This window comes from Protopterus annectens, chromosome 2.part2 (genome assembly GCF_019279795.1).
Source record: "Protopterus annectens isolate FY-2018-M chromosome 2.part2, PAN1.0, whole genome shotgun sequence".
NCBI classification, from domain to species: domain Eukaryota; kingdom Metazoa; phylum Chordata; order Ceratodontiformes; family Protopteridae; genus Protopterus; species Protopterus annectens.
The window spans coordinates 256069079-256141167 of NC_056730.1; positions in this window are offsets into that span (position 1 = coordinate 256069079).

A 72089-nucleotide genomic window follows, 5' to 3' on the forward strand; every position below is an offset into this window, starting at 1 on the left:
TCCTTGGATCTGGATGTGAATCCCTTCATGATGAGGTGTGCAAGGTAGAATGTTTTTCTAACCACTTTGGCAATGTGGGTGTCAAATGAGAGGTCGCTGTCTACTTGGGTCCCTAGGTCTCTGATTACTTTTTCCGTACTCAGTGGGTTGCTGTCTATGTGATAATTTGTGGGTACTTTGTTTTTTCCAAAAGGGATGACTATACATTTTTTGGCATTTAGTTTAAGGCCGTGACTACGGCACCAGTTGTCCGTTTCAGTGAGGCCTTTTTGTAGGATGTGTGTGTCTGCTGGTGTATCGACTATGGCACCTAGTTTGCAGTCATCTGCGAACTTTGTCAGCCACAGCCCTCCCATGTTTGCTTTAACATCTGAGAAATAAATGCCGAACAAGAGGGGTCCCAGGACAGATCCCTGTGGGACACCACTTGTGACTGGCTTTGAGTCTGACATTGCTCCGGCGATTTTAACTTTATGGGTTCTGTCCTTTAGCCAGTTTGCAACCCATCTAGTGACATAAGGGTTTACTTTTAAGCTGTTTAGCTTATCTATGATGCCTGAGTGGGGTATTTTGTCGAAGACCTTAGCCAAGTCCAGGTATGCTGTATGGACTGCTTTGCCCTCATCAATGGCTCTAGTGACTGTTTTGAAAAAGTCAACCAGATTTAAAAGGCAGGATCTGCCCTTTACAAAGCCGAACTGGGTGGGGTCAAGTGTCTGTAGGTCCCCTATGTCTCTGTTTATGAGTTCCATAATGATTCTTTCCATAGCTTTGCAGACCAGGCTAGTTAAGCTTATGGGGCGGTAGTTTCCAGGGTCTGTAGAGGCACCCCCCTTGTGGAGTGGGACCACTGTTGCTGTACGCCAGTGTTCAGGTACATATCCCGAAGTAAGGCTAAGGTTAAATAGCATTTTTATGTGTGGGTTTAGCTCCTCTTGGAGTTCACGTAACACGCACCCTGGGATCCCGTCAGGTCCCATTGATGCTGTGTTTTTTGCTTTGTTTAGGGTGGTTATCACTTGGACATCTGAGATGACAGGGAGATTACATTCAGCTGGAATAAGCATTTCTTCTTTTGGGGGTGAAGGAGGGGAGAAATTTGCACTGAACCTGTCAGCCAGAATGTTAGCAATATATGTGAGTTCAGTGTATTTTTTGTTGTTGTGAACCAACTCTGAGCATATCTGAGGGTTTCTGCCCAGGTTTCTAACATAGCTGAAGAAGGCTTTGTGGTTATCTTTAGTGTCCTTAGCGATTTTTCTCTCAAAGTTTGCCTTGGATGTTTTTATGAGAGAACGTAGTTTTCTGCTAATGTTGATCAGAGATGTCTTCCCTTCATGGGATTTCGCTCTAACGTGCAGTAGCTTCCTTCTTTTGTTATACAATTTGTTTATGGCTGAGGTCCACCAGACAGGATGCTTACATTTGGTGGAGAGGGACTTGGATTTGTTTGGGATTGCATGATCCATGCATTCTTGGAGATGTCCATAGAAAGCATTTGTGAAGGATTCGGCATTGTGGGATGTGGTATACACTGGCACAGTGGGCTTAAAGGATACCATCTCAGACTTAAGAAGAGTGAAGTCTGCTTTTGAGAAGTTTTTCACTGTGGTCTTTTTTGCTGGGGGTGGAGGTGGGATATGTATATCCAGGGTGATTAGTTTGTGGTCAGATCTCACTAGTGAGGGGTATACTTCCGGTGTGGAGCATTTTGTCCCCATGTTTGTGATGATCAGGTCTAGTATATTATCTCCCCTAGTGGGAGAGGTGCCTAGTTGTTTCAGTGCATTTGAATTTATGAATTCCAGGAACCTTTGGGCTAGGGTATTAGGGCTAGAATAATGTACCCAATCTATGTTTGGGTAGTTGAAGTCTCCCAGTATGATGGTATTTTGTGATACATTCATATCCTCCAATGTCTTCAGGAAGGCTGAGTGGGGTTATATAAAACTATGTCCGTATATACCTACATAGATATATATCTGTGTACACATATGTAACTTGCTGTGTATATGTAGACATATAGGTGTAGACACATATATGTGTCGATGTAGGCATTTGCATGTATATATGTTCATATATATTACTATATATTTATATATTTTTAGAAATATATATATCTACATATATAGATATGTTGTATCTGTTTAGATAGTAATATATTTACACACACATACATCTAGATGTTGGTATACATTCTCTGTACTGTTGCATGACTGGACTGGATGATATGTTTCTGAAAACATCAGATTTATTTATATCTGGCATGGCTTAGTAGTAAATCACTTTGCCTAACAGGTGCAGGGTCCTGGGTTTGAGCTTTGCAGGAGCTGTTTATTTTGTTACTGTGCAGAACATGGGCTGTTGGATACAGAGTGGTTAAGGCACTTTAAAGCAGTTGTAAGCGGGTTTGCATGGAGCTAAGCAGTACTTACTTTTGGTTACAGTTTCTTACACTCAGTTAGCGTCTACTTTGCTTAATCTGTGTAGGCAATGCTTACCCCCATACAAATGCACTTAAACACATTTACTAGTGCTTACATATGCTTACTACTGCTTATTTGTGCTTAAACCTGCTTACTAATGCCTTATTCATTATGACATTGACACTTCACATGTGCATTTCCTGCAGTACTCCAGTTCATAAATATATCTTTTTTAGTGGGTTTTGCAACAAAAATATTGGTTATAACATGCTTTGCCATGTAAAATAGACTGTGCTGCAGTGGGACTCAAACTGGGAATGCCTGCTCGTTAGGCAAATGCTCTGCCCACTACACTATTGCTATGCTGCTTCATTTGCATTTATCTTCTTTGTTATCCTCTTCAGCCTTTTAAGCTGCTATAACCGTAGCTAAGCAATGGGCACACCCGCACATCTATGGTTAGCTGTACTCGAATTTTAAAAAAATAAATTAAAGGGTTTCTTTTTTTCATTTATATGTACTGTTGCTGTTGTACCCATGGCGGACTATTGGTGTGGATATGAGGACACCTATGACTGATCTCGCTCATTTCTTAATGCCTTCTGCTGTTCTACATTGCAGGGGCATGTTTATTCTGAGAGCTCTGCTCTCAGACATGCCCCTTGCACTCATACATGCTCCATGTATGACTAGGAGCTCAGGCAGCGTGCCTTGTTAATATGCATGGCGCGCTGCCATCCTGCTCCCAAACGGACGCTTCCATGCAGGACTAAGCTAGTGCTGCAAGGAAGATTAGTGAATCTGGGGGAATGTCTTTTACTTCTTGGACATAAGGACTGTATTCAACTATGCAAAATCTTTTGTACTGTTTATCATTGTCTTTCTCTAACATGTCGTGGGATTTGTCTAACCCACAACCTAACAATGGGCAATATTTTCCCCCACTCACTTATAACATTGCTATTGACATCCCTAATAATAGATTTGGGATATCTTCTCTCCTCAAATAGAGTCCCTATATAATGAGTTTCACTAACCATCTCATTGTATTCTGATGTCATTCGTGCGGCCCTAATACATTGCCCCTTTATAATGCTCCATTTTTGTCTGGTCAGATGACAACTTGTGTATTCTAGATATGAATTGCAAAAAGTTTCCTTCCTATGTATTCTAGATTTGAATCCCTGAATACCATTGGAAACATATGTGTCTAGATATGCTATCCCAATACTACTACAACTATGTGTAAAACTTAGAAAGGAACCTATTCCATTCAGGTACCCTATAAATGAATCAGCCTCCTCTCTAGTACCATCCCACAATACAAATATGTCATCCAAAAATCTTGTGCAACAGCGTATTTTGTTCATATATTGACTTTCAAATATATGCTCATTTTCCCAGTCTAGAATAACTAAGTTAGCATATATATGGGCACAGGCTGCGCCCATTGCTACCCCATTACATTGTCTATAGTACTCGCCATCAAACATGATATAATTAAAATCAAGTACAATAGACATAAATTCGACCAATAAACACACCTTCTCCCATTCAAATCCCATATATTTCTGTATACTTTTACTAAACCTATCTAGGCCTTCATCCTTTTGCATACAGGAAAATAAATCCACTTCATTTGTTAAATATATGAGACCTTCTTTCCATAATTCTGGTTTTAATCTTCCTAAAAAGTCCCAGGAATCCTTAACAATATGTGTTACTCTTCCATATATTGGTTTAAGCCAATTGTCAATAATCCTCCCAAATAGAAAGGTTTTGGACTTACTTCCTGAAACTATAGGCCTATATGGGGGGGGGGGGTCCAAAAATTCTTATGTATTTTTGGAAAACCTACTATGGTAGCTTGGATTGGAAATTCAATTTTTAAAAATTTATATGTATTTATATCAATCCTACCATCCAAGAGGAATTTCTCCAAATACAAACCTATTCCCCTGTACCCTATGTTAACTTCATTCAAAGAGGAAACAGTGTATCTTGAATCATTATGTAACAACTCAAATATCTTGTTATAATCCTGAGTATCTGTCAGTGCTACACCTCCCTCTTTATTGGGTTTCATTATTCTAATATCTGTCTCATAACATAACTGATGTAGTAACATGGTTTCCTCTTTACTTAAATTATGTTTTCCACTCCATTTTATATATTTTCCCTGTTGTTGTTGTGTCTTTTGGCTTTTCTCGGTTAGGGGTCGCCACAGCGGAACTCCGGTCCGCTAATGATTGGCAGTAGATTTTTACGTGCCGAGTTGCCAGCTCTGACGCACAACCTTCAACTAAGGTATGCCCATTCATGCATGTCTCCACACAGAAGACGCTTTAGCTGAGAATCGAACAGGACAACATCTTACAGTGAGGCAACAACGCTACCGCAGCACTACCACTGCAGTTTTATATTTTCCCTGTAATTTATATAATTCTTCCATAACTAATCATTCATAGGCCACTACGGTGGGATGTAGGGGGTGTGTACTTACTTTTTTTCTTTAATTCAACCCCAGGTGTGTTACCTTGACTTTCGTTAAAATGTAGGGCTAAATTCAATTTCCTTAAACACAATTTAAATTCAACTAACACATCTACTATATTGAATTTCTCATAAGGTACAAATTTCATACTCTTAGCGAACAGCTTAAAATGAATTTCATATAGCTGCAAGTGTGTATAATTGTATATATTAAAATGTCCCAAACTAAAATGGACTGAATTATGCTGCACTATCCCCACCTCTGTGTTTCACTTTCCCATTGTTCCTTGTTCTCGTGTGGGTTTCTTTCCACTCATTCCTGTAATCTCCCCCTCCTGGGAGAATAGCCATTCTTTCCCTTCCAATATTGCTGATTCCCTAAAAAAGCCATAGTACCAGCCTTATTTCACTGATACCCTGCACTTGTATCATTTCATTTTTTATGTGCTGTGTTTCTCTCATTATACCTATCAGAAGGGTCTGGTTGTTCTTTGTTCCATAAATATACCTCCTGTTTCTCATACTGTTCCAAGTCCCTCTTAAGTTTACAACATTCTTTGGTAAAGATTTTAGAACATTTACTTTCTACTATATCATACTGTTTTACATACATTTTTTTCCATTGATTGTATAACAAATCTTTCTGTATACACAATTTTTAAAGTGGCACAATTTATTATCATTACATTTCATAATGAATTCCATTAATCTGTAACCAAAACTATCAAACAACTTGTTACACTCCTTCAAATTGTCATCTGTTAATTCCATTCCCATTGGCACTTTAAAAAAATGTAGGCCCACAGGCACTATCTTCAATTCTATACAACGACTAAGATAGGCATTATCCAGTTGTAATCCCCTAATGATGCCTAATTGTTTACCAAAATCATGTATTAAGTCCTTTAATGTCATATCCTTCTTTTCCTGTTTATTATTGACAGGTGTGTCCTCAATACAATAATCATTTTTATTAAAAATAAAATTTTGTCCCAGAAAAGCATCTAGTCCCATACTACTTTTTCCATCCTTTTTAGAGTGTACAAAATGTTTGTTTTTAATGTTACAACCCCTACTATACAGATTAAGCACAGTACCTTTGCTGTTGGCTGCAGAAACACAAGTGTAGGTCTTAATAAGAGCTGCTCTCTTTGGCTTTGCCCCTTCTTGTATGTATACATCCTCCGAGTTGCTGCCCATACTGGATGTCCTGTATTCTCCTTCCTTAATTACCTCAGAACAACTGGCTGCAACCCTATAAGAGGGTCCATTACTAATACGGTGTTCCTGCACACTCTCTGCTTGGCTGTTAGACATGGAAAGACAGGTCATAATTAAAAGTTTAGATATGAAAAGGGGAACATAGGAACTGGATATATAAACAATGAGGGATACACTAGGAAGTGTGGGTGCTGCAAACAGTGTCAGAACATCTAGGAAGAGAAATTTATGACACTAGAGAACATAAACCACACCAAGGTATGGGTCAAGAAAGGTAATTGTTGTTCCCAGCACATAGTCTATCTAGCTAAATGTGACGTCTGTCCTAGTTCCTATGTCAGGAAGATGGACAGACAATTAAAGAGCAGAATATATGACCATAATTATTCCATTAAAAGAGGGGACCTTAACAATGCTTTATACAGACATATACATAAGAACAGTGATATACATATATTCAAATTCGGGATCTTGGAGCAAGTTAAACTTAACCCCTGGGGGGGGGATATAAAGGCCATTTTAGGAGAAAATAAATTAAATGGCAGCTCAGATTAAATGCAGATAAAGCTCCTGGTTTGAATGACCATATTCCCTTGAAACCACTATTAGAAGTTAGGTAGTGTAGGTAGACTATTTGTAGTGGTGAGGGAGTTATTAGAACACCATCATGTTCATATTTACATGTATTGGGTACGAGAGATGTCATGCATTATGATAGGAAGTTAGTAAAGTTCAATTAATGTGTGTTTTTTCTTATCTACATTTGCTTTTAAAGTGAACATTTATATGAAGTTCCTGAGTCCATTAGGTAGTTTGTATTTTATATTCTGATACCATTATGCTTATATTTATATGTACTGTGTATTAGTGCCGTTGTTTATTATGACATAGGGAGTTTAATTCAATGTGCATTTTTCATGTTCTACTGTTGCTTATAATGTGAACATTTATATGAAGTCTTAGAGTTTATTAGGTAGCCTGTATTTTATTTGTTACATATAATGACGGGAAGTAGGTTTATAAGTGAATGGAGAGGGAAGTATTACATTAATATGTATGAGGTTATGAATATGTTAATTAAGGATTCAAAGTGTCAGACCATTTCCCATTGGACATCTAATTATATTTAAATGACAGGGGCCACTTTTTAGATGTTCTGATGAAGTCTATGTATTTTAGATGAAAGCGCTTAACCAAGTGGTTTGTTTTTATTTTGTCTTAAATAAATAGTTGTTACTATTTTTGGTGGTTGTGTTACAGTGAGCCATGACATCTACAGTACATCTATTGTGATTTTAATCATTTTTCTGGGTTGGGGATATGCTGTGAGCTGTGTACTTTGTTAATAGTCAAAATGAAGCAAGAATCACTTGTTTGGTGACATATCCTTATAATGTAATTCTTTAATAGCAAAAATAAATTGTTAGTTGATATAAGATAATTAGTAGTATGAACCAAGCACCACAGCAGGAAACGGAACGGAACCAGCGTTTCTTAAACAGTCCAAATTTATTGAAGTAAAACAAGTAGAACCACAAATATTTGGTGAAGTCTGTACCAACAAATATATATAAAATACTGTTCTTCACTGGAAACAACGTACAACACAGCTAAATAATCCAATAAATCAAGCGCTTTCGCCCGGGCTCTCCCGGGCTTTTTCAAGATAATTTTACTACGCAACCTGTACGCTTTTATACTACTCGGTTGCTTAGTTAATTGTCTCATTATTCAATTAAGACTTTTTTTAAACATTCCTGTAGTTAAGGTTATATTCCCTTTATAAGATAAGTTGTATTAAAATTCTTAAAAAGTTTTTAAAAGGTTAAAGAATCAGTAATTAGTAAATGTTGCAATTTTGCAACATATTTTACGTTCTTTAACTCGTCTTCCCTGTTGTAAAATGCTTCATTTAACCTTTTGTTTGTGTTTGTGTATAAAATTGACTTATAACCAGGCTACTATTTCTATGATGAAAAAAACTGTTTTTTTTACTTTGTATTGGGCTCCTTTACTTAGGTAAGCAGCATCATTGTTTTTTAAAATGCTTTTAAGGGCTGATCATGACTAGTACTTGCCATCTTTTAACCTTGGGTCATTTAATTAATTACACTAAATGTGTTCGCATTTTATGGATACGTACTACTTTTTGATCTTTGTTTAAAATTATTAACATTTATCTGAATATAAAATATTTGTTTTTGCCTCTACATTAATTTACTATAATTATTATGCATCCTAATATATATACCTATGAATTTGTATGTGCACATTTAAAAGTTTTTATTCTCCATTTTTACTATATAAATAAAACATTATATTATTTATAATTTAATCATTAGAATGTTAAATAAATAATAAATAATAAACAAATAAATACATAGTTTATTTCTTGTAATAATAAATAGATAATAAATAATTAATAAATAATTATAAATTAAATGTGTAATACTTTATTATATATATTTATAAGTAAATAAATAAATAAAAAATAAAAATATCCCAAGTTTTAAAATCAAAAAATCATTTAAAACCTGTTTTTCTAGTGTCCATAGATTTTTACATTAACATTATTCTATTATAGTTTTGCCCTTCTCTGTTTTAATACACTACTTATACTAACATGTTCGTTCATCCCTGGTGCTTTTGCAGCATTTAACTTAATTTGCCAAACTAGTTCCCTGTATTCCAGGGATGTTTCCCAGTCCCCCCCTCTAATGTCATTTTTTACCTGCTCAAGTACTAAGAATTTTAAATTCATTTGTTTACATGTTAAAGAGTGTTTAAAGAATGCATTTGTTTCTTTCTTTATTTTAATTTCGTAGGAATGTTCGTAAACTCTTCTTTTTAACGTTCGTTCTGTTTTTCCTACGTAGAAAGATAAACAATGCTGACATATTCCTAGGTATATTATACCCTTCGAGTTACAATTGTAGTGTCCTAGGGAATATAAACCTATCCTTCTTGACTTTAAGTATAAGCCTGTGTCATCCAGCATGAAGGCACATTGCTTACAGGTCCCACATTTATAAGTACCCCTCATTAATTTTGTGTTGTTTAGGTTGTTACTTATTTCTTTTTCAAACAGATTTTTAAGATTGTTATTCTTCTTTCTTATAACTTTTGGTAATGTTGGAATCATCCTTATTAATTTCCAAATTGTTCGATAATATTGGCCAATATTTTGTAATAATGGCTTCTATTTCTTTGTTGTCACTGTTGAAGGTGTATGCAAATGCTTGTTTTCTATATCTTCCTTGCTTTCAATATTTTTTATAATATTCATTGCTTCAGTATTTAGGAGTGGGGCATATTTTTCATTCCTTTTTATTTTTTATTAACGCTGTAATGAATGAGATTTCAATAAAAAGGAATGAAAAATATTATCGAACAATTTGGAAATTAATAAGATGTAAGCAATGTGCCTTCATGCTGGATGACACAGGCTTATACTTAAAGTCAAGAAGGATAGGTTTATATTCCCTAGGACACTACAATTGTAACTCGAAGGGTATAATATACCTAGGAATATGTCAGCATTGTTTATCTTTCTACGTAGGAAAAACAGAACGAACGTTAAAAAGAAGAGTTTACGAACATTCCTACGAAATTAAAATAAAGAAAGAAACAAATGCATTCTTTAAACACTCTTTAACATGTAAACAAATGAATTTAAAATTCTTAGTACTTGAGCAGGTAAAAAATGACATTAGAGGGGGGGACTGGGAAACATCCCTGGAATACAGGGAACTAGTTTGGCAAATTAAGTTAAATGCTGCAAAAGCACCAGGGATGAACGAACATGTTAGTATAAGTAGTGTATTAAAACAGAGAAGGGCAAAACTATAATAGAATAATGTTAATGTAAAAATCTATGGACACTAGAAAAACAGGTTTTAAATGATTTTTTGATTTTAAAACTTGGGATATTTTTATTTTTTATTTATTTATTTACTTATAAATATATATAATAAAGTATTACACATTTAATTTATAATTATTTATTAATTATTTATTATCTATTTATTATTACAAGAAATAAACTATGTATTTATTTGTTTATTATTTATTATTTATTTAACATTCTAATGATTAAATTATAAATAATATAATGTTTTATTTATATAGTAAAAATGGAGAATAAAAACTTTTAAATGTGCACATACAAATTCATAGGTATATATATTAGGATGCATACTAATTATAGTAAATTAATGTAGAGGCAAAAACAAATATTTTATATTCAGATAAATGTTAATAATTTTAAACAAAGATCAAAAAGTAGTACGTATCCATAAAATGCGAACACATTTAGTGTAATTAATTAAATGACCCAAGGTTAAAAGATGGCAAGTACTGGTCACGATCAGCCCTTAAAAGCATTTTAAAAAACAATGATGCTGCTTACCTAAGTAAAGGAACCCAATACAAAGTAAAAAAAACTGTTTTTTTCATCATAGAAATAGTAGCCTGGTTATAAGGCAATTTTATACACAAACACAAACAAAAGGTTAAATGAAGCATTTTACAACAGGGAAGACGAGTTAAAGAACGTAAAATATGTTGCAAAATTGCAACATTTACTAATTACTGATTCTTTAACCTTTTAAAAACTTTTTTAAGAATTTTAATACAACTTATCTTATAAAGGGAATATAACCTTAACTACAGGAATGTTTAAAAAAAGTCTTAATTGAATAATGAGACAATTAACTAAGCAACCGAGTAGTATAAAAGGGTACAGGTTGCGTAGTAAAATTATCTTGAAAAAGCCCGGGAGAGCCCGGGCGAAAGCGCTTGATTTATTGGATTATTTAGCTGTGTTGTACGTTGTTTCCAGTGAAGAACAGTATTTTATGTATATATTTGTTGGTACAGACTTCACCAAATATTTGTGGTTCTACTTGTTTTACTTCAATAAATTTGGACTGTTCAAGAAACGCTGGTTCCGTTCCGTTTCCTGCTGTGGTGCTTGGTTCAAACTTGGAGGTTGTCCTGCATTGTTCTTGTTTGCTTAATAATTAGTAGTATATTTTTTACAGTTAAAATGCATAAAAAGGTTTCCTAAAAATTCTTTCCATCTAGCTGCCTAAGTGTTGTTGATCCAAAGACATATTGTTTTCATAACTGATGGCAAATATAATTCTATGTCTTGTATTCCTATTCCCCCTGCTTCACAGTCTGTTATATGATGATTTAACACAATTATTGGTTTGTCAGGGAACCAAAGAAATTTCAAAATTAAAGTGTTAAATTTTCTTAGGAGGTGATGTTAATGATTGAATAATATATAGGATTTTTGACACACTAATCATTTTGATGATAAAGAGTCTTTCTTTATTGTCTTTCTTCATTGTAAATACAATTTTATTCCATTTGTCCACTATATTTACCTTATTTACAAAATTACTATAATTATAATTTACTATATATCTTTAATATTCTCCATTATGGTTATTCCCAAGTAATTAATTTTCTTTTCTTTAATGATATATTTAAGGAACTTATTTGGGATTTTATTCTTATTTATGTGTATTGGTAATTTTCTTTTGTATTCTTATCATTAAATGTTAAACAAGATTTTCTTTCAAATAGTTCCATTTTTAAAAAGTTGCGGATATAGATTTATTCAAACGACTGACAAACTCAATAACTGTAGAAACCAAAAGGCCTGGAATAGCTGCAGAAAAACAGACAAAGTATAGCAAATGTACCTGACAAAATTTCCTTTCTTTGCACTTGTATCCAAGTGATGTAAACCTTATATCCAAACACCAGCAACTCCTGTATTGCTTGTAGTAAAAAGTATTTATTAAGCAATACCAACTTCAATATTTTTGGTTAATTAAAACAGCACAAGTAAAACACTTTTCGTTTCCAAAGGTTTGAAAACTTTTTCAAATGGTTTGTACTCCGCCCCTTTCCTTCTATTTATAGTGATCATGACATCACTTCTCCTTAAAGGTATAAGACACCTTAAATACAATGTACTTCTACAATGTCAAAATTATTCTTTGTTGTGCAGCATGATCAAATAAAAGTAAATATAGTAAATTTTTTTCTATCCATTTTTAAATCGTCATTCATAAAACACTTTTTAAACAAATAAAAACTTTGCTTTACAATCTCAAAACTTAATACAGTGTATGTGTTCTATAATATTAATGTGCTCTACACTAGTTGTATTTATACCAGCACATACCTATTAGAACACTAATATAAAGCAATCCAAGTGAATTTGCATTTCTTATTTAAAAATCTTTGCATATTCCTGTCCTGTTATGTTCAGGGCATTGCAACATACATAATCTTTCCATTAAAATGGTTTGTATATTTTTACCACCCTGATTAGTTACTAAAACAGTTATGTGTAGACTTTATTTTAATGTTGTAAATGCTACAACCATGCAATAACAGAAGCATACAAGTCTATGTTTTTGTTGTTCTTCGTGTCAACTTCGTTATAAATTGGTTAAATACATCTCATCTACGGATGTCAAAGTTGTGGAAGTCAGAAACTATTTAAGACAATGTCTATGAGAAAACTCTTGTGATGTAAATAAGCACAATAAATGTTAACTATGTTATATATGATCTAATATATATATTAGATCATAGATAACATAGTTAACATTTATTTTAGTAACTAATCAGGGTGGTAAAATATACAAAACAATTTTAATGGAAAGATTTTGTATGTTTCAATGTCCAGAACACATACACTGTATTAAGTTTTGAGATTGTAAAGCAAAGTTTTTATTTGTTTAAAAAGTGTTTTATGAACGACGATTTAAAAATGGATAGAAAAAGTTTTACTATATTTACTTTTATTTGATCATGCTGCACAACAAAGAATAATTTTGACATTGTAGAAGTACATTGTATTTAAGGTGTCTTATACCTTTAAGGAGAAGTGATGTCATGATCACTATAAATAGAAGGAAAGGGGCGGAGTACAAACCATTTAAAAAAGTTTTCAAACCTTTGGAAATGAAAAGCGTTTTACTTGTGTTGTTTTAATTAACCAAAAATATTGAAGTTGGTATCTCTTAATAAATACTTTTTACTTCAAGCAATAAAGAGTTGCTGGTGTTTGGATATAAGGTCTACATCACTTGGATACAAGCACAAAGAAAGGAAATTTTTCCAGGTACATTTGCTATACTTGGTCTGTTTTTCTGCAGCTATTCCAGGCCTTTTGATATAGATTTATTATTATCAGTCAATATCAATAATATGGCAAACAACTGAATTTTAGAACTTGAATTATACATTATTTTAATACCATTTATATCTGTATTTGATCTAATAAAATTAGCAAAAGGTTTCACAACTAGGGTAAACAGCAGACATGAATGAGGGCATCCTTGTTTTGTTCCTTTTAATACTTGTATAGTCAGATGTGAAAAATCTCTATTTTGCCATATACAAAGCAATCTGAATAGAGAAGATTAATAAGATGTGCAAAGTTAAAAAGAAAGCTAGTATTCTTCTAGAGCTAGCAAAATATATTTCCAGTTGACCGAGTCAAAAGCATTATTTATATCAAGACTCATTAATGTTATGTTCTCATTTTATTTGCTTAGTCGATCATTGTAATTATTCTTTTAATACTACCATAAGTGCTTCTATTTTAAAATAAACACAGTCTTATCTTCATCAATCATAGAATGTAGAATGTTTTTGAGTCTATCAACATGAATTGCCATGAATAGCTTATAATCTTCATCTGAAATGAAATGGATCTGTATGAAGAACACTGATTATGATCCTTACTGGTATTTAAAATTGGAGAGATAAGGGTATATTTTCAAGAAGGAGGAACTTTATTTAAGTCCTTAAGTATAGAAAAACCCTTATGTAATATGTACAGGACTTCTTTGGGTAACAGCTTGTAAAGTTCAAATATAATTCCATCATTACCTGGTGCTTTATTAAACTTCAATTTAGAAATTTGGGTTTAAAATTCAGGCATGTAAATCGGTTTGTCAATTAATTTCATTTAGTCATTTGATAATCTAGTTTTTATATTTTTTTCTAATAAATGTTTGGATTATTTCCTCTGGATCTATTAGTATATTATTTTTATTAATTTCATTGTAATAATCTCTGAATTCCTTTAGAATATTTTCTATTTCTGTTACTCTTCTTTTCCTTCAATGTGAATAGATTTCTTTTATTTGACCAGATTTACTGAGTAATTTTGTTTTGGAGGCTAGATTGTGCATAGACTTTGTATTTATAGAAAAGGTAATAAACTTCTCAAGATTGATTTTGGTTTTATGATTTCAATTTCCAGATATTTGCCATTTAGCTTATTGATCTCTTCTATGTTGTTATTTTTATTCTTCTGGTTTCTAACTTCAACTTATCAAGATTTCCCTGTATTTCAGGGAATTTTTGTCCCATTATTTTTTATTTGATAGCCAATTAGTGATTCTACCAATCAGATATGTTTTTAGAGCATCCCATATATAAATCTATGACGTATCCACTTTATGGTTAATTTCTATAAGGGAGGACATTTCTTTAAGAAAATAGTCTTTAACCTTTTTGTAAACCTGGTATATATGCTGGTACTCTTCTTATTTTAACATTATTATTAGAGTTCAAATACAATTCAAAAGTGATTGCATTATGATCTGTCTTCTAGTTCATTAGAGATATAAATTCTGTCTATTCTGGATTGTGTTCCTTGCCTATGAGAATAATGCATAAAGATTAATGAATTTGGCTCTGAAAATTCTATATCTCTAAGATGAAATAATTCAGTAAATTTCATTAACTTTTTTGCAGACAGCTGAATTTTTCTTTTACTATTTGTATTAGTATCACTTGGTGATAATATACAGCTAAAGTCTCCTGCCAAAATGATACTGCCTTTTGTATATCAAATTATTTGCTTTAAATGCTCTTTGATGGCTCAGTGGTGCAGCAGTATCATTGTTGCCTCACAGCAAGAGGTTCTCCATTTCAATTCTCGGTTGGAGTGCCTTCTCTACGTAGTCTGCATGTCCTCCCTGCATTCATGTGGGTTTCCTCCAAGAGCTCTGGTTTCTTCCCATGTTTCAAAGATATGAATCTAGAGTGTTTCGCCCTGGGCCTCTGCTGAAAATTGGCTTTGTTCCAAGTCAGACTTTTCAGGTAAACAAACGTAAAATAAATAAAATGAAATACATCTTGATCAACTGTCTTGACTCCTATTCTTGGAATCCAGTACACATTAACAAAAGTTAATATGTTCTTATTGTATTTTATAGTATCAGTACCAAACATACCTTTGTCATCTTGATATGTCCCCATAACTTCAGGCATAGGTAAAGAATTCTTCCATAAAATAGCTACTTCCATTTTTTTCTGATTATGTTGTGAATTAGATAGTATAGTGAAACTCTTAGTATTAAGTCTGTTTATATCTTCTGCTAATAAGTGTGTTTCCTGTAGAAAGATAACATGAGATTTAAACAGCTTCAGATATCTATTTAAGTTACCTCTCTTCCTTCCATTGTTTAATCCATTTACATTCATAGAAATACAGTTAATAAATGGCATTTGTCCTATTGATCTGAAATATACTAATTTCTCATAGGTAATGACATTCTATAAAGAACTGCTTATTAATGCTCATACAAGTAGTAAATTATGACAGTAGATCTAGGAGCAAAATCATTACATGTGAGAACACTCATAAAAAGACAATAAGTAAGATAGTCATAAAACAATTACTTCTAAAACCCCTCCTACCCCTCATGAAGTCTAACACTCCATGCTTGAATAGCCTAACCATCTAAGCAAACCAACTCATACAATATTCTAACAAAGAGTGAGAAGAAAAACCCCAAACCACTCTACCACAAATATATATATATATATATATATATATATATATATATATATATAAATAAATAACTCTAATAATTATCTGAAAGTATAGCTGTATCCTATAAGTCTTTATGAATATAAATAAGTAGACATATTTATTAAGAAACAAACATTTCCTAACAGTATATATCAAAGAAATTATTACAGAACAATACAGACTATGATTTACTAGTACAAAAATAAATCCCCAGCATTTTTATTTCTTTGGAACCTTTGTGTGTTTTATCAGTATGCTCTACACTGATATATTTTGCCATAAACATTAAACTTTAAATATTACATTTGTATTCATTTGCATCAAATAATACCTTCAAACAATATATACTTTATTCTGTTTCATTTATGTGTTTATGCTTCATGTAACATGATATTAACATTTCTTCTGCTATTCTAGCTTGTATAGCTATGTGTTGTTATAGGTAAATTTGATTTAATGCATATTGAGAAGGTTCTACCTTTTATTTAAATTATCCTTCCAAAGCTGCCTGTCAAACCAGATCTCCAAGCTTGAACATTTTTATTCTGTCAGTTTGGGTGGGAATTTCAAGTGATCTCTGGCCTTTTACCTCAAAGGCTTCACATAATCTAGTGAAAGAAGAAAACTTGAGCCTGAGAGAAAGGAGCTTAATTTCTTAACTACACTGAGGATCTTCACATAAGTAAATCCCTCAAATAACAATAATTTTTATTATATACCCAACACCAAGCTCAATCTTTCACTTAAGTAGAGAGCTTTAACATTATTTAATATAGTAAAACCTATTTTTTAACCAACACTTCTTTAACAGCTATATTCACCCCTACCCCCCACTTCACATTTCATGGTGGCAAGCAAATGTAATAGCTTATTATGTAAAACTGTATATTGGCTCGCCAGGCAATTTTAGAATGCAGTTATTAGTCTTAACAAGGCTTCCTTTTAAATATTACTCTAGCAAGTGTTTACTTTGGATAATTTCTACTCATTTTATATTGAAGTGATGATGATGGTATTTTGAATAATACACTTTTAAAGTAACATATATAAATTAACACTGTTGTTACATTTCCCAAAAGCATCAAGAAAAACAAGATAGTACTAAAGATATATGCTATGCTATGTTCAAGCTTGTAATAGTAACTATATAAGATAAACAAATGGGAGTTCAACTATATGTCATGTAGCAGTCATTTCTATTTCAAAAACAAAATATGCAGTAACTTCTAAGCATGCAATTTCATATAGGAACCTGCAACTTTATATATTAATATAAATACAAAATGTATAATTTGTTTTGTTCCAACTCATAAAAGATATTGTGAATTAACTGTAAAATAAGTATAATACAGAAAATAAGAGTTAAATTATCATTCATATGCAGCTACTTGTCATCAAATGTCTATTTATGTTGTAAGTGGGTATGGTATTGTTTCTTGCTTTATTGTTAAAGGTCTATATAAAAATAAAATTGTGCTTGTTTACAAAAAAGGAAAAAACAAACATGCTTTAACATCATATCACTTTTCTTTTAAATAATGATTGAAGAAAGGGAAAAGGAAAAAAAGGAAACGTTCTTCATTGTTCTCTTATTTTTTTTTTTTTTTTTTTCACTTATCTTGCTTCCCTTTGAATTTCTATGCCTCTTCGGGGATATATTACTCTAATCTATTTGCTCTGTTCAAGAGTTTTATTTGTTTGTAGAAATGACAAACTAGAGTCAGGATCTTTAAAGAGTTTAACCCCATCTGTAAAGAAGATATTTAGTCTGGCTGGGAACAATAATTGTACTTTTATTTGCATTTTGCCAAGTTTATAATAAGTGGAAGGAATTATTTTCTTTTTGCCATTGCTGTTGTTGAGTAGTCATTGTGAAAATGTGCAATATTTCCATCATATTTAAGTTGTGACTTAACCCATGCAGTTTTAAGCACCAATTATTTGTTCACCAATTATTTGTCTTGAGATTAAATAAAGTTCTCCACTATAGATCTCAGAGAAATACAGGTTTTGCAGCAGGTTTGCATAGGGATCAGTGTGTTCTATCTATCCCAAAAGAGAGAGCTTCAGGGAGATCTAAAGTCTTAGGAAGCCAGGTAGTTAAAAAATAAATCATGTTGTTACCTTCAGTACCTTCAGGAAGTCCAGATATATGAATATGATTCCTTTGAGATTTATTTTCAAAGTCATCTACTTTAGCTGACAAGATTTTAATCTGCTGTAATAAAAATCCAATGCTGTTTTCTCCATTTAGCATTCCATCCATACTATTAAGGGATTCTTCAGTGCCAAAGATCTAATTTTTCTGTACCTGAATAGCCTCATTAATTTGTTCTATTTGATTGGAACAGTCTTTCTTAAAATCATCAATTTTATTGTCCAATCTGTCCATTTGTAATGATAATTCTTGAATATGAGACAAAAGTGACTGAAGCTCTTTCTTACATGAAGAATCCTGAAGTGCTGCCTGAGTGTAGCTCATGTTGCTGCCACATACCATTAAAGGAATTACTTTTACACAGTTTTTGACAGGAAAGTTATTAGATTTTTGATTTTTTTTTTAATAATCCTTGATAACACCAAGGGCTATTGAAATTCACTAGTCTGAACTGTTTAGAATTATTCAAACAAAAAAATTCCTGTCAGAAATATATATTTTGTAGCAAAGCAGTGAAGTACTGCTATCATTGTTTCATGCTGGCCACACCGCTCATCAATAATTATTAATGACAGAGAAATTGTGGGCAATATTATGAATAGAAAAGAAGAAGTAAAAATCATAATGTGAGACCTTAATAAGGTGTTTGATACAACTGGACATTAAATCTTATGGTTAATAATGAAAGAATATAATATAAATGTGAACGTTAGGAAAGCTATGCATATCAACATACAGTAATAATAAAGTAAAATATTTTGTAAATGGATGGCTAAACCAAGAGATACATATGAAGAATGGTGTAAGACAGGGATGTCTGGTGAGTTGTATAATCCTTGAATTAGTTATTAATGTGATAACATGTGAAATAAATTACAAATTGAAGGAGGTGGGGCATATAACACCTGAATGGTTAGGAATTCCAGTTCTGTTAACATATGCAAATGACATCATAATAATTGCAAAAAACAGCATTTGGATAAAAGAAGTAATAATTTCCACAAATTGGTGTTTATAGGTGACAGGGAAGCCTTTGAATATAAATAAAGAGAAAAGTAAAGATTTAGGTGATATAGTAGAGATGGGGTGACTATATATATATATATATATATATATATATATATATATATATATATATGAATCTTCTTTTCTTTGTCATAATTTCATTATTTCAAAAAAGAAAAGGAGAGGACCACTTACTCAAAAGTGCACGTAAACGAAAGTGCACTTTCACGAATATTGGTTCAATGAACAGATAAAAACAAAAAAAAACAGTGTTTTGCAGGGGCAGCAACCCCCCCTACACCCCTATGTGGGGGGGTTGCACACCCCCACCCCCGCTACTTAAATATAGTAACTCCGAGATTGCACTACAGTGGGGAAACAGGTAAATTCCCTTTTCTCCACTGTAGTGTGCTTCAGTGTCGCAGTGTTTCTTAGTGGTTCGTTGAACCGATATTCACAAAAGTGCACTTTCGGTTAAGTGCACTTTTGTGTAAGTAGTCCTCTACTTTTCTTTTTCAAAATAATGAAATTTTGACAAAGAAAAGTAGACACACACACACACACACACATATATATATATATATATATATATATATATATATATATATATATATATATATATATAAATTATAATGAATGACATTTATGTGTTAGGTAAAAAAATTGGGAATAAAGCAGTAAGTAGAATTCATTGGGGAAAACAATAGCAGGAAGAAAACAAACCTGAAATATCTAAAAAACATACATTGTCCTGGTCCCCTTCAATAAACACATGACACCGAATGACATTTGACGACCTTTATTAAACTTCCATAACTTTGATTACCAATTTTATTTGCAACTGGACATAGCATAGTTGATTCTAAATGCAGCATAAACATCCTTGTAATGTTAATCAGGACAGCGTACCTGCTCATCCTGCACAGTAAGCAGCATCCATACCTTTGCTCATTTACTTTACTTATAAACCTCCTTGTAATGTTATTCAGGACAGCTTACCTGCTCATCATGCCCAATAAGCAGCGTCCATACCTTTGCTCACTTACTTTATTTATGAAGCAGCGTCCCATCTCACTTCATAAACCATTCATCAGATTACCAAATTACCAACCAAATAATCAGCATCCTTACCTCCGTTTGCTTAACTATTCAGCAAACTTCCTCCAGCTGCTCATTTATTTCCACAAATCTTTGGAATAAACCTCCACACTCTGGAGGGGAAACAGAAGAGGGCAAGCCTGTCCCTCTTCTCTGCCTACCCCAACTAGCATAACCAAAATCCCCACCAAACCGTCAACAAAAAAGGGAGGGAGGAAGAGTAGCAAGTTCACGCCAAAATGTGATTACTTACCCAGCTACACTTGTCTAAACCCACTTAAGCCCCTCCCCCACCCTTATCTAATTTCCTCCCAATCATCCCTCCCTTCATTTAACCCTTTCACCTCCCCAATCCACTTAACCCCTATTAATATATCAGCCTAACCCCTTTTGAAGATGTCCCAGGACAACTTGGTTTGTTACCAAACCTCATTTGTCCTGGTCCCCTTCAATAAACATATCACACTGACTGACATTTGATGACCTTTATTAAACTTCCATAACTTTGATTACCAATTTTATTTACAACTGGACATAGCAGAGCTGATTCTAAACATAGCATAAACATCCTTGTAATGTTAATCAGAACAACATACCTGCTTATCCTGCCCAGTAAGCAGCGTCTACACCTTTGCTTGCTTACTTTACTTATAAACCTCCTTGTAATGTTAATCAGGACAGCGTACCTGCTCATCCTGCCCAGTAAGCAGCATCCATACCTTTGTTCGCTTACTTTACTTATAAACCTCCTTGTAATGTTATTCAGGACAGCTTACCTGCTCATCCTGCCCAGTAAGCAGCGTCCATACCTTTGCTCACTTACTTTACTTATGAAGCAGCGTCCCATCTCACTTCATAAACCATTTATCAAATTACCAAATTACCAACCAAATAAGCATCATCCTTACCTCCGTTTGCTTACCTATTCAGCAAACTTCCTCCAGCTGCTCATTTCTTTCCACAAATCCTTGGAATAAACCTCCACACACCGGAGGGGGAATAGAAGAGAGCAAGCCTGTCCATCTTCTCTGCCAACCAGCCTGACCAGGCTATTTGCCCCTGCCCTCTACCCAAAATATCCAACCAACGACCTCCCATAAAGGGAAGGGTTAAGCCAAACATCATTTGGTGTACCTATCATCTGTAAAGTACCTTAGAACTCCATCAACAACCCCACACCTTGACCTACTAGCACTGGAATGCGCCTTAATGAAACTAAATAAAGTAGGATTACCCATGACCCCACTGTACCACTGGAACCTCCACTCCAAGGGAATACATTCCCTTTAGTCTGCTTCCCTCAAGCCATAAACCATGGCTCGACCTTTCCGGAATGACAACCTATAGATATAACAAGTGCCACAGAAACTATAACCCCTTGAACACAAATCTGCATCCTGGTCAAAGAAAACTCTTAACAAGTCTCGAACCCAGGACCCTGTCAACTATAGCATTTCACACTAGCTGACCAAACTACGCAGCTCTGGATGTGCAGTAACCTGATTACTTCAGGGAATAGACTAACTCCAAAACCTTAATGCACTAACACTAAGATCCATAACCAGAACCCCTTGACATAGTTCCTGAAAAACTCGCCTAAGCCCAACAATGAAGTAATCTATGTGCCCAACCATAAACATCACCAGTGCACTTATTACCAAATGGCAATCACCCTACCTACTCAAAGGATAAATGTATCACCCCAACCACACGTTAGGAACCACTCAGGCCTCCTGTCAAAGAACAGCTCATCTTTGGCTCTTCCCCCCCCAGATACGATTTAAACAACTGGATGAGTAACTAAAACCCCCAAGATTCTAACCACCTGAAAGCAGCGTGTTGAAGTCAACTGGCTTGCAAGAGCCATGGGGCTTTAGCCTAATAAGTTCCTGTGCTCCTATGAATGTTGTGACTGTGCTCCTCCTGTGGGATCCCCACACCCCATAATCCACCCACAACAGTTTCACCCTAGCCCCCTGTCTACCTCTACCTAACTTGCACCACATTCCAACACAATAATTCGCTCCCACACTACTTGATCACAGTGCCCTATCTTACCTTAATGACCCAAAAAGGGGCATTACCAGTGACCCCATTGTGCACCACTCACTACATCTACCACTCCTCGCTCGCCCTGCTTCCATAATCTGCAAACTCACTGTGTAGTGCCACAACCAGTACCATCACACCACCATCTACAAAGAAAAGGGAAAAGTAAATCCTCTAACATGTAAAGAAAAAGGCTGCACCTTATACCAACCTATTCCAAATTACAGCAGCAGCATTCCATAATCCCCATTTGCAAGAAGGAAAAAGACATATCATCTAAAATACATGACACACATTCAAAGACATTCTCAAAAACAACCTATCCTGCCAACCCTGGAAGGAATGCACCATTGCCAAATACATTTATGACCAAGTAGCCATAACTTGAAGCCTTGAAGTCACAACTATCACATTTTAAGTGATCTTGAGCATTGGCAGAAGAATGTTAATATGCCTTTGTAAAATAAAGAAATCAAGAACTCTTAATTACTGCCATTATTAAGTGAATGTAATATACCACATTCCCCCAAGAGTCAGCAGTGTTAGAATGGATTAAGAGGGCCAACAATGAGGCCAGTTACCCTACAACTCTCAGTTGTTCAAAGTAGATTCAGACTTCCCTTGTAGCCAAAATGCACAGAATGTAGCTAGACTGCTTCCTGCAGAATACTGTAATGTGTGAAGTAACACATACTATAATATCAGTATACCTCCACTTCAAAAGCGAGAGTAAAGAATAAATTTAGAACTGTAGCACCACTTATGTATAGCTATTGGCTACTGCATAAGCTACTAGTACTTCTTTGTTGGACTGCCCAACTACATTTATGTTCACTTGTACCCAACCAGAGAATTACCTTAAATGATCACGCAATCTTTACTTACACAAGCACTTGTTCACAGCACCCCAACTCCACCTTAACAACTATGAGGGTGCAGCTGCAACTCTTCTTCCACTGCAGCCCGCAAAAACCCTCACTACTTCAGCTGAGTGGAACTCATAGCTCTGGACTCTGCAGCTTCAGTTACACTGGCTACCTTACTCTGCCTCTCACTTGATTAGTTGCCTTTAACTTCTGTTTCCCTGACTGGGCCCAAATTACCTTGTGATCCTCTTCAGGTATACGATCAGACAACTGACTCCCCTCCTATTGTCTCATGTTTTTTGTTTTTTTTTTTTTAAAAAGGGGAGCCATTAGAATTACTGTAACACCATACGAATCGCAGAGGGAGTCATTACGGGGTGTGTTGCAGGTGCTGCAAAGAGAACTTTGGCTAACACCAAGGAGTGAATTGCTGCTAAATTCATGAACTTAAATAGCTCACTAAAGTGAAACATACCCTGTGTAATCCTCTCCATACCCCTCAATTCCTTACAGCAATAAATCTGGACAAAGTCAAAGTGGGACAAAAGATCAAATTAGGGACGATTTTTAAATATTGCTCCTACAAACTTTGAAAGGAGATAGAACAAGTTTTGCATTAGCATGAATTTTCTGAAGGGTATGAAGTCTGAACCTCAATTGCCTATCATTATTTCAAACTTCAGCCGCTAATGGTTCACCCCTAAACTTGGTACCATATGCTAAACCAATATGCACAGTCTCTGCAGAATAAAACTATCCAAGTAATTCTGCATTACTGAGCCAAAGAATGATTACCAATACAGCAGAAGCCACTGGCCAGAAAACTTTGCCTTACTGTGCTTAGGAAACATTGACTTCATTTTAACCTCCCTTAGTTATCTCTACCATCAAGAATGCCTCTCTCCTCTGACCTCACTGAGTACAGTTCTGACCCACCTAAATGGCTAAGAATGCTGTGCTGTTGTGGCATACACCTCCAGAATAATTAGAGATGGATAATGGACAAATAGTCAACTGCTAGAATGGAGATCCCCAAAGTTTAATTAAGGGTCTAAATTCACTAAGATCTCCCAAGTCAGGCATAAATGTCCACTTACTGCAAAATCACAACAACACCTGCCAATCCCTCTCAAATCCCTGATGTAAAAAGGGCATAAACAAAATTATAAGTATGTGTATCTTAAAACTGACAGGTATAAATGTACCTGGAAGGATGTACATGCACACTAAACCTTCAACCCAGAGCTTTACAGCCTGCAAAAGCTTTACAGCCCACAAAATCACCCCTGATTAACCGCCACCATGAAACACGTGAACTCATCACAAACTTCAGCAAGGTGGTCAGCAGTAACAGAAAGTACAGCAAACCCTAAGATATAACACAACGAGCATTCGTCACTATCACCCACCACCACGGATTCAGAGCAATAACAAAATAAAGTGAATCGACTGCTTTTTTTTTGACGGTGAAAATTGACTGCCTGTCCTTCCAAACCCCAGGCAGCCAACCCATGCCTCGTCCCGCAAAGACAACATCGGGCCCTAGCTGAAAGTGCATGGACCACCCTGCACATCGTGGAAACAGGAGGCAGTATGGGCCCAAAAGACCTAGCATTAAATTATTTAGCACCCTTGGCACTGGCAAGTGCAGCACACACTTATACTCCAAATTGTTAAATAACCAAATGACCCAGTGAACTCCCTCATAAACACAACATTATTCCTAAATACAACAAAGCCCAAATAAGAAATCTCATGCAAAAGTGTTTTTTTTTTCTTTCTAGCCACCTTACAACCTCGTGATCTTAGAAACAAGGACATGTGGTCTATTGCCAGTGAGTAGAGCTAAGTGTATTCCCTTACCTGCTCTCCCATTTTAAAGCCTCTACCATCCATTAAACTTAAATTAAACTTAATATTTTGTAACTAAACTTCTCAAGTAGCTTTTCTGATCTGATGAGGTATGCGTGGGTGCAGATCACCATGTTGTTCCATGGCAGCCCTATAACATACTTCTACACTCTTGGGAGACATAAAAAACTAAAATAAAATGCTCTTGGTGTAAACCTTGCTGATTTGCATTTCGATAACAGAAGCATTATCTTGCACACCAAGATCTTAATAAAATCCTCTACTGACAACCGCAGACAACCTGGTTGACTTCACATAAAGTCCAAATAAGTGCTAAGCTATTAGATTAAAGTTTTTAAAAGAAATGCTGTTACTCACTTTATGCATGTCCTCAACCGATAATGCTGATGAAGCTAAAAGCAAAAGCCTGAGGACTAACATTGCTCACCAAACTCCTCAAATGATACTTTCCATGAAATTAAGAAGCAATTGTTTGCAGAACACACCCTTCATCAAAATATTACTACTACAACCATTGGGGTTTACGTAACTATTAGGATTATGCAGTAAACCACAGCAACACAAACTTATCTACCACCATTTTTAAACCTGAAAACACCTTAATTCCATTATACAAATTTTTTTGCAAGGAATGCACCACAAGTTCTAACAGCGCACGTGCTGTGTCCAGCATTACTCTACTTCATTCCTAAGCCCGCGAAAAGCCAACTGGCCATGGCAGTCCACCCCCCACTGCCAACGCATTCAGTAGTCTCCATTGTTTTTTTGTTTTTTTTGGTCTGCCCTAGGCACCTACGCTACACTGCGCATGCGGTGGCAAACTTTTCCCCACACAGAGCTTGCAGCCCATGAAAGGGCCACCTTGTTATGTTTCCCCACACATCACGTCAGGGTCAACTGCCAAATTAGCTGTGCACTTAAAAAGCATGATGCACACTGCTCTCAACAAGAACTCCACCGATTTCAGTCAGCAAGGCAACCTGAATAAGGTAACTGAAACAGCAAATGAGCAGTCAAAACAACACTACACCAACTCTGTCCTAAACCAGGACCACATCCACAGCACTTTGCACACACAGATCCAGGATATGGCCTACTGCAGCAAAAGATACCAAGTGGCCCAAGTACCAGGAGTCCTCCCAGACAAATCCAACACCACCAACAAGTGAGCACCAAATAAAAGGTCACCCAGGCCAGAAGAATGAACCCAGACAAAGCAAACTGCAGCTCACTCCCTGCAAAAACCCCATGAACCGCACCAAAACAACGAAAGCACGACCAACGACAAAGCCAAACAAAGTGACTCACCCCCTCACAAAGAAACTGACGTTGAGGAAAAATAAATCTGAGTGTATTTTGAGTATGCCTTCCCCATATTTCGGAGTTAAAGAAAAATGCAAAGCATTTATAGTATTCTTAAAACATTATGCATTACTAATTACACTAAATATAAAGAAAAACTGGCCAGTAAATAATCTCTTCAAGGAAAATATAGCTAAACACACACACACACATACACACACACACACACACACACACACACACACACACACACACACACACACACATACATACACACACACATCACCTTTAACCAGCATATCTATGACTATACCCTATACCCTAGGCACTCACCTCCTCATGCCCACCACCAAACCAAGGCCTACTGGTCGTCAGGACATGAACCTGCAATATAGCAAGTTCACACCAAAATGTGATTACTCACCCAGCTACACTTGTCTATACTCCTTAAGCCCCTCCCCCACCTGTATCTCATTTCCTCCCTCCATTTAACTCTTTCACCTCCCTAACCCACTTAACTCCCATTAATATATCAGCCTAACCCTTTTTGAAGATGTCCCAGGACAACTTGGTTTATTACCAAACCACATTTATTATTCAGCAAAAAAGGCTTACTCAGTAAATTAATTACTGATGGAAAAATAGCCTACTTAACATGTGTATTTATGTTGCCACCAGTATTTGAAAAGGAATTATTGCAGATAATTTGTTTTCATTTATATGGATTTTTAGATTACTTTTTTTATTTATACTGGGTTGTAAATTAAACCCAGTAAAAAGATGAGTTCTGTATGCAAATAATGAGGAATGAGGTTTAGGGTTAATTAGCCCACTAGTATATTCCACTTCATTAAATTTGTACAAAGTGTTAATATGGATAAATGGAAGAGATAAGAGATTATTAGTAAAATTGTAGAAATATGTGTGATAAATTTTGGGGTATGGCCAAGAAGAGTATAAGAACAAAAAGAGTTTAGAAATGAAGAAATAAAAATGCTACCAAGAAAAACATTTTTAGGAGGAAATAAAACTTGATGATATAGAAAAAGATAGAAAAATGAGGTTATAAGAATATAGCAATAAAACATTAGTACAGTATGTAATACCATGGAAAAATCTAACAGATGAAAAAAAAAGCTATACAATAAGAAGCAAATTATGTAATCAGAAAGTAGAGTGTTCAATATTTTCAGGTAAATTGCCACTAAAAAGAAATATGCAATATAAAAAAGAAAAGTGAAAGAATATGTTAGCATAGACAAGAAAAAGAAACCACAGAACATGTGTTTTTGAAATGTAAATGAGTAAAAAATTTATGGGGAAAATTATATAAAGCCAATTTTATGAAAATATAAAATGAAAAGTGGATAAAATAAACATGGATATGATTAAATATGGATATTAAATGAATAAAAGTAAATAATATGCTAAATGAATAGACTAAAAGTTATTTTATATCACATGGGTTATATGGAATGAAAGAATAAGCAATTATGTTTAAGGGTAAATGGATTTTAGCAACAATGTTAAGTAAAATAAGATGGTGGTTATGGAAAAAGGAGTGGAAGTCTAATACAGATGAAAATTTAGTATGATTGTAAAGGTAATTATGAATACATGTAAATAGATTTGTATATCTTTATATTTGTATATTTGTAAATAAAACAAAACCTACTATTTTAGTAGGTGTCATTGTATCTTTTACATCCACCAACCAAGAACATGGAAACTCAGTTTAACATTTCATCTGAAAGATGAAGTATAACTATCTATCTAGCTATATAATAAACAAATGAAGCACATATCTATCTAATCAATTTATCTATCTATCTATCTATCTATCTATCTATCTATCTATCTATCTATCTATCTATCTATCTATCTATCTATCTATCTATCTATCTATCTATCTATCTACCTATGTGTATGTGTTTATGGGTTCTATTCAACCTACCAACAAGTTGGCTTCTTGAACTACAAAACAGCTGACACAGCTAATCGAAAATTATCTGATCATATGTACAGGCCCTTTTTGCTGCCCAAGATCATGGCACAGTGGGGATCAGAGTATTTACACTTTCCACACTGTATTATGATGTCAGAGTGGTTATATAATAATTATCAGAAGGTGTGGGGGTCTAAGACTCCCACAAAAAACAAAAATTTTGCCTATGGTTCATTATATTGTGTGGTCAAATCTTTGTGATTTGTAGAGTATTGAGTGCGCAAAAGGTGTTCAAAGTTTTGAAACTTTGATCGTCTGTCATATACAATATATACAAATGCACACACACACACACGCACACACACAAACACACACACACACACACACACACACACACACACACACACACACACATACACACACACACACACACACACACACACACACACACACACACACACAGCACATAAATATCTGTGTGTGTGTGTGTGTGTGTGTGTGTGTGTGTGTGTGTGTGTGTGTGAGTGTGTGTGTCTGTGTGTGTGAATCTCTCTCTCTCTGTATATATATATATATATATATATATATATACATACATATACACATATATATATATATATATATATATATATATATATATATATATATATACATACATACACACACACATACATACATATATATATATATATATATATATATATATATATATATATATATATATATATATATATATATATATATATATATATATATATATATATACATATATATATACATATATATATATATATATATATATATATATATATATATATATATATACATATATATGCATACACATAAAATATACATATATATATATATATATATATATATATATATATATATATATATATATATATATGGGTCCCCTTCAGTAGATCGAACATATAACAAGTTCGAACCTCATATGGTGAGACCATATGTTTGAACTTGTAAATGTTCGATCAGACTAAATGGAGAGCTCTGTACAGTGCAGAACGGGAAGATTTCCTTTTTCCGCAATGTAATGCGATCTCGGAGTTGGTATATTTAAGTAAGGGGGGTGTGGGGTGTGTATGGGGAGTAGCCCTCCTGCTACAGATGTTTAATTTTGTTTTTTTGTTGGGCAGGATTCACGAAGGCTTGCACAGAGTCTAAGAGTAGTTTAACACTCCATGCAGCCCTCGCGATCCAGGAACAGCCCGGAATTCCGTGTAAGAGATCAGCTAAAACGTCTCTTACACGGAGTGGGCGTGGAAATGCTAATCACCTCACTTGCAGCTGAAAGGCATGCAAATGAGGTAGATTAGTGATCCAGGAAGCCCAAAGCAGCCCGTGTAAGAGCCGTTTTAGCTGCAGAAATGTACTCAGTTGACAACTGAGTACGTTTCTGCAAAAAACACAATGGAGTCATGTCAGCTCCAAATAAAGGGTGCATATGTGTCAGGCAGCATGCGCTATAAAAAACATAAAAATGAAGGTTATAAACCCACAAATGTGGGTTTTATGCAATACATGGATTTACAATGCAGGGACCAGCAGACCAAAAACAACATGGCCACCGTTTAGTGGTTGCTAAGGGAGGAAGCTGAGTCTAAGACATGTAACTAAGCATTAGTAGGCAATCTGATGTAAATGAGTGTTAGGATACTGAATTCCACTGTCACATAGCAAATGAGCACATTCTGAGTAGTGTAAGAGATACATAAGGGGAAGGAATAGAGTAGGAGATAGGTGACATCACAGGGAGGAATGGCAGAAAGAAATGCAGTTAATTGGAGGTCAGTGTTACATGACAGATGTCAGACACATATCATGGAAAGAGGAGTGCCACAAGATAAGCATGGGAAAGTCAAGAAATGGAAGGTGTACACTGTTGCATACACCAAAGTTTCTTGCTGGGCGTGCATGCGCACGTGTGCGTGCCATGAGGCACGAGTAGGGCAGTGTGCGCACGTGTAAGGCAGACTGAGCATGTGGGAGCCTGTTGGCAGACTTGTAAGACTGTTTGCGCTGGTGTGCGCATGTTTTAACCCGAATAAGAAGATTCTAAACCGTGTAAGCGTGTGTGTATGCGTGTAAGCCACTGTGAGCGTGTTTCTGCTGGTATGCGCGTTGCTCCCCCCAGAGGAAACAGAGAGGAAACAGGAAGCAACAGAATTAGTAGGAAGCTAACAGGGAATATTGCTGGAGCTAGCAGGTGAAAACAATTAGAAGCAGGCAATTACACAGGCAGAATAGTAGCTCAGCCAAGCACTTAAAACTCTGCAAACAGCAGTGCAGGATGTTTCTATCAAGAGACACTGCAAGACAGGAGTAAACTATTAGAAATGAAAACTGAAAAAGCTGCACTCAGAACAGAAATGCTAGGGGCTGCCATAGCTGTCGTAAGGAGACATAGGCGACTTGCTGAGGGTGGTGACAATGCAGATGGTGCCAGACAACCCACAGTGAGGAGAAGGAGAAGAGTGTACAGGCCCAGGGTCACCTACCACGGGTTACGTGAGCTGGAGATAGTAGAGCGCTATAGAGTGGACAGAGACCTCCTGCAGCAAATTGTCAAGCTGTGCAGGCCACACCTCACACACAGAACCAACTGAGGGGAACCCATCCCAGTGGAAACCAAGGTATGTGTTGGCCTAAGAATACTAGCAACAGGTACCTTCCAGAGACCAACTGGTGATATGATGGGGATATCACAGGCATCAGCCTCCAGGGTACTGCACCAGTTCCTTGATGCCATGTCAGCACATGTCGGTGATCATGTATATTTCCCCAATGCTCGTGAGGTATTGGCCAGCAATATGCATCTCTTCCAGCAAATAGCGGAATACCCTGAGGTAGTGGGTGCAATAGACTGCACGCACATACGCATCAAAGCACCAGCCGGTGAGCGGGGTAGGGCCTACAATAACCGTAAGGGTTTCCCCTCCATCAACTGCCAGGTCGTGTGTGATGCCTAGGGCATAATAATGAATGTGTGTGCTGGCTGCCCTGACAGCTACCATGATTCCCAAATCTGGCATTTGACGCAGCTGTACCAGACATTTGCCAATGGGGACATCCCACATGGACACCTAGTGGGGGATGCAGGTTATGCACTGGAGCCGTGGCTGATGACACCCATCAGAAACGCACACACACCTGAACAGGAACGCCATAATGAGGCACACGCACAAACACGTAATGTAATAGAGCGTGTGTTTGGGCTGCTCAAGTCACAGTTCTGGTGTCTGGACACATCTGTTGGAGCCTTGGAGTACTCACCAACTACATGTACCCAAATTGTCATGGTATGTGCTATGCTACATAATATGATCTTGCGAAAACAGCTGCAGCAGGACCAGCATAGGGCCGGGCCAAACAGCCCCCCACCATTGCCAAGGCCATCACATGCAGAGCATGACTCGGAGGAGGAACAACCTGAGCCTGCCCCAGTAGGCAGAAGGAGGAGTGCCCAGTATGCCCTGGCCTTGGCAAAGAGGCAATGCATAGCACATACACTGGCTCAGTAGGAACCCTGGGAATGATACCCCTCTCTGTCTCACTCATATAATAACAGGGATGCCTAAAATGACATAACCTGCTCTCAAACATGTACAGGGAGTGTAGTATGTGCATCCGACAGAGGCAGCCCTGCAGCACCACCTGAGGCATGAATGCCATGTGTTAAGCAATGTAACACCATGTACTATATGCACACTTGATGACCCTGACTAACATCCTACCCTCACCAAGCATGATGCCACAATATGACGATGAGATGATCAATTGCAATAATTGGCTGAAGTATTGCAGTTAGTCAAATGGGATCCAATGTGTGCCAGCCTGGGATGACATGCTGAGCATGACATGATGCTCCACCTGCTAGGGGTGGTGTGCACCTTTCAGTCCAGGCCTTATGGATACTGGCAAAGGCTGTTGTTACCCACAGCGTGCCCTGAATAGGTAAGGCTCAAAACACACCCCACCTCCATAGGTATCACAAGGGATAAGAACCTAGATGTAATGCTACCCAATACCAGAAGTCTAAACAGCAAGATGCATGCAGTCTAAACTCCCCCAGTATGGAGAATGTTGATATCTGTCTTGTAACAGAAAACTGGGTCAAGGCTCACAACAGCACCCTAACACTACCAGGTTACACCTCATACTGTGCTGTACAGCCTCAAAACATGGAACAAGCTACAAAAGGAGGGTGACTAGCAATAATTGTCAAGGATAACCACACCCCCATGTTGGTACCACAACAAGAAGCAGCATGGACTAGCCATGGTCAAGTAACAGTGGCTAAAACTGCCTCCCAATTTATAGCCTGCTACAGACTACTGTCCTAACACCAGGAACTGCACTTGGCCTATGTTGGAATACATGAATATATCAAGCCCTCCAAACTACATTATATTGGGTGACTGAAAATACCCAAACATAGACTGGGAGCATTATACTAGGTCCAACACTGTAGGACAAAAGTTCCTAGAATCCATAAACCAAAATGCTCAGGAACAACGTACCACTCCCACAAGAGGGGTAAGCATACTGGATGTAATAATCAGCAACATGGGTACTGGATGGCAAGATGAGAAGTGTATCCCTCACTGGTAAGACCAGACCATCGAGTAATCACACCGGATATACACATCCTGACCACAGTCCCTGGCCAGGAAACCACAGTGAAAAACATGTGTAAAGCAAAAGTTGCACTCCTCCAAACTGATGTGGAATCCATTAAAGGCCCTGTGCAGGTGCAAAATATGGGCCACACCTCAGAACCTGTTATACAGGCATTCCATGAACACTGCCAGGAATGCTTGGATTATGCAATCCCAAATTAAACCAAGAAACAATGCCATAAACGCAGGCATCTGGCATGGTGGACTTCAGCCATTACCAAACCATGCAAGAGAATGAGGAAGCTACTACATGATAGAGCAAACATAAAAAGGGAAGTAATCACTGATCAGTAGTATGGCAATAAAATATGTCCACACATACATTCCACTAAGGCCAGCTACAACAAGTTGAATCTGTGAATCTTGAGGCAATGTTACACCTGCCCCAAGTACACAGACAACCCTCAACTCCCCCCAAGAAATACAAATATATGTGAGAGATGCAACCATGTATCCAAACCGTAGGCTAAGCTCCCTCAACTCAGTACTGTCAAAACTAGTCAGGAGGAGAAGGTAACCACACTCACCACAAACCCAGTCCCACATAGACCTATCACAACTGCAAACCAAAGACATAAACACAGATAAACATTCCCAAAGGCCCTAATTACAAACACACCACATCAACAGTGGCCTCCAAAGCAGACACCCAAGCAACCACAACCTCCAAACATAGCACATGCAACACATAGTACACAAAGCTGGTGTGCCAAACAGTCACAGGCCAGAAGGAGAAACAACATGCCTGATACTGTTGTAATAGGTGACTCCATAGTCAGACACACTGCTGTCCCGCTCACCAGACTGAACAAGGGAAAGGGTACAGTAAGCTGCCTGTAGGCTGCTACAATACGCCACATAACACAAGTACACAGGTCACCCCAAAGCAAGTAGAAATATGATGCAGTCATTGTCCATGCTGGCGTGAATGACCTGAGATGTATCTCCCTGGACTACATGAAAAGAGACATAGATGAGCTCTCCGATTATGTAGTCCAGGCCGGTATGACACTGACCATTTGCAGCATCCTACCCTCACCAAGAATGATGCTACAGTACAAACACAGAATGATCAGCTTTAACAAGTGGCACAATTACTGGTGTCATTCCAAGGGGATCCAATGTCTGTCTGCTTGGGATGTCATGCTTGACAAGCCACGCTGCTGTTCCAGGGATGGCTTGCACCTGTTACCCCTGGGCGTCTGGATATTGGATAAGGCTTTTGCCACCTCCATAGAGCCTTTTGTAGGCAAGGCTGAAAAGACTAACCCACCATCCTAGAAAACATAAGTGGAAAGAAACATAAGGGTAATGCTGACCAATGCCAGACGTGTAAACCTCAATATGAATGCTCCCGAGGCCCTCCCCAGTATGGAGAACATTGATGTCCTTGCAGTGACAGAAACCTGCAGCAAGGCTCCTGACAGCACACCAGCACTACCAGGTTATACCTCATATCATGCGTTATGGCCCCAAAACCTGGACCAAAACATAAAAGGAGGGGGACTATCCATATTCAGCACAGACACCCACACGTCCAGGTAACTGACAATGCACGAAGCATTGGAGACCACCCATGTGCAACTAACCATAGGCAAAACTGCTGTACATTCTGTAGCATGCTACAGACCACACTCTCACACACAGGAACCCCACCCAGCCGTCCTGAAGACACTGGGCAGTATGAATGTCTCACCAATTACCAAACAAGGTACTCACAAATTACCACATAGGTGGTAATCCATTATGTATGGAAGGAGTAATCAGGGACCTAAGGACACAAGTGGACAGTAACCTGTTATGTGACACTCACATTGCCAACGTGGCTAGGAAAACTGTCTATATTGGACACCATATCATGAAAGGATTCACATCTACGTCAACAGAGGTCATTGTGGCCCTATACTGTTCTCTTATCAGACCCATAATCTAGTACAATGCTTCATTTGGGATGTACCTTACCCGACACCTGCAGCAGTTAGAAAGACCTCAAAGGTACCTCACCAAGAGGATAAAGGGTCTCAAATATATGTCATATGCTGCCTGGCTGTAGACACCCCAGCTGAATGCAGTCACATACTGCCTACACAGAGGCGTTGTATGCCTGTTGTACAAGGCCATGTCCAACACAGGAGTAATGGACATGCTCCACCCCAGAAATCCCAAAGCCATCGGAGCTGTGAGAGTGAGAGATGTCAACCTCAACACATAATGAAATAGGATGTGCTGGAGGGACAGATACATAACCCAGAGGCTCCCTACACCCTGGAACAGAATCCCACTCCATGTTAGGCAGAGCCCCTCACTGACACTCTTCAACAGGAATCTTGCCAAGTGGATGGATGATCATAGATGTACACTGGGGGTCTTCACTGTGTCACGTCAGACAGAGGCACAGTAAAGTAAATCATAAATGGCCATAATATTCACATAGCAAGGGGTGGCAAAAGCCACACACACTCTGGCTAGGCTTATAAATGCCCTAGGGCGGATAGCCTAGTATGAACCTATGAACCTATGAAGATACAAATTGTACAGGACACTAAGGATAATCACAAGGCTTTCTTAACTGATGGTAGGAATCTTGTTGGGAATTCACAGATATGCTCTGAATCACTCAAATATTACAAACAACATACCAAACACACACACATATTGCCAACATCCAACCTGACAGGTGCAGTGCAACCCCCCCCCCAAATGCAAAATATCTATCCCAGCAGACTGCTGGCCCCCTGACATTGCAGATGCTGAGGTAACAGCCAGCATCTACAAAGCAAAACACACAGCATCAATGGTATGAGATGGTGTCCTGGGCTGAGTCCAACATGGACTCCAAGAAGAATGGAATGCCAAATAACACTACTGCTCAATGTCAGCCTTACCACAGGATATGTACCCAAAGAGCAGTGTACAACAACAGTTGTCCTTCTCAACAAAGGTGTTGCCTGAATGGATACTGCAAACTACCACCCCAGAATCCTGACAAGCTTGGTCTGCACAGCTATGGAAAGGATCAGCATGTACCACAGACATAAAGATATTGGGGACCTACTGACACCGGACCCTACCCAGTGTGGCTTTCTTAAGTGCAGATCCTGCCCCTTTAACATGTTTGACTCATTTGAAACAGTCATTAAGGTAATTGATGAGGGCAATGTGGTCCACACAGCGTAGCTGGACCTTGCAAAGGCTTCCATACAATACCTCACATGTTCATTATAGATAAGCTCACCAGCTTAAATATAAACCCCTATGTCAGTAGAGGGTTGCAAACCAGACCAAGGACAGAACTGACATGGTCAGACATGCTGCAGCCATGTCAGACTACAAACCAGATATAACTGGCATCCCACAAGGCTTGGTCCTGGGACCTCCCTCGTTTGGTATATATGTCCCATAGGTACAGGCCAACATGGAAGGACTGTGTCTGAACAAGTTTGCAGAGGACTACAAACTGGCCACCATATCTGACCCTCCAGCTGACACAAGCATCCCACAAAAGGGCCACATAGAAACAGACAACTGGTGCCATAGCCATGTTAGCAAGCTAATTGCAGAAAAGTGTATAGTCAACCCCTGTGGATATACAGTAAGTGCCCACCAATTACCACATAGGTGTTAACCCATTAAGTACTTAACATGTAATGAGAGACCTGAGGACACAAGTTGATAGATACCCTGCATTGGACAAGCATGTGGATGTAGTGGTTACAGAAACATACCATATACCCACCTAATCATGAAGGTTGTCAGATCTAGATAAGGGGAGGTCATTGTGGCTCTGCAGTCATCCTTCATCAACATTACAATTGACTACAATAGCCCCTGTGGGATGTACCTCAGCAGACACCTCCATCAACTGTAAAGTCCCCAAAAGTACCTCACCAGGAGTATCAAAGAGCTTGAACAGATGCCATGTGTTGCCTGATTAAACAAACTGCAGCTCCACACACTGCCATACTGCCCACCCAGAGGCACACTGTGCCTGATGTATAAAGCCATGTCCAAGCTGGAATCAATGAACATGCTGCACCTTGTACAATCTGAATGGCAGTGAGCTATGCACATGAGAGACCTGAACCCCAGCACTGACATACATAGGACAAGCTGTACTGAATGATCCATAACACAGAAGCCAACCCCCACTCTTGAGTAAACTCCCAGTACAGGTTAGCCAGAGAGTCACTCATCGACTCTCCTCAAGAGGAATCTTGATGAGTGGATGGGAGATGGTAGGTTTACCCTGGGTATCACTGTTATGTCACGGGTAGACAGAGGCACAGTATACTAACCATGACATATGTCATGGCAAACTCCACTTACAATGTGTGTCTAAGAACAAACACACTCTCCGACTAGCATTAGAAATGGCCTAGGGCACATCGCTAGTGTTTGCCAATGTCCACCTATGTTGTGGATTACACTACCAATGTTGGACAAGCCTGGTTTAAGTAGTTCATATCTGAACATAATGCAACATGGTCAGATGTGCACAACTGGCCCCTAACCAGTCTGTTGTGCTCACTATGAAAATGTAAAGCAGTGATAGGACTAAAGCCCAGAATACTGTCCACCACAGTGAAAGTACTGAACCAGTACACTATACGGTACTACAGTGTTAGGTCAGTATGAAAGGATGTTGACAACTGTATGCAAAGTATCCCATGCAAACCCTGCAGGCACAGTATAATCCCTGTTGTGTTAAGACACAAAGTAGTTGGACAGTAAGTACACAACATGACACACAACACACAACCATAAACGTGAGATATTGTTGAAGTTCACACTCATCCACAAAAGTTGTGGGCTGCAGAGTTCAACATATGGAAAGATCACACTGGGCATGCTCGCACACTTTGATAAATGAGACATATGTCAGACAACATGCCATGGAAATCCTGAACTGGGCATGCTCACACACTTAGGCCAAATCTCAGTTTAGCAGTTGGCCACACATATCTGGTATTTGTACGTGTTATTCCAGGAACCAACCACATTACAGCAATCTGCCCAGTGCACACAGTTAAATGACTACAGAGACATAAGTGATATAGTGGATCCCTCTCATATTCAAACATCTTCCACAGATACACAAGTTGTTCATAGAAACAGGGAATGCTATGGCAATAAAGACCTGCAAACAGTCTATCAGCAACAAATAATGTACATCTGACAATTAAACATATGGGTGTAGAGGTCAACACTAGGCTGTTTGCCCTAGGGAATGACAGCTTAGCCAGAGTGTGCTTGGCATCTGCCTCCCCAGTACAGTAGGCTACTGTGCCACAGTAAAGTAGGTCACATAAGGCACCGTGTGAGGCTAGTGTGCTGTGCCTCTGTCAAGCAGGGACACAGTGGAGATCCCAGGGGTTGAATTTGCTAAGCCACATCCATGTTGTTGGTGTGTGCTGGAAGAGGGTTGGTGAGGACCTCTAACAGTAAGTGGGCGTCAATAACAGACTGAAGGGAACTTATCTGCATTGTCTGGACAATTTCACTGTCAGCACTTTGTCGTGATGATTATGAAGGATTGAAGTGTCATGCCAGTACTGTTCAGAGATGTCCTCCGTCTATGGGCTACTGCTCTGCAATGTATTAGCTCACTCTGTCTGTTGGACAGCTCATATATGGCTGGTGTACACCTGACAGGTGTCCTGTTGTGGATGAGTCATGGGTATATTTGGGATAGCATGATCAATGCAAACCTTCCACATGTTCATAGAATGCAATTGTCAAGGATTATGCAGAGTGGCCTGTATACTCCCCCAGCATGGGTCCTTTGAAGTCTTCCACCCCAGTCTTCACAAGTGTAAAGTCTGCTTTTGATAAATACACTTTGTTTGCAGTGACAACCTTGCCTGGGGGTGGGGATGGGATATGGATGTCCAGGGAAAGGTGGGTATGGTCAGATATCAACAATGGTGGTCTACCTCTGGTGTGGAACAGTGAGTACCCATGTTGCAGATGGTCAGGTGCAATATGTATTCCCCCTTGTGGCTGTGGTGAGTGGTTCTGCCATAGCACATGGACTCACAAACTGTAGTGGCTGTAGGGTAAAGTTGTAGAGGCCTGAGTAGTTCCCACACACAATATACCTGTACCTGACGTTAACAACTGGAATGGTGTATGTGAACACCTGCATATCTTGGCACTGTTCCCAGGGAAGCAAAGTGTGTGTCCTGGATTGCAGGAGGTGGCACAGTTTCATCATATGCACAGGGTGTGAACTTGGTATGTCTGAGTCTGCCACTGATACCACCAATTGACATGTATGTGTATGTGTGTTGGTGAGGGACAGCAGTACAAGGTGGGGCAATGTTGATGCAGTGTGTGCATGTATCCGGTAGCCCTAGGTGTTGTCAATACGCATGTGTGTATGGATGCACACAGTTCCACCTCATGGCTGCCATATACTGGTGTTTGTGGACAGCCACAGACTGTACCTGCCAGGTCATACAGATCAGTGTCACTGGCCACGGACACGGTACCTGTGCCTTGCAGGGGTGCTACGGACTGTATCCGGTACCAATCCAGACTGGGTACTGTCATCAGAAGCAGGTGTTCATTGACTGGACACAGATCCCTGTCAGACCTGTCCAGAGCCACGTGCACGTTGTCTCCTGGGGCGGTCTGATGACAGTACAGACCCAGCATTGCTGGGGCTGCTGCTGGCACAATGGGGGTGGCCATGGCCCTGTTGTCATCCGCGTCGACTGCCAGCTGCTGCTGTTGCTGGCATACGCCCATGTCAACGCCTCAACCATCCACCATTGCCCTGGCTCATGGACATGTAGTTGTGGAACCGATCTAATATGTCCCCACAATGTCTGTCTATGACATCGGTGAAATTACGGATGGCAGCCGCAATGTCACGCATACTGTCAGTCATGGCTGTGCGACATGCTGTCAGCTCCCTCAGACCCTGTCTGGTGTACCGTTCCATATGTGACTGTGCCTGCATGACAGCGCGAAACATAGCTGAGGTTGTAAAACCTCTGTGCGCACGTCTGACAGGGGCAGTATGCCCACGGATGCTCCCACGAGAACCCCTGGACATCTGTCTGTGTGGTACCATCTCAGGGCCATGCCCATGGCTGCTGTGTGGGGAAGCATGTGCCACAGATACCAAATTACCCTGGTCAATGCCCACTGTATCCTGTCCATCACCTAGGGGCATTGGTGACAAAGGGTGTATTGACAGGATCACTGTGCGCATTGATGGGGTTGACAGCTGTGTACTGTCAATTGGCTGACCAATGAGGGACCCTGGCATACCTTCCTGTGCCATTACACAGATGTCATCATTATCAGTACCCGTGGCACCTGATTCAGGTTCTCTGCTGCATGACACCAGAGCAGCACCAGAACCTGTGGGAGGGAAACAGGAAACACAGTTTACAATGTCTACACAATCTTACCAGTGATACACACATGCACACATGCACACATGCACAGGTGCACACATGCACACATGCACACGTGCACATGTGCACACATGCACACATGCACAGGTGCACACATGCACACGTGCACACATGCACACATGCACAGGTGCACACATGCACACATGCACAGGTGCACACATGCACACATGCACAGGTACACACCTGCACACATGCACACATGCACATGCACACATGCACAGGTGCACACATGCACATGCACACGCACATGTGCACGTGCACGCATGCACACGTGCACATGTGCACATGCACACGTGCACATGCACATATACACACATGCACACATGCACACATGCACAGGTGCACACATGCACACATGCACAGGTACACACCTGCACACATGCACACATGCACACGTGCACACATGCACAGGTGCACACATGCACACATGCACACAGTTGCACACAGTTGCACACATGCACACTTGCACACAGTTGCACACAGTTGCACACTTGCACACAGTTGCACACTTGCACACTACTCAGTATGCGAGATATCAACACACAGACACAGACACACCTGCATGCATACACATAGCACTACTAAGTGAGCCTAATATTACTATTACTATCAAGACTATAAAGGTATTGTTAATACACACTCACCAGCATGGATAGGCTGCATTGCTGTTACACCGGAGGGACCTGCAGAAGTGAGGAAATTAATGTCAGTGGGCACAACTGTGCCATTGTTACTGAGTATGATACAGGTCAGTAGTACAACAGTTGCCTTTCACAGGTCAGCTGCTGATATTGAGAATATCACACTTGCACATTAAATACTATGATGACAGCTACAAACCAAGGACACACCTCACACATGCATTAACTACCAGTGTACACAACAGTCAACTATACATATGGCATATTACCTGCACGCTAGTAGTCTTGCTGCTGTGTGGCTCCAGCCTCCATCATAATGCAGGTCTGCTGCTGTTGTTGTTGTTGGCGGGCTGGAGCCACAACACTTATGGGTAGTCCCTCCAGTCTGGTGAGTGGGGGATGTGTAGCCACCCCTCCACCTGTGGCAACCTGTTGCCTGTGGATATCCGACGCACGCTGATGGACATTTCTGATTAAATCACTGCAGTGATGTCGTACCTGCTCATATGTCCTATTATGCGTGCCTATGTCATTTACCCAATGGACCAGGTCTTGCCACAGTGCAGCCCTCTCCTGCTGATTCTGGCTGGTGCGGGAAAAGAGTATTGCAAAATCCCGCACCAGGCTCTGGTGTATTTCCTCATCCTCAGCTGCAGAGTACGCTGGATTGCGCTGGTGAGCCATGGTCGTGAAATAGGAAATAACATGATATCAGCAAAATATCTCAGCAGAATCTGGCACACATACTACACATGCTACTCGACTGTTGTGATACAACATATCTCACATATATAGCATCTGTCTGTCTATTGGTGGATACACATGTAAATGGCCAGGTATCAGTGCTCAGCCAACAACTGTGCAACAGTACCTGGCACACTCCATGCGACATACTACCAAACCCCAGCAGTCAGAACACTGATTCAGGTCCAAAGCACCTCCTCACTCTGGGGGTTTGTATCGAGGTACTGTATGGGGTACATCGTCAACTACTGTGTGCTGACCACAAACTAATTGCCCTGGATATACATATCCCACCTCCACCACCAGCACAAACGACTACAGTGAATAACATTTCAAATGCAAACTTTACACTTCATAACACTGACATGGTATCCTTTAAGCCCACTGGGCCAGTGGAAGACACAACCCACAATGCTGACCCCTTCACAAATGATTTCTACGGACATCTCCGAGAATGCATGGATCATGCAATCCCATATAAGACCAAGACACTCTCCACAAAGGGAAAGCATCCTGTCTGGTGGACCCCAGCCATAGACAGATTGTATAACAAAAGATGGAAGCTACTGCAAGACAGAGCATAATTCCATAAAGGGAAGGCATGTCTGCACTAGTAAGGAGCTATTTTCTCTCATACAAACATCCATGGGCAACTTTGAGAGGGAAATCAACGGGGACACTACAGATAACCACAAGGCCTTCTTCAGTTATGTTAGCAACCTGGTCAGACACCCTCCAATATGTTCATAGTTAGTACACAACAACAAATAATTCACTGAACCCACAGATATTGGCAACATTGTGGCAGACAGGTTCAGTGCATGTTTCCCCCTCCATCTCCCCCAAACCAAGACATACTTATCCCAGCTGACTGTAACCTCCCTGTCATCACAGATGTCCAGGTGAGAGCCACCCTCAGAAAAGCAGAAAACACAGCATCAATGGGACCTGATGGTATCCCCAGTTGCATGCTACATGAACTCCAAGAGGAGCTAAACACACATATAGAAGTGCTATGTAACACTAGCCTGACTACAGGATATGTACCTGTACACTGGCGTACAGCAGCAGTGGTTCCACTCCACGAAGGAGGCACCTCTACATACCAATACAATACAACACAATACAATACATTACAATACAATACAATACAATATGCTATTGCCCCGGGACTACAGCAGCATACTTTTCTGCTACCCTGACCATTGTGACACATGTGATGTGATGGTACCCGCTCCTGTCAAACAGTTACACAGGGTGACTCATATGGCATATTACCTATCTGACTAACATTCAGCAGGGGTATGTGTGACATGTACTCATGGGGAGTCTTGCTTCTTAATGCTGTGTGGTTTATTGCAGGGTATGTCTTATCTGTGGGTAGGAACCTGTACCTCCATCATGTGCTCTCTACTGCAGTGTCACGGACGACACACAGCAGTCATTTAGGTTGTGTATGGTGTGAGGTGTTACTATGGTTGTTGGACATCTGTCATGGGTGTGACTTAAGTATGTAAATCCATGAGTGGTAACCTCTATGTGGGTAGTATGTGTGTACTCTGTGGTGTTGTCAGTCACTGTGCATTGGTAATGTGTTTGAGTGCATTGTCACAGTGTTGTACATGTCACTGTGTCCTTCTCCATATCTGTAGCTGTCATGTGAGGTACATACCATGGCAGCCATTGTGTGGTGTGGAGGGGTACACTGACCTACATGTCCGTAGCTGACACACCATGTCTGCTGACACATACCATGTGCAGTTATTCCAGGAATAGTGTGCCACTGTGACTATCATTGGGGGGACTATTGTACACATTTATGACCCTGTTCACCCCTGACACATGCAGTGGTGGGCAGCCAATCACATATCTGGTGGTTACTGGTGTAGGTGATTTGAAATGGGGTATGGTACTCCAGTTTTGACACTGGTGTTCACTCCATGCCTTTGTCACTAGGCACCTGTTGCAATACATCTGTACACATGTGCCTCACTCAGAATATATATACATCTCTCTCTCTCTCTCTATATATATATATATATATATATATATATAGATATATATATATATATATATATATATATATATATATATATATATATATATATATATATATGTCTATATATATCTATATATATATATATATATATATATATATGTATATATATATATATATATATATATATATATATATATATATATGTCTGTATACATATACACATATATATATATATCGATGTACATATATTGCTATAGATATGGAGAGGGGTGTGATAGAGAGGGGGTGAGAGTGACAGAGGGGGTGGGACAGGGGGAGTGTGAGATCGTCATATACAGTCATATCTGTAGATAGTCAGATCTGTCTGTCTATGTATATGTATCTACATATATCTATATCTGTATGTGCATATGACATATATATGTTTCTACATATTCTATCTATCTACATCTGTCTTTGTATTCCTACATCCCTCTCTATGTATGTATACATATATGCATATTATGTATATATATATATATATATATATATATATATATATATATATATATATATATATACATACATATATAGACATACATACGTATCCATATGCTAGATAGGTATATCAACATGTTTGTTTACAAAACTGTATACACACACTAACATACTGCTAAACATACATAACTGTGAAACCTACTTTGTACATTGCACTACAACCTACATTCAACCTACATTGATATGTGCACATAGATGCCCTCACATACATATGTATGTACAGCCTTCACTGTTAGTTGCTGTATGTCCCCTGCCCTATGCACATCTTCATATACATATGGATACAGACCAATGACACATATGGAGGGTTCACAGTATGTAGACTTTTAAAGTATTACTTTACATTACCTGTGTTTGTCACAGCTGCTTGCGTTGCCGTTTGGTTTGATGTCCTGCTGCTCCAGTTGGCAGTTGTCAGCTTCGAGTGGGTTTTGATGGCTGGTTTTGATTGTGTATGTTTCTCTCTCTCTCTCTCTCTCTCTCTCTCTCTCTCTTTCTCTGTCTCTCCCTACCTCCACAGGGTGCAATGAAAGTATTGCATGTGTGGGCTGGGAGTACAGCATGCTTTTGTAGGTATCTGCATATGTCCATGTGATGGCCTCTGCACCAATTGTTAGCCAGCATTTGTTAATTGCATGCAGCCAGTTGTGTACTGATTGCAGTTCTCACTGTGATTCCAGGACAGTGCTATAAAAAGGTATGTGAGATAGGCATAGCCCTTTCAGAGTTTAAGGGTAGGGACCATGCTGGTATGCTGTGGACACTGTTATGTGAGTGTAAAGGTTAGTGTCTCTCTCATATTTCTGGCTGTGTTGTAGATTAACATTTCTCCATTCATTTCTCCAGTTTCCTGTACTAAGTGTGTATGTACACTGACACCTAAGACTACTACTACTGTTAATGTGGGTGTGTGTGCTTTCCTGTGGGACATGTGGTGTAACTGGTATATAGCAGTGGCTCTTGCACTTTGTTGCTATGGCTTCAATATTTGCCCTTTACATTCACTACTTGTATGCCTGCTAGGTGTCTTGACTGTAGTGTGTTGCTGTGGCTTTCTTAATTTCCATGTACATTCACACCTTGGAATGCTTGCTATATCTGCTAGGGTGTTACTGCATGCAGTGTGGTCTGGTCATGGTGTGGGCCTTGACATCTATTAGGGTATTTGAGTATGCTGCTGAGCAGGCCTCAGAGACTGTCAGGTGCATCTTTTATCTGCCTCATGGAATGGTACATATCAGTGGGGTACACCCATTAAATTGTCTGGTATTCTGCAGTTGTGACTGTGGGATAGCATGAGCATATGTATTATTACACTATTTCTGCCGTGCAAGTGGTGCATACTTTCAGTACTTCATAGTTACCATTGCATGTGTTGTAACACCTTTCTGCCTACTGTTTGTACATTTCACAGGGAGTCTGTGGGGCATCCCTGTAACTCAGTCACTGGTGTTATGTCTAGGCTCTTAACTATTCAAATATGGCAGTGTCAGACCTCTCAAGTGTACAGATATTTGCAGGTTGTCCACATTTTTGCCTCATATTTTGGTCAATATCTCATAAACAGCTTTTTCTGGCAAATCACTCTGGGCTCAAGTCAGACTATAGTGACAAACATTTCAGTTTCAGACTTCATACCCTTCCAAACATCCAACAAAATGCAGAACCTGTTACTCTGTCAACTGTCTAAGTTTGTTGTAGCATTATTTGGAATGTGTCCCTGTTTTTGGCCCTTTTGCTCCACATTTTTTATTACTTAGTCCGGATGTGTTCCTGTAAGAGGTTGTGGGGTATGGGCAGTGATTATCCTGCTGTGAGTATGTGTGTGGCTTGCAAGGTGCTACAGTGACATTATTACCTACTAGCTACCAACTAGCATGGCTGTTTCTGTTCACACACTACTATTCTAGAAATCCACTACATTTGACAGTAAATATACATGACATGCTTTGTGTACTACACAACCTATATTCCCTTTACATTCATTCCTACTATTACATGATATATTTATTGTAGCACAATGTTCTTATACAACAGTCATGGCTTAGTGGTAAGTCATGCAGACTACTGTTTCCAAGGTCCTGGTTTCGGGACTGACAGTGGGATTATATTTTGCTTTTGAGCAGACTACAGGACTAGTCATTCAGAGTGACTAAGGCACTTTTAAGCAGTTATAACCGGGTTAGCGCTGGTTTGCGCGGAGCTCACGCATGCGCACTGGCGTTCAGCTCCACGCACACCCGCTTACAACTGCTTAAAAGTGCTTACTCTTGCGCACACCCGCACTATTTTCTTTGAAAGAAATGAAAATGGGGAGACAGGAAAGTGGTGAAAAAGGGGTCACAATGAGGGTAAGACAGTAGGGAGACAAGCTCGGGTTTTGCAGGAGGGATGTAGGTAAGGCCCATAGATACCCATTTCTTCATCAGCAACAGCTGTGCATATGTTTGTAATTTGGTGTGACATTTGAAACCTTCCACCCCTGAGAGAGGTGTAAGGACAACAATAATACTTGTACAGCCAATTGTAATTGACAGTTTCCATGTCCAGCAGATATGTGTGCGAAATGGGCAGCTATGTATGGGGCGTGATTTTTTTTGTGGGTACAGAGTGCCCTTTTTTTTTTTTTCAGGTGAGAGTGGTATGTCAGGTACGGGAAGTCGGTATAGCTGGGGAGGTAGGTTGGGTAGGTTAACAGACGAGACAAACAAGACGCATACAGGGGCGGTGTATGACACATGTGGGGGGGGTTACACAATTGACAGGGACGGATGTTTGGATATCTAGAGCCCATGAGCCCACAGATGGCAACAGTGGAACTGATATCCCCACCCATGGGCAGTTGCCACTGTGCCTTCATGGCCCAGGATGGGGCTGTGCTGGGGGCTGTGTAGGCCGGGCAGCAGGCACGCCCATTAGTTGTGCCACCTGTGCCTCAAACTGGCGTAGGGGCCCAAGAACAGCTTCCCGGAACTCCCTACGCACCACAGTCCGGACACTACGGAGGGTGAGTGGATGTTCTCCTCCGGCCACACTTGCAGAGGGGGGACGAGCCCCATCCCCTGCAGCGCTTCCACCCACAGGTGGCACAGGGCCACCGAAGGAGGGTCCGGCCTGGGCACTACTGCCAGGTGCACTCGCCAGCTGAGGAGGGAGAGGTGGGTCCGCTGAAACCCGCCTTCCCTGTCGTCCTATGTTTTGCATTATGTCATGACAGTTTGGGTTAGTAACGTACAATACCATTCACAATTAGTTGTAACAGCATGCATTAGTATTCCCATTAACCAAACACCCAGATATTCAAACCATTGAACAGCAAGCATAACACATGCATATTTTGAACAGCAATACACAGTCCAACAACATGCAGGGTTGATTGATGGCAACAGGCCATCAGGTTTGGATGTATGAACAGGGCAGATGCATCAACGTACATGCAAATATGTATGAACCAACAGGACAAATGTCCAGGGGTGTTAATTGTGATTGCACATACCAGTTTCACGTGGAATGGATTATATGTGGTTATAGGGTAGGGTGAAGAAAATTTAATTAACAACTTCAAATACCAATACATATGCTGTACATTTCTAATAGCTGCAGATATATACACACTACAGTTCTGCCTACAGTTTCCTATGTGATAACTACTTCAAGTTGGTGATAGGAATGTTACTGCTGCATCAATATACATTTTCATTTTTATTCATACACATTCATATCTGGCTCTGTTCAGCTACATCATCCTGCTACATTTGCTTTATATAGCTATAGACAACTGTGGATGTTTGGTATTTCAGACAACCATACTATCTGCATATTGCAGACTGAGAGCAACATATCCAGATTTTGGGATACACATTCCAGCTGCGGTAACATTTTCAACACATTTTACAGTTTGGTTCTGCTTGTCACATTCATTTCATTCTGTACTGACTGCAGTATACTTTATTCAGGAGTTATTACTACTTTATTGGTGGATTCATAACTCTTTCTCACACTCTCTCACTTGTTTTATTTTTACAATTCAGGATGGTACTTAATTCTAGGCTTTATTGACATGTTTTACCTGTAGTTATAACAACCCTTTCCAACAGTCTCACTTCTGTCATGTTTCTGTATTTCAACAGGGATATATTTCACACGTGTTTTACTCAGCTTCTGCAGCTGTACTTTTCAGCCTGCTGCAGGTTATGTACTATTATATTACAGGTGGGACATCTTTACTTCAGACTTTATTTCAGACTTGTTTCATTTTTCTGTTTGGATTACAGACTGCATCACACTTTTGTAATCAAGCAATACTTGCAAACCCTCTTACACTGTTACTTGCACATTTTATTACTTAGTGATAGCACTCTTTTGCTAACTGTCATACTTTTATATTTATTTACAGTTACAGGGAGAGGATTACTGACCTGCCTGGTGGCGCAACCGTGCCAGCCTATCGCCATAGGCTCTACGGTTCGCAGAACGGACACCTGCAGCTGTAATATAAATAAAGTAATATTGGAATACACATCTCCATAATATCAGCTAGGTTAATTTCTTACATAAATAATAACATGTAACTTACTCAGTAGTGGGGCGTTGGGCATTTGCCGGGCCTCCTGGATCCAACGGTTCAGTTGGTCCTGCTTCCGTCTCTTCAGGTCCGCATGGTGGTGACGGACCTGCTCACCAATCCTTGGTATCCATGTGGCACTGGTGAGATCATGAGCCAACCAGTCCCACGCCTCAGCCCTATAGGCTCCCCACAGGACCTGGCCCTGCATGAGTTGGGCCTCATGATTGTGGACAAGGAGCCAAACCATATATTTGGACTCCTCAACGCCCCACCTCTGTGCTTGAAAGCAATTACCCTCACCTACACCTGACATTCTGGCTACAAGTTAGTTCTGCAATCGGTTATGCTGTGTATTCCTGCCTATGGGGCTTATATATGCCGTTTTTCCTGCACTTATCTGTGATTGGCCATTTTGGAATTGTATCAGCCCCACAAAACCTGCTTTGTCATGCTCCTCTTTCTATTCATCCCTATATATATGCTATTACTGCATTTCTACATGCAACTGTCATGGCTTAGTGGTTCAGTACCTTGACTATGGTGTATGGTATCCTGGGTTCAAACCTGGCCACTGCTTTTTATATTTTATGACTGTCTACACAGGCTAGGAGGTGTGTCTGTGTAAAGTCAGTTTTATTACAGCTTGCTCAACGTTGCCCGTTGGTTAGCTTGTTGGCGCGGTGCACAGCTCCGCACAAACGGGTTATGCTGATTTACGCGTCATTTGGCTGTCAGCATGCATATTACGCTCAACTCAGCCATGGGCACACAGTTTCAGCGTGTTAAACCACTGCTCTCCTACGGGCACTCATTTTACACCTGTTAAAACACTGCTCACCTACGGGCACTCATTTTACACCTGTTAAACCACTGCTCACCTACAAGCACTCATTTTATACCTGTTAAACCACTGCTCACCTATGGGCAGATGCACTCAACTTGTTAAACTGTAGCTCAGCTATAGACACATCTGACATTTTTTATTATTTTGTTAGCTCACATTTCTTCAAAATAAATGGCCCATTTCATTACATTTTACATAAAATATAATTTTATATGTGTACATATATGTCAAGGACTTGTTTCGTGCTTATTTCACTAAAAATAAAAATTGATGTTAGGGGGGCTCGAACCATGACTGCCTACTCTTCAGCCGACGTCTTTACCACTACGCTATTGCTTCTTGGCTTACTTTGCATATGTAGTTCTTATATGCTTTTCCACTGACTGCTAACTGTGGCTAAGCTACGGGCACGCCCACGCAAATGAGCGCACTCACGGGCAAACATCTTTACAATTTAAAAAAAATATATAACATGTTCATTTATACATTTTATGTTCATAGTCTGTGGGGGCATGTGTTGTGTTGTATTTATTCACATTTACATGGGCTCTGTCATGGGGGTTTACTTTCGGGACTTTTACTCTTCTGGGGGCGTGTCCATTTGCAGGGCTCGGCCTACGGACACGCCCCCTACTGTCTTCCACGGACCGTGTAAGCCTTAGGTGTGATTCAGCATGCTCTCATGCATATGCATGACATGCTGACGTCACACCGTTTAACTGCAGCCTCCGTGTAAGCCTTGTAACTCTTACACGGAGGCTTCGTGAATCCTGCCCGTTGTTTTTTCTTTTTTTACTTCAGTGTTCAAACTATTACAAGTTTGAACATATGGTCTTGGCCATATGTGATTCGAACTTTAATATGTTCGATCTACTGAAGTAGATCCATATATATATATATATATATATATATATATATGTGTGTGTGTGTGTGTTTGTGTATGTATGTATATATATATATATATATATATATATATTAGATATATAGATATAGATATACACACACACACACACATATATATATAAATATATATGTATATACATATATATGGGTCTACTTCATATGACCTAAATTTCATTTGACTGGACCAAAACACTGAAAGTTCAAAAGACAGAAAACTCATTTGACTGAAACTCTTAACACTGACACATTAAAGTAAAAGGTATGTGCCCTTTTCCCCACTTTAGTGTGATCCTGGAGTTAGTATATATAGTTAGGGTGGGTGTGGGGGGTGACCCCCCCCCACAAACTTTACACATTTTAAACCATACACATGGATATTTATAACTGCAATGAATAACTCTTTGCAGATAACAATATTTACCTAAACTATGTGGGGGGCTTTGCCCCCCACACCACGCAATGTGGGGGGGCTGTGCACCCCGCACCCTCCCTAACTATATATACTAACTCCAGGATCGCACTACAGTGGGGAAAAGGGCATATACCTTTTACTTTAATGTGTCCGTGTTATGAGTTTTAGTCAAAGGAGTTTTCAGTCTTTTGAACTTTCAGTGTTTTGGTCTAAGTGAAATGAATTTCAGACAAATTAAATTTAGGTCATATGAAGTAGACCCAGATATATATATATATATATATATATATATATATATATATATATATATATATATATATATATATATACATACATGTACATATACATGTACATATACATATACACACATGCATGTGAGTGTGTCTGTTTTTTTTTTTTTTGAATAATTGAGCAGTGATAAACCCTGTCTCCATTCCATTTTCCCCTGATTGCTGCAGAGTGAATGTTTAACTAGAAGATGTACCCCACAGTTACATGATATTTGCATGGCATGTAATACTGTGATGACATGTGTACCCATATTCACTCATCTAATATACAGTAAAGCCAGACACTGTTTTTCACTGCTGTTCATCAGAGACCATCTTATCCCAGCCTCCTCTACAGACACTGCTATATTTGATTACCCCCCTCCCCCAGGTATGGGGAAATGCTATGCCTGCTCTCACTCCACCCCTCTGGTCTTCCAATTTCATAGTTCTATTTTTAGTTCTGGGTCACCAGTACTGTGTTTGCTCACCTTGCTCTATGTCAATGTTAAATGACCTTTTCATCTCCAGAGGCCATAAAATAAGTTGAAAAAATAAAAAAAGTCAGTTAATGAATAAACATAAAAAATAGCAAAGAGAATTAAACAATGAAAGAAGTGCCATGTTGGCCTCATTTTTATCATGATTATTACTGAAATTAAATCAGAGGTTAAAGAAAAAAAACATTTAGATGATTCTCAGGAATCATTCTGCTTTTGACTGTTTGGAGTAATGTTGTTAAAACTGCATGCCTACCTTAAATACTTCAAGAATATCAGAGACATTGTCAATATGAGTTGGCTTCTACTAAAATGAAAACTAATAAAGTCACTTTATACTACATTACTTGGTTAAAAAGCAGTTACTAGATAAATGTAATTATTACAACTAATATTAAAAATGAGGAAAAAAAGGTGCAGATTCATTAAACCCTACATGAGCCGCTGAAACCATGTGTGCATCATGGCATGATGGTAGAGCAAGCACCATTTTGTATTTAGTGAGCAGCTCTACACAGTGTGTAGAGCCATGCAAACACAGTAAACATGCGTCATGCTAATTACAACATAAACAGCTGAATTTATGCTAAACAACTAATCCACGATGGAGGAACAATTCAACAAGCTATAAAGCAACTGTATAGACTCAGTGCTGGTTTTCTCTGCAAATTCCAAAACCTATTGGAATGTAGCCACAGAAAGGAATCTACACAGAAAGAATGTTATGGCTGCTGTTACTTTAATTCAAGCATACGTGTAACAGACTGAAGTCTATGCTGCTGCTGCTGCTAATAGTCCACGTCCAAGAAGGAAAAGAGTTTTGAGATCCTGTTTAACTTATCACAATCTGCATAATATGGAAGTTGTAGAGCACTACAGGGTGGATAGAGACAAACTACTGGAACTCTGCAACTTCTGTTGTTCTCGGAGCACATGCAAATAGAGGGGAACCTATACCAGTGGAGACAAAGGTATGTGTAACACTTAGAATTTTAGCTACAGGAACCTTTCAGAGACAAATAGTGGACATGCTGAGGTTGTCACAGGCATCAGCATCCAAAATACTCCAATTCTTGAATGTTATGCTACAACATGCCAGTGACCACATATATTTTCCCTGTACACTTGAGAACAGGGCCAAAAATGTGCAGGAGGTCTACCCTGTAGCACACTACCTTGAAATACTGGGTGCCATAGATTGTACATATATAGAAATCAAACACCACCCAGAGAACATGGAAGGGTCTACATAAATAGAAAGGGCTTCCCCTCCATTAACTGCCAAGTTGTGTGTAACACTAAGAGAATCATCTAGAATGTGTGTGCTGACAACCCAGGTAGTTACCATGACTCACATATCTGGCACAATTCCCAATTGTATCAGATGTTGTCTAAGGAAGATATCCCACAGGGTCATTTACAGGGGGATGTAGGTTATACACTGGAGCCATGGCTGATGACACCCATCAGAAATGCACACACACCCCACAGAGGAACACAATAATGAGGCACGTGCTTAAACTACAGATATCTTAGATCATGTATTTGGGCTGCTGAAGTCACACTTCCTGTTACTAGATATATATGGGGGAACCTTGCATTACAGTGCTTGTACATGTACTAAATCTTCCCCATCTGTGCCATGCTTCACAACATCATCCTGAGAATGCAACTTAAGCAGGATCAACAAAGGGAAGGGGAACATATCCCACCACCAATGGCAAGGTCACTGCAGCCGCATGCAGGTGAGGAGTCAGAGGGGGAACCAGAAGCTGTTGTGGGTGTAGGGAGGTGTAGTTGTGCTCAATATCCCCTTGCTAAGAGGTAATGCACAGCACACTAAATCACTACCTAATGGGCTAAAAACTTCATCCTATGCACACACATATACACACACACACACACACACACACATATATATATATATATATATATATATATATATATATATATATATATATATATACACATATATATATATATATATATATATAAATATATATATATATATATATATATATATATATATATATATATATATATATATATATATATATATATATATATATATATATATATATATATATATATATATATGTATATTTATATATATATATATATATATATATATATATATATTTATATATATATATATATATATATATATATATATATATATATATATATATATATATATATATTTATATATATATATAGTAATACTGATGCCAAGCAATGCTCACAACCTTTACCTACCCATGTAATGGCTACATACTCCTATCATTAAACAGACTAAGCCCTGTACTAAAACTGTAACAACTGCTGGATTTACATGGTAAGTGCTGAACCTGGAATAGAACAAAAAATGTGTAATAGTATCAATGAGTGGCATAGCCTTGAATACTGTTACTTGGCAATGTAAGTAAGTGAAATGACTTCAAGATGTGACAGGAATGACTTATGTGAATACTTGTGTCCTCTATCAAGTAATATTCAAAGATTCACACATTCATACATCTCAAAATAAGTGATGGTCACCAAATGTCCTCAGTTTTGCCTAATGCACAGTTATCATTAATTGCACAGGGTATTGTGGGTGTTGGAGTGCAGGAAGCCTAGGCTGACAAAAAAGGTGAGTGCATGTATCACATGACCGCTGAGACAGAATGAGCTTTAAGCCTCATGAGTGAACCATGTAACTGTTGTGTATGTGTCTGTATGGGCAACCCTGGTAAAATTGGTGTGTGCATATCTACAAGAACACAGGACAAGCTCTATGATGGTTCTAGATCATTGTGTGTCAGACAGGTGTGAGCTGTGAATGGTAGAGGTGGCAGTTCATCATCACCATACCCAAGCACAAGAACTGGCTTTGCCAGGAGTTGCAATGGCATCTCCACACACATGGTCAGATGCACTGCTGCTACCTGAATGTGACTGATATCTGCTTGATGACCTCTCCTCACAAGTACACTCAGGAGCATGACCCCATGGCCTGCCTTATCTGGATGTGGACATCTCAAACATTGACTGAGCAGTGGAAGTAGTGCCACTATGGCAGCATGATCAGGCAAAGCCACATCAGCTAACATCAGATAATGTGGCTGACCTAAACCCATGTGGATACCATCCCCTTCCCAGCAAATGTTCCATTACAGACACTGCCTATTCCAATCTGTCATCCATCCAATCCATTGATTTCACAACACAGTGGAAGCAGTCATATATGTCAGCCTGTGTTCCATCTGCAGCCCTAAAACTTTCTTCAGAGGCCATATTGGAACATGCCTGTGCCTCTATGACAGCTCTAAACTTATGTTGAGTGGCACAGAAAGATAGACCTGGATCAGGTGGAGGATGGACAGCAGTCCTCTTGATCACCCCTAATAACCCTCCTGTGTGGCACCTCACTCACACTTTGGCTATAGCCAGAGTCAACAGGCACTGAAGCTGCAGTAATCACACTAGCCTGTTCAAGTGTCTCACCCGCTACCTGTCCAATATCTGAGGCTGACTGGAATGGCTTGGCGTAGACCTACTGGCTGTGTCTGATGGAATTGCAGGGGATAGCTGAATTTCAATCTCAGTGTCAGATTCAAAATCTGCACCCTCCGACCGTGCCTTTGTTTGGCCACCATCACCATCAGAGTCTGCCGATACTCTGACATCAGGTGGTAAGAGTCCTACACTACCACTGTCGGGATCACCTGTGGTAATAAGCAACAAACACAGGAAAGAAATTTATAGCTACACTACTACAGTTCAATATATGCTAACAAACTAACATTGATGCCAATATTAAAGACAGTACAGCACTGCACTGGCACCCACATCACACATACAGATAAAATAAATATTTATGTGAACTGCTCATCAGTACTGAAAAAAAAATACTTGGCTAACCATGTGCAAATGACTCCCCCATTTCTAGGAAGAATGGTCTTGGAAGAAGTTAAGGAAAAGATAAGGACATCACCATCACAATTAACAGTAACACAGACGGTGAAAAAGTTGTGGCCCTTTATATGTCCCTTAACAATATGTGTAACAGAAACTTGGGTGATATGTCCAACCCAAGCCTGTATGTAATGAACCAGAATGCACTGTTAACTGTATAAATCTTAATAACTACTCCCCCCCAAAAATGGCAAGCAAACCTAAGTAATGCTGTTAATATTTTACTATAAAAGAAAAATTTCACAATTGACAACAGTTAAGCCTACATTGAAGATCCTCCTGTGACATACTTGTCCTCCCTAAAATAGCAACACCAACATGAATCACATGGTATTGTGCACTTTCCACTGAGCTTTCTGGAACCCTAACAGTAGAAAGGAAGTTTTCAATTTGATGTCAGTGGTGGTTCTGTACCAGCTCTTCCTTGTTGCCATCTGTTCATAGGTGACTGATGCTATTCTCCTCTAAGCTGATGAAATCATGTCAGTGGCCCTGTGCCGCACCTGTCCTGCTGTGGTCACCAACAGTGTTCACATCTTCCACTATCTGCTGAAAAGTTTGCATTCTTCCAGACATATCCTCATGGCCTCTCTCAAGCAGAAACCCACCACATCACTTAAAGGCTTGTACAATGAAGTAATTCTTGGGATCACTGAAGGGGGGTTGTGGGGATTGGACCACTTGGGTGCCAAAGTCCTAGGTGGCATAAAACAGAAAAGAAGGATAATACACATAAATCAAAGTCCTGCTTAGATATAACACGCAAGGAAGTCATTTTTCAATATTACCCACTGCAGGAAAAAAAATTCAGATATATTCAAATTTAAAAAAGGATTTATGTGATTTTAACATATCACAGTCAGACACAAAACAAGGTTGTATCCAAAACTAGGGGAGTAAAAATAGCAAAGCAAACCTTTGTACGAACAATTTTCTAGGTGCCAACACAGACATGGAACTTGGCACCCCCACCCCCAAAACAGCAAGCAAATTGCATTATACTACCAAACAAAGGAATTAGAGCTTTCAGTGAATTGCTATAACTGCTGTCAAATAAACTGTCCCAAAACACATTTACTCATTTACCACAGAACATTTGTTTTGATGCACTTAACAGTCACCTGTATCTTTGTCCAACACTCCCCTGGAAGTGTCTATTGGCCATCCTAGAAGGCTAACACCCCTCTGTCATTTACAATATAGGACATTTATATGTCATGGAAATAACAATAGAAGAGTGTAAAGAGAACAGTTGTAACATTAACACTTGTGATGAAAGTTAATAAGGCTGTCATCTGTGAAAGTAACATGCCTTGACCAAAATGCCTATACCCATCAGTAAACTTTTAAGAAGTGCATACAGCTAAAAGTAGCATTTGCTAATGCATACATAAAAATATTTTCTGATATCTGAGCATATCCAATATCTAACTGAAAAATGCAATCATACCTTATCAAGATCAGTAGTGTTCTGTGCAGATAAATCCAAAGTATTATCAATCTTCAACAGTGTTATCCACAAAAGCAAGACTCCTCACCTTCAGTATCCCTAGCCACACTGTTACCTTTGTATAGTGTAGATTTAGGTGTTTGAGCATGGGGAAGATGCAGATTAATTGTGAACTCATTAGAATTGCTGAATCCCAATTTTTTGGCTCTGTATTGCAGATGTAAACATAGTGCAGGCACTCCCTCAGTGTTTGTTGCTAATGGATTGCAACTGTGAATGAATACTCATAGGGAAAAAAAAAACACAGCAGCAATTCAGACTTCCGTACCTCCAGTGTGTGTGTGTTAGACAGGTTAGACTTACAAGGTGTAGAAGCAATTGCATCAATGTTTTAAAAGTAAGTAAGCAGCCCACATTTCACAGTTTATGTTCAGTAACATTAACCTCCTATGCATTGGGTGAGAACTGTATATTATTGCCATTTATTATTCTCTGACATTTTAAGGACAATGACACAAAATGCCTTACAGACTGCATGCCTTAGATTACTACTCAGATAAGAGAAAATTAAACATACAATGATAAGACAGCACTGCATTTCTTCCAAACAATAGTAAGATGTGGTTGTGTGATAACTCAGTGCACTACATCTGAAATTAATACATGTACAAATAAATCAGAAGTGTACAAGTGCCATATGTCTTGTTGATATTGTGGATGGTGTTATACTTGGTTGTATGCACAATGATTTTCATTCTCTGCTGCAAAGCTGTTTTTGTGGCAAAGAAGAATAAGACACCCTTATACTGCATTTTGAAGGTTCAGTGGTGGGAGTTCAACTCCAGACTTGTATAAAACTTTTCATGTTTAGTGACATATGTTGTACTGTTGTTTATTTTATAGATTTCTGTTTTTTTTTCTTTTATAATGCCAGTATTTGCATGGTGTGTGGCATAGCGCAAACACAGGAAATGGATAAACACAATAAATGTAATGTAATAGGTTCATAGGTAGGTATTAAGCTATCTGCCAAAGGCATTTATAAGCCTAACCAGAATGTGTTGGCTTTTGCTGCCCCCTTAGATTAGTTCCCTGTGTCTCTGTCTAGCAGAGCCACTGAATTGATCCCCGGGGTAAACTTTCTGTTTCCCATCCACTTGTCAAGGTTTCTTTTGAAGATTGTTAGTGAGGAGCTCTACCTAATGTAGATTGGGATCTCTGGGACAGGGATCCATCATTCCAGCACATCCTATTTATTGTTGTGGTGAGGTTTAGATCCCTAGAGCATGTGGTTCGAGAGGATAAGGTTTTCTTTAGGTGGAGCATGTCCATCACGTCTGGGTTGGACATGGCTTTATATGTCAGGCAGAGATCACCTCTGAGTAGGTGATATAGAACAGAGTACAGCTGGAGTTTTTTCAGTCAAGCTGCATAGGGCATATGTTTGAGGCCAGTGATCCTCTTGGTGAGGTACTTCTGTTGTCTTTCCAGCTGTTGCATGTGTCTTGTAAGGTACATCCCAATTAGGACATTGTACTCAATGATGGATCTGATGAGAGATAAGTAGATGGGCACAATGACCTCTTTTGATCTGGATGCAAACCCTTTTGTGATTAGGTGGGCCACGTAGAAGGATTTTATACCACTTTGGCAATGTGATTATCAAAGGTGAGATTACTATCTACTTGGGTCCCCAGATCCCTTATTACATCTTCTATGTTTAGGGGACTACTACCTATGTGGTAGTTTGTGGGTACTTTGTATTTTTCCAAAGGGGATGACAATGCACTTTTTGGCATTTAGCTTGAGGCCATGATTTTGACAGCAGGTATCCATCTCAGTGAGACCCTTTTGGAGAAAGTCTGTGTCAGCCAGAGAGTCAGTTATAGCCCCTAGTTTGCAGTCGTCTGTGTACTTGGTCAGCCATAGTCCTCCTGTGCTTGCCTGTACCTCTGAGAAGTATATGCCGAACAGAAGGGGTCCTAAGACTGAGCCCTGAGGAATGCCACTTGTAACTGGTTTAGAGTTGGACCTAGCTCCTGCAACTCTCACCATGTGGGTTCTGTCCATGAGCCAGTTGGCAACCCATCTTGTGATGTAGGGGTTTATGTTCAGGCTGGTGAGCTTGTCTATAATACCAGAATGGAGAATGGTGTCAAAGGTCTTGGCAAGGTCTAGGTAGGCTCTGTGTACCACCTTTCCCTTGTCTATAGCCTTGGTAACTGTCCCAAAGAAGTCCACCAGGGTTAGGAGGCATGATCTGCCTTAACAAAGCCGAACTGGGTAGGGTCCAGTGTTTGGAGGTTCCCAATGTCTCTGTTAATTAGTTCCATGATGATACACTCCATACCCTTGCAGACCAAGCTAGTCAGGCTTATAGGGTGATAGTTCCTGGGGTTTGTTGCTCCTCCACCTTTATGGAGCAGAATAACCATTGCTGTACGCCACTATATGGGTATGTAGCCTGTGGAGAGGCTGAGTTTGAACAGTGTGTTTAGATGAGGGGCTAGTTTGTCTTTGAGCTCATGTAGGATGCAGCCTGGAACACAGTCTGGTCCCATTGATGCTGTGTTTTTGGCTTTGGATAGGGCTGCTTTAACCTGAGTGTCTGTGATTTCAGGTGCTCTACATTCTTCTTTTATGCTTATGGGCCCTTTTGGGGGTGAGAGGGGTGTGAAGTTTGTGCTGAACCATCTGCCAGGATGTTGGCAATATTGGTCGGTTCAGTGTATTTTGTGCCATTCTGCACTAACTCCGTGCAGATCTGAGCATTGCCACTTTGATTCTTGACATAGCTAAAGAATGCCTTGTGGTTATCTTTGGAGTCCTTGGCAAGTTTTCTTTCAAAGCTAGCCTTGGATGATTTTTTGAGGGATCGTAGTTTCTTGCTGATACTGATCAGGGATGTCGTCCCTTCTTCAGATTTTACTCTTTTCTGTACTAGTTTTCTCCTTCTATTGTATAGCTTGTTTATGGCAGGAGTCCTCCAGACTGATTTCCTTTTCTTGGAGGAATGAGTCTTGGTTTTGCTTGGGATGGCACAATCCATGCATTCTTGTAGGTGCCCGCAGAATGCATTAGTAAAGGATTTTGCAGCTTGGACAGTGTTATCCTTCAGCATGGGGGCTTTGAAACTTTCCACCTCGGTCTTAAATGACGTGAAGTTTGCATTTGATAAGTTTTTCATAGTGTTTTTCTTGTCTGGGGGTGGGGGCGGAATGTGGATATCCAAAGTGATTTGTTTATGGTCAGATCTAACCAGCGAGGGGTTGACCTCCAGTGTGGAACACCGGTCGCCCATGTTGGTGATGACCAGGTCCAATATGTTGTCACCTCTGGTGGGAGTGCTGACCAGTTGAACCAGGGCATTTGAGTTTATAAATTCTAGGAAATGTTGGGCAAGAGAGTTGGTACTTGAGTAGTTCTCCCAGTTAATGTTTGGGTAATTGAAATCACCCAATATTAGGGTGTTTGGTAGGACCTTTATGTTTCCCAATGTTTCCAGAAATGTGGAATGGGAGTCCTGGGACATGGTGGGTGATCTGTAGCAAGCTACAATTTGAATTGCAGTTTTGCCCATTGTTAGTTGCATATGGATGATCTCTAAAGCATTGTGCTGTGCCACTAACCTGGAGGTGTGGGTACCCTTGATAAATATGGATACGCCACCGCCTTTTGTATTTTGGTTTGGGTTCTGTGGCAGAAATGTATGATATGAGTTGTAGCCTGGTAGTGCTGGGGTGCTTTCTGGAGCCTTAAACCAAGTTTCTGTTACTGCACATATATCGATTTTTTTCCATACTGAGGACTGCCTTGAGTGCATGCATTTTGAGGTGTAGACTTCTGGCATTGAGTAGCATTACCCTCAACTTTTTTTTACTTGTGCTATTTACGGCGGATGGTTTGTCTTTTGAGCCTTGCCTAAAAAAGGCACTATGAGGGTGGCAAGAGCCTTGGCCAGTTTTCTAAAGCCTAAGGATGACAGGTGCAAGCAGTCTCTAGCGAAGAAGTGTGGCTTCTCAAGCATGTCATCCCAGGTGGACAGACATTGGATCCCCGTTGAATGACACCTGAAACTTAGCCAATTGTTGAAATCAAGATTTTTTTCTTTATACAGTGGTATCATTATTGGTGAGCAGGATGCTACTCAGGGTCAGGGTCATACCGGTCTGGGCTACGTGATCAGAGAGCTCTTCCATGTCTCTTTTCATGTAGTCCAGGGAGGTATGGCTCAGGTCATTCACACCAACATGGACAATGACAGAGTCATATTTGTACTTGTTCTGGAGTGACCTGAGTGCTTGTGTTATGTGGTGCATCCTGACACCCGACAGGTAGCTAACAGTAACCTTCTCCTTATTCAGCCTAGTGAGTGGGACGTCAGTGTGCCTGACTGTAGAGTCACCTATTACTAATATGTTGGGTATGTTATTTTGCCTTAAGTGCTGTGATTGCATGGCATGTGTTGGGTGGTGGAGGTTGCTTGGATGTTTACTTTGGAGGTCTCTGTTGGTTTTGCAGATTTTTATTTAGAGCCTCTGAGTATGTTTTCATGTATTTATGTGTGTTTTTTGCAAGTGCTGGTTTAATGGGTTTGTGTGACACTGGAGGTGTGATGCAAGTATTTCCCTTCTCCTCATGACTGATCCAGTCTTGCGTTGAGAGAGGAAAAATTGAAGAGGAGACTTTGTGGAGCCGGGAATAGTTTTAGCCTAGCTAACTGGCACTGCCCAGCATGCAAAACCAGGCAAATATGGTATTTATAGCAGAGAAATGAAAGAGATAGAAATTAGCCCAAAATGGCCAAATAAACTACTAATTTCTAGGCTTAAAACACTCCTCCAGCGACAGGTAGGCTGCTCAAAGCTCCCCTCTCTCACAGGTGAACAGAGAAACTTCCTTCTGTAATAATAATGTAATGTACTTCTTGGATAATCAATATGTCAACTATACCTGTGAATCACCTGTGTGTGTAGCACATCTACTAAACACATTGATCAACAAAGCACTCAAACCATTCACTTCTCAGCCCGGCACTTGCTCAAAACTCATAGCAAGTACTAATAAACCTTAGCACTAGACCTTCCCCCCACCCACACTGTAGAGAAGGATAAGGCTCTCTATAGTTCATCTTATATTAAATATCACTTATAACAATGAAAACATAATTATAAATAATAACTATGCATAGTATTGGAGCTCACATGAATTATATGTATGACGGATAAAACACCCTTACTGTGTTTTGAAGTTTCAGATGTATGACTGATTGTACACTGACTGAAATATTTCTGTAATCATAATTGTGTTCTCTGACTTAGAATGGTCTTCATAGTCATAAACACAGAGATGTATAAAGCAGGACCTTGTCAGGTCACACACGTGCATGGTTAACCCTCCAGTCTGTCATGTGCATTTATATGCAAATAATGAGTATGTCTGAGAAGCTCTTCTTCTCTGGCAAGGATGAAAAATCACTGCTTTGGAAGAAAATTCTTTGTCTTTTATGCATAGGTTTGAATCCCAAATTATAAAAATTAATTTTATCAGTGTTCAAATCCCCCCAAAATGTGTCAGATCATAAATGTATGCCCCAGTACATGTATGCAAAGTTAAACCATTTAACAGCTCCAGCAGCAAACCACACTCAAACTAATGTCAAGTGTCAGATTAACCTTCCAATTTCCAAAACTGCTTTCATTTCTATTTAGCACTGTTGTTCTCTGCTTAACATGACACAAATATAGTTGGCATTGTTGCTCGGGTAACAGACATTGGCAAGAAATCATTATCAGTTATTGCTGTGTTTTTTGGTTAGACATGTCTGATGTTAGAAGGGAAAGTGCAGAGGTGGGGGGTTCAAGAGTCCAAAAACTTTATTGGACTCCTTGTAAATTTCCACAGCCAAAGGCTTTTGCAGGGAGATTATACGGGCTCTCAGTGCAAGTCTGAGACTTGGAATAGTCTGGCCAAGGTGGTATTTAGTATGACTGGCATTCTGCACACTGGAGAACAGTGTATGTATTGCTTAATGACCTAAAAAGACACAGGAGGGATACACTCAACCAGTGTCTGGATGATTTCAGTTCTAGCAACATTCCACAGTTGTGTAAGTATTATAATAAAGATAATTTGTAATAGATAGAAAGTTAAATATAGGCAAGACTGGTATGCATAATGCTCTTCTGTTCTTTTCTTTACTTTACACGGCTAATGCAGAAATCATTGTGAATAAGGAAACCCACACTAAGCATCTAGAGACGCTGAGGGTATGTATGCAGCACAAAAAAGTATTGTTGTAGATTTTAAATTAAAAAAAAAAACTTTTTTTTTCTTTTCTATACAGTTTTAGCAAAGTAAGCATGCATATCCTAACTAAAAGCAAGTATGCATGCTTCAGTCTGTAACACAAACCACCTTTAAGAGTGAAGTATAAGATTATACTAAGATGTTGTGTGTTGAAATACCAAAAGGTATAAAATAGTGCAATCCTTTAAAAATATTACATTAATTAAGTTATACACAAGTGGCATAAATGCTCTGCTGTTAACTTTAATCTGTGTAATTGGACCAAGCATTTATGCAATATCTGTACATTGCAAGGATTACTTTGAGCTATCCATAATTTGTATTAATGTGATAATGCATTGTATGACACATATGATGGCATTAATTTTATCTTTTTTTTTTCTGCCATCCCAACCATTATCTCTTTTTTCTATGTCTCATCAATACATTTCCATGTCATCCATCTCTAACAAATCAAAATGCTTTACAACACAGGGAGGTAGGCTAACTCCAGTGGCTCAACCTGCCCCAACTCCACCAGCTCCAGCACTGATGCCCAGCACATCTGCAATCCAACCTGGCAGTACTGCCTCTGCAGCCCCTGCACTACCTGCCACATCAGGTACCGCTAACCTGGCAGCTGGTGCTGTAGTACCCTCTGGGATTAGTGGTGGAAGTTGGGATTGTATCACCCGCCAGGAGATGTCAGCATTGGTGCATAGGGTTGTGCACAGCACCATTAGTGCATGCCTACACTGGATGGAGAGGCTGTTTTCCCTCATGGCCAGTAGGAGAAAGTAATGTCAAGCACTCCAGGAGCCACCAGAGTAAGGGGACTGTGATGACAGTCCTACAAGTGAAGACTAGATTCTCACTGTCTCCATGTTTGATGGGCATGGGCTTCTGTTGTCCCCTCCCTAACACAAATCATGTTATTCCCCAACCTTTTGTATCCCTCACCATCCCTATGCATTTTCTTGTTTGTCCTGTTTTTTGCATCCTCACCTACTCTACTTGCCTGACCCAGAACTGCCCATGTCCCTTACCCAACATTCCTCTCTTACTGAAATACAAAAGGGCATCTGTCCTCCACCACAAAAAAAAAAAACATCCCATACAACTCTCCGCTTTGCACACATTTCTTCTTGACACACTTGATTTGCTCCAATTAGCTATACAACATGATTGCTTTGTTGTCACCCCTCTTTGTTGAGGTGACAGTCCAAATTTAACTAATATTCTGAACAATATTTTCATGTTACACTGTTGAAGAAGTGGACAGCAATGGTTCTATTCTACCTCCTGCCTGCACATTCCTATATTGCTTTCTCTTTGCTCATCCCCCTGCTTGCCCCCCATTTCAACACTTTCTTATCTACCGCATTTTAACAACTTTAATCTGGTCAAAAAATAAATCATACACAACACACATAAGTAACAAAAAAAAAAACAATGAAGCCCTTCACTTTTTCACCTCTATGTTTGCATGGAGTTGAGCATTTTGCACAATTGCCAAGTGACAGTGAATGGGTCTCCCCTGGTTCTCTTACCTCTGTGCAATGTTGCTTAAACACACTACGCTAAGGTAACACACAATAACACGCACTGAATATAGTATAAATAATTATTTCATTTAATTATCACTACTTATTTAAAACTATTACATACACTTGGTTTCAAACCCTATATCATCTGGGGTCCAAAAAAAAATGTGTCAGTGCATTTACATCTGCTGCCATAGAGTCATCTAAGCAGCAAGTGTGTATCATACACTCAGTACTAACAACTCTCATAACTTTGTCAATGAGACTCGCATTTGCTCTGCACTTAACTATGTTCAAATAAGGAAAGCAGTATAAATGTGGTATCTTGCATGCCATCCATCATGCAACCCCACTGCTCAGCGGTACGTTAGGCAAAGTTGATAATAGCATGTACTACTTTTGTTTGCTTTCCATTTACACTTCATACCATGAAGCTATATGTGAAAATACAAAGAAAAGGATGACACTTTCAATGAAAATAGCACATATTTACAATGCAGCCATCTGTTACTTCCTCCCATGCACTGCAACCTTGGTCTCTCAGTACTTGTTCACAAATATATCAATTACACTACAGAAATAAATTACAAATGCTTTCTTATATATCATGCACATCTTTATAATAGCAATAAATATTCAGATTTTCCAATCCTTGTAATAATGTAGACAGCTGTTTGCATACAGTTTGTAAAGCTGTCTCTTAAAGTATACCTGTACATTGGAAACACAACAGCAAATGCTACAAATTTCACACTCATCAACCTGGTAACATGTAGAACTTTAATAAGCTGACAGTTGGACATGGCTATACATCTATTTCATGCAGGCCTCCAAAAGTCTTCTCTCCAACATCCATTGCTGATATCATCTGCTATAAATTGCCCTATAGTGTTGTAAAAGTCAGATGTGCTGTGGTGCTTGCATTAAATACAGAGGTATCAATGTCACAGGCTAGGTTAAGATCCCTAGAGTGACTGACTCTTGTTCTATTAGATTTGTGGATGTAAAGCATTTCCATGAGGGCAGGGTCAGAGACTGGCCTTTAGCCCATGCACAAGTCACCTAATCCAATATGATACAGAGCACAGTGACAGGACTTTCAGTCTATTCACATACATCATGACATAGTTTTTAGACCCTGTACTTTCTTGTTGAGAAACCCCTGTGGTCACTCCAGCTATGGCAGGTGTCTGGTGAGGTACATGCAAAAGGGAGCATTGCACTCTGTTGGTGTTCTGATGATGTTTGAGTTTAGTGGTGTTATAAAATCCTCTTCCTTGGATATGATGGCGTGACCTATGAGGTGCACAACTCAGAAGTCTTTCATTACAGCTGTGGAAACTGGGTGGTCAAAGTTCAAATTGCTATCTAACTGTATTTCCAGGTCTTGTACCACTATGCTTGAGCTTGGGGGGTGTTGTCAATGCTGTAATTGGGAGAAATTCCACTTTGCAGAAGGCAAATATAATGACACATTTCTGTGTTTTTCTGTAGACCATCTGGTTTTGGCACCAATCATTTGTCTGTGTTAGCCCCTACTGTAGTATGTTAACATAGTTGGTGGACACAATGATTGCACCTAACATGCAATCATCAGCAAACTTTGTAAACCAAAGGCAGTATCCTGGGCTTACAAGAAATAAATTCCAAACAATAATCTGCTCAACACAGGTCCCTATGGTACGCCACTGGTGACGGCTGTACTGGTATAGGTTGATTCACCAACTTTGACAGAATGTGTTCTGCCAGTAAGCCAATTGATTAAACATCTACCAATGTAAATGTTAATCCCCAGCTGGGAGAGTTTCTCAGTGATACTGGAGTGGAGGATTGTGTCAAACCCTTGGCCAGATCAACATAGGCAGTATGCACTGTTTTACTTTCATTTTGGTGGCTTTGTCAAAGAAGTTAACTATGTTTAATAAGCATGAGCTATCTTCAATGAAGCCAAGTTGGGTTGGGACTAGAGATGAAAGTTAACTATGTCCTTGTTGATAAGGTCCACGATGATTGTTTACATGGCCTTACAGATAAGACTGGTTATACTTAGAGGTCCATACTTCCCAGGGTTGGCTGATGGCCCACCTTTCTGCAAGGATATTACTGCTGCTGTTTTTACTGTGCTGGAACCAAGACAGTTCTCAGTCTATGGTGACAGAGGATGGTAATTTGGTCCGCTAGGGCCTGTTGTAGACTGCTTAGCAAGTGATGCACGCAGTACATACATAGCATTGATGGCACAGGTTACATTCACGACAGTGTGGATTGTGCTCTCTCTCTCTCTCTCTATGGATATATATATATATATATATATATATATATATATATATATATATATATATATATATAGCTCCACTTCACATGACTAAAAGCTCAGAATACTTGACTGAGTCCACAATCCCGAATGTTGAAAATACCAAAAACTCATTTGACTGAATTTCAGAATACTTAAAGCTTACAATGCTGAATTGCAAAATACAAAATGGCAGTGTATACAGTGCTATGAGGTAAGTAAAGGGTATATACCCTTTTCCCCAGTGTTGTGTGATTCTGGAGTTAGTATAAATAGTTTGGGGGCACAAGGGGGGTAGGAATGGAGGTTGTGGGGTGTAGCCCCCCCACCTACTTTGGGTTTATATCATCTGGTGTCTCTTAATAAAGTAAGTAAGTAGTTTTTAATTTTGTAAAGAGTTAGCCACTGGTGTTGTAAGTGTGCATTTTTTTTTCTTTTATAGTTTTCGTTTGGTAAGGCGAATTGTTGGTGATGTTTGCATGGTTTATTTGGCATTGTGAACTTAGGTTTTGTGAATGTTAATTGTATTTGTGATTAAATATTTGTTTTTTAGCTAATGAAATGTTTGGTATTCATGGATCTGTGCATTTTTTGTTATGAATTCACATGTGAAAGGAAACACATGTCATGTGTATGGCTTATCATTTTGTATTGTGCAGTTCAACACCTCAAGCTTTCAGTATTCTGAAATTCAATCAAATGAGTTTTCATTATTTTTTACATTCAGGATTGTAGACTCAGTCAAATGAATTTCAGTATTTTAAGCTTTCAGGCATGTGAAGTGGACCTCTACATACATATATATATATGTATATATATATATATATATATATATATATATATACATATATATATATATATATATATATATATATATATATATATATATATATATATATATATATATATATATATATATATATATATATATATATATATATATATATATATATATATATATATATATATATATATATATATATATGCCATGCACACCTTTCAGCTTGCCTGGATTGTTCATAATTTCACATATGGATATGGCAATGTCTCTCTTAACACCTCCAACAGATGTTACAGTGTCAGGACAGTGTGCTTGATTACCCTCATAACTTGCTGACATCTCATAATAGTTGTATAAATGTGTTGGTGCAGAAATATCTATGATCACTCACAATCACATATGTTATGTCAGAGACAAGGGATTAATGCTGGTATTATTCTGATATTGTCCATAATTGTATGTGATTTTTTAATTTCTCCAAATCTTTTGGGTTTCTAATACCATGACGAAAATGGACCCCACTCCTAAGTCAAAGTATGATAAAAGTTCATGACCAAATTGGTACTGTAAGGTAAGTAAAGGGTATATATCTTTTTCCACAGCGTTGTGTGATTCTGGAGTTAGTATACATAGTTTGGGGGCACAAGGGGGGGGGTGTAACCAGTGACTAACTCTTTCCAAAATTAAAAACCTAGGTTCACATTTAACCAAAGTGGAAACTTGCTACAATAAAATAGCCCACTTTGCAGCCAACCTTCCCCACCAAACCCATCACTGTATTGCTCTACATAAATTAAATTGGATTGAGCTACCTAACCTTCTCCACCTCTACCAACTTAAATTCACACACAGTATCATCTTCCATCCTGACAGTTGCCCATCCCTGAAGGAACTTGTTGTTCCCTACTCATGCCCACGAAGTCTAGGATCTGCAAACAGAAACTTTCTCACAGTAGACAAAGCTAAGAACACTCACAGTAAAGCCCTATTTTCAAATCAAATAGCCAAATTATGGAACTCTCTACCCCACACCCTCCAAATCACACCTGAATCTACCAATTTCAAACTACTACTATTTGAACACCTATCCAAGAACTGGCATTGCTCCGGCTCCAAACCTGACTGATAAGGTATCTATAACCCTCTCAACACACTGTCCACTCCTTAGCTCATTTTCTCCCTCGCCTCAGTGTTTATTACAACTCAAAAATATATATAAAGGAAATTTCATTTGTTCATAACTATTATTTAATATGTACACATTACTAATTTTTTCTCACAGTGATCTTCACTGAAATGCTTGTGTGTATTTCTTTTAGAACCTGTATCTAGTATAAAACTGTATTGCATACTACTTTGTATAGACTAACTACATGATGTGTATTGTTCATTTTACTGTATGGATAATATTGTACTATCTATTGTATTTTCCTTATTTCTGTGGAGCTTTTCTCCCCAGGCATCTGCTGAAAATGGGCTTCTGGCCCAGTCGGACTTTCCTGGTAAACAAACGTAAGTAAATAAATAAACGAAATTAGTATTGTTTCAGTCTTTGATGTCAGCCAGAAGGGCTCTTTGCAGCACCCGGAATGTACTTAGTAATGACTCCTTCTGCAATTCGTATGGAGTTACATGTATTGGTAACATATTTAAATATGATTGCAGATTCCTTTTTATAGGACTTATTACTCCTACTACTATTGGGACTGTCTGAGTATCTTTCTTTCACATTGCTCTCATTTCTGCCTGCAAATCCTGATATTTTATGACTTTGTGTCTCTCTGTACGCAAGACACTGTAGTCACTGGCTGTGGTGATTTCAATAATGAATGCTACTTATGTCTTCTTTTCTTGGACCACTATATCCAGTATTCTAGCATCTGTCTTTTGAACTGTTGGTAATGGATGGTCCCATGTGATGTAGACCATCATTTCCTATGATGCTTTGTGGTTCATGCTTCCAGTGTTTTTCAGCAATTTCAATATGATAATGTTTGTACAGTCGCCAGTACAAGAATCTTGCCACATTATTATGCCTTTCAGTATACAGTCCTTCTGCCATTAGTGTGTCACAACCAGCAACATGGAGTGCGACTGTTTCCAATTCTGTTTTACAAAACCTACATTTGTCTGTTTCTCCCACATGTTCAATGGACTTTGTAAACCAACATGTATGCAGTCCACTATCTTGGGGCACCAGTATTAACCTTTCAGCTCTTGGTTTGAATTTGCCTCTCCTTAACCATTCCTCCATTCGTTCTTGAATAACATGAGGTTTTTCTAGAAGCTTTCTATACTTGCAACTATATTTATTCTTTTTCCACATGTCTTGCCTTCTCATCTGGTCCTTCACCTTATATTCTTCCTTTTGTTTTTTGGCACATTCAGTTGCTGCCTGTCTGTTATCTACTTCTTGTTTGATTTCCATTCCTGCTTGATGCCAATATGTTTCTGCTAGATTAAGCAGAGAAGTCATCTTAGATTTATTCTCCTCATGTTTCAAAGCTTTCACTACATTTGGGTCCTGTGAGGTCAGCAAATATGTGTGAAGTCCCACAATTGCAGATCTAGACATGTAATCAATATCAAGGAGACCCATCCCTCCTTCGGAATGGGGAATACATAATCTTGGTATGCATTGATTTTTATAAGTCATTTGGTGAGCATGAAGCATCCTTCTTGTTTTCCTATCTAATCTATCCAACATGTTTTGGGGCCAGTCAGTCACTTCAAAACTGTAAGTTAGGACAGGAAGAGCAAATTCATTTATAGCTTAGGTTTTGTTCCTAGATATCAAAACTGTTTTCAGGATTTATTTGAGTCTTCTAAAGTATTCCTTACTAAGTTTTAGTTTATTTGTGTTTTATTGTTGATCCTTCATCAGGTCCCAAATATTTATACACTTCCTCTTGCTCAAGTTCTTTTATATCAAATTCTTGTCCCAAACTAATGTTTTTCTGGTGCTGCAGTTTTCCTGCTTTAAAGGTTGCTTTTCCACATTTATCAAGACCAAATGGCATTCTTATAACATCTGAAAAAAGTTTTGACAACTTGCAGTTGGGCTTTCAGTTCCTCATCTGATGAGCTATACAGCTTTAAATCACTGGCTAAGAGAAGATGAAAAGTCTTTACACATTGTTGTTTTCTAGGAGCCAAATTATAGCCATGGCCTAAGCTGTTAAGTAGACAGCTTAATGGGTTAAGGGCAAGGCAGAATAGCAGTGGTGACAAAGAGTCACCCTGGAATATCCCCCTTTGAATTTCTGTCCATGGGATAATAATTTGTCCTTTATCATGGCTTAATTGCAAAGTGGTCTGCCACTGTTTCATGGTCACTGTAATGTAGTCGATCAGTGCAGGGTGCATCTTATACATTTTTAAGCACTCTTTTATCCATGAGTGTGGGATATTATCAAATGCATTTTTGTAGTCAATCCATGCCATGCTTAGATTCTTCCCCTTTTTACAGCTCTCCACTATGACTTTATTTAACAAATGTTCCTTTGTTCCATATGACTTTTTTGTTACCCTTCTATAGTTTATATCTCATTGGAAGACAAGTTATTGGTCTATACTTTTTAGGGTAACTTGCAGGTTCAGTCTTAAGTCGCAGCATTTTCTTTCCTGTTGTTAGACAGGTTGGTGTCTGTTTGGCATGTGCCTATAAATAGTTCTTACTCATAGCTAAATCTTCATGCAAAGATGTAAATACTTTTAGCCAAAAGTTAGGTACTGCATCTGGGCTTGGGGTTTTCCACTTAGAGGCTTTTCTTAACTTTGTTTCAATCTCGCTGGCTGTTACTTCATCCCAATTCATATCCTACACCTTTAAACTTCTTATGCTTTCTTTTACTTTTTCTATCCATTTAACATCACTGTTACGTTCCACAGGATCTTCATAGATACTTCTCCAGAATGTTCCTATTTCTTATTTTTCTGGCA